Source organism: Rhamphochromis longiceps, linkage group LG17 (genome assembly GCF_057381845.1).
Source record: "Rhamphochromis longiceps isolate RC_006_pf linkage group LG17, R_longiceps_female_GT1.1, whole genome shotgun sequence".
NCBI classification, from domain to species: domain Eukaryota; kingdom Metazoa; phylum Chordata; class Actinopteri; order Cichliformes; family Cichlidae; genus Rhamphochromis; species Rhamphochromis longiceps.
In genome coordinates, this window is record NC_140573.1 from 39,751,264 (window position 1) to 39,823,352 (window position 72,089).

At 41.4% G+C, this 72,089-nt stretch overlaps 1 protein-coding gene across 2 annotated transcripts; it reads left to right on the top strand.

The window, feature by feature from the left end:
* Positions 1-8,489: 8,489 nt before the first annotated feature.
* On the top strand, positions 8,490-40,947 carry LOC146650201 (monocarboxylate transporter 2). Of its 2 annotated transcripts, XR_014908196.1 has the most exons (6): positions 8,490-8,644; positions 25,491-25,737; positions 33,769-33,912; positions 34,936-35,739; positions 36,120-38,941; positions 38,983-40,947. XR_014908196.1 is itself a non-coding variant. In XM_085386931.1 (5 exons), exons 2-5 carry the CDS (start codon positions 25,524-25,526, stop codon positions 36,398-36,400), a joined length of 1,443 nt encoding a protein of 480 aa, XP_085243057.1. In that variant the 5' UTR covers positions 8,490-8,644; positions 25,491-25,523; the 3' UTR covers positions 36,401-40,947. The 2 variants fall into 2 exon arrangements, 1 of the variants encoding a protein (XP_085243057.1); XM_085386931.1 differs by having other exon boundaries at positions 36,120-40,947.
* Positions 40,948-72,089: the final 31,142 nt, after the last annotated feature.

Consider the following 72,089-nt stretch of genomic DNA (forward strand, 5'->3'; position numbering starts at 1 on the left):
TATGTCAATTCTCTTGGTAAGATTGTTGGTTTAAAATGGAGCACTGTAACAAAAAATAATTTCCCCCAGGGATCAATAAAGTATTCTGATTCTGATTCTGATTATCGTGGTAGTGCTTCTTTGGACATATCTGGTTGTTTGTCATGTTGGCCTTGTTTCACTTTGACATCAATTTATGCTCCTCTATTTGTAAAAATGTTGTTAAAAATAAATACATTTTATCTCAGGTTGTTCTTCTGTTTGCTTGGGACTTGTGGCCGATGGATGCCTTTAATGATGTTTCTTGGTCACCTCTAGAGGGGGCATAACACAAACAACTGTAAGATTTGTCAGTGGAGTCAGTCAAGAATCACATATTTTCTTGGCCTTGATTATTCTTCCTTTGGCTGAGATTTCTGAGGTTTAGTTATGATATAGATTTTGCTGTGTGAGCAATGACAGAAACCTACTTTTTCTTTAAACTTACACTACATAAAAGTCTGTGGGATGGCTGTCTGATGTATACATTACCTGACTTTACAGGGTTTGAGACAGAAAATATGGGATGAGCTTGTAAAATGTGCAAGAGAAGCATTAATGAATTAAAAATGCTCTCAAACCATTTGTGTGTTCCTTAGTTAACTTACAAAATGGTAAAACTCTGCCTATATTAGCTGTTAAACCAGTTTAAATTTACACATAGTAAATTTAAACAAGTACAGCGGTCCCTCGTTTATCGCGAGAGTTACGTTCTAAAAATAACCCGCGATAGGTGAAATATACGAAGTAGCCAGCTTTATTTTTTAGAGTTATTATAGATGTTTTAAGGCTGTAAAACCTCTCACTACACATTTTATACAATTTTCTCAGACAGGCATGAACATTTTCACACTTTTCTCTCTTGTTTAAACTCTCAAAGTTCAAACCTTCGCAGAAAAATAAGTCCAGTATTATAGAATGAAACCAAAGATCAAACCCTGTTTTAGGTCCAGAACATGGGAATAGAGCAGCTGCCAGAGAATTCAACATTAGTTAATCAATGGTACGAAAGTAGAGGAAGCTGAGTAAAGTTTGACTTATCTGACTGTTTTGTTTCGCTTAATGCACCTTATAATCCCGAAAAGTAACTTCTGGACATGCTAAAGGAAGGTAGAAGTCCAACTTTTTGTGCGATGGTTATCATCTTCCTCTGCCTTTTGGGAGCTACCGCAGGCGCCTTTGACGGTGCAAAATGTTTCGTCGACATTGTTGTGTTTGTTGGGGAGAAAACTGACAAACATACAGTGCAGCACTTCAGAGTCACACTGCTAGCGATCAAAGAGTTATGTACATTTGACAAGCTGAACGCATTCTGTACTGGACAGAAGACATGGCAGTAGACTGATTGACTATGGTTGTCAGTTTTGGCCGGCGGTCATAGGTTCTGTCCAATAATATGACGCGAGACTGGAGTAAAAGACATCCATGGTTTGGCACTTTATTAAAGAAGGAGCATGATAACAGCACAAACACTAACCACAACTAAACAAAATGGCTTCCTTTTATACTCTACCTTTTCCAGGTGAGCATCCGGAATAGCCCAAGTATGGGGGTTAACTAATCAAAATGAACACATAACCCTCCACACAAACAAACATACAATAACATTAAAGCACATCACAAACATATACATATTTCCAACACATACTATAAACAAACCAATAACATAAGCTTCACCCATTTCTATCTAAATTAAAACCCTCTTTATCCATACTCCCTAACCTGGCACACTGGTCTGCCCCAAGAGCTCTTAAACAGGTGATTGAGCCGCTTTCACTCTTTTGCTCCACATCCTGCAAGAAGCAACTAGGACAGGTGAGTACCTTTACAAGTTCTCATTTCGCATATATTTAGGTTATTGATAAATGATTAACTGCAAGCAGCTCTAACTTTGGCTCTTCTCCGACACAGGTAGGATGGCCAGTCCCACTGTCTCTTTTCTGTTACAAGCTGTCAATTTAATCGTATGTCAAATAACCTAATAAAAGACTCCATAAGAACTAATGTGTTTTCTTTATTACCCCATTTTAAATTCCCAATCCAACAATTTATTATTAACAATACCAACCAGGTAATGGAACCCCTGGTCTCCATTACAATGGTCTACAGCCAATCAGGACTCAGAAAACAATGCGCTGTTAAAAAAAACAAAAAACAAGCAAAGTTGCACAAAAAAATCCACGAAACAGCGAGGCCGCGAAAGGTGAACCGTGTTATAGCGAAGGACCGCTGTAGGTGTTTAAGAAAACTGCATGTAATCTTCTGCAAAATCCACAGTCACACATTGAGGCATCTAGAGGTCTGTACACGTGACAGAGAAAACAATGATTTTGATATAGCTCGCAGCTTTTGCCAAACATGAAAGACTTTTGAAAATAAGCATTTTGATAGTTTTCAAAGCGCTCAAGAAGCAAAACTGGTAAAAACCACTGTTAGATCATTCAAAGCTTCCCCCTCTGAAGCCTCTGAAATATTTAGCTCAAAATGGACACACAAAGTGTTTTGTGAGGTTTTGGATAAGGCCAGAATGGTGCAGCACTGGGGACAGTTTATTTGCTTTTCATAAAGTCAGAATCAAATCTAAAGTCTCCACTGGTTCAACGTTGTATTTGAAACCACCATAATTGAAGTTTATGTTACTTTAAATAAGGGTCCATGATTAGTGTTTTCATGTCGTCTGGTGATCTCTGGTAAGAAAACAGACTGCAGGGCCCAGAGCTAAAGTTGTTGTGTAATCCCTGGAGAGCTGAGTAATGAGCATGGACTTCAGTCAGCCTTTAGTTCTGTTGCTCCTGAAACACTGACTGCAACAATAGCCTGTATATCACAAATGGATGCACGTTTTAGATGTTAACTAAAATGAAGTTGTGTAGTTTAAAAGTTTAAAATATTTAATTGCTATACTTACCGTAGCTATATCACAAATTGAATTTCTTCAACAGGTTTAGCCTTGTGCTGCCTCCTCCACCACCACACACCCTACACTATCCTCACTGGTCTCTCTAATCCCCAGTCACAGACGGCTGGCTACCACAGTCTGAAATAGGATAAGATGCTGGTATTATAGAAAACACGCTGTCTAGTTCCTATACCAAACATGCTGACACCATCTGAGTTTAAGAAACTATCAATCAGTTACTCTCACATTGTATGTGATCAAAGTGCTGGAGAGACTCCAGGTGAAAACATCTCCTGAACCCTTCTCATTTTTTTATACAGAGCAAATCGGTGAATGAATGAAGCAGCCATCCTGCAGAGAGCTTATGCTTATTTATTTTAGGTAGTAACAGCTGCACGATCCAGGTCACCTTCTTTGAGTTCTTAAGTGTATTTTACTAGGTGGGACCACATCCTCGTTTTAAAGTTGACAGTATTTGTAGTAGCTAATGGCTGATGGCATGAGTATGAATTGCAGTTGCGGTTTGAGGAAGGCCTCAGAGGGGAATGGTGATGGCTCCTGGCTAAACTATCTCCAATTAACACAAGAGAGAGAAGCAGCAGGAAACATCAGGAAACACATGGATGAACCATCTCATGGATCACTGACTACCAGACAGACAGACTGCACTGTGTGAGATTGGGCTGTTTGATTTGGTGATGCGCAGTTCAGGAGCTACACGGGGAACTGTGGTGTCTCCATTCCTGTTCACCTTGCACACCTCAGACTTTAAGACTCGTACCACTGACAGAAATGAGCAAGGCACTAGTGTGGTTGACGAGTTGACAATGACATTGTTTTTTTTTTTTTTATCTGTAACGTTATTAGCTCATCCAGCAGGCATGTCCATCTTTTAGATACAGTCTGTGGTTTAAAACTACAGAGAATGTGAAAAGCTAGATGAATTAATGACATAAACTGAAGTTATACACACGCCGTTTTTAATCGATCCTTTCCCCCCTTTTTGTTCCGATTTGATCTAAAATTGTGCTTTCGTTTGTTTTCACGTGTTTTTACACACTTATTACGAATTTTAATTTCATGCACAGAAAAATAAGATATTCATCCAACAATTAACTTGTGTAAGTTATAAATCAACAAATCCATTTTTGGATCACATATTTAAATGTGTTCATTCTATGTAAAATCCCATGTGGAAAAGGAACAACGGAGGTTTGTGTTTCATGTGTTTTATATCCTCTTGCATTTAAATGATCTGAGAACAAGTAGATGAATGGATGGATGAATAGATGGATGGATGGGTGAATTTAGTGTTAGAGGTAACGGGGCTCTTGATATATTTTCTGGAATGGATAACCCATCATTTGACCAAATGCACTGAATGATGCACTTGGCTCATTTTTAGGTATTCTCTCTCAGTGCCCCATCCAATGACCTCTGGCTGCTTATGGACTTTGAAAATATAATGAGCACCCTCTCGAGCAAACTAAATGCCAGGATCACCTGAGCTGCACTTTAGATTCATTTAATTTGCCGTGGAAAAAATGCACAAAGATGAATTAAAATGACCCCAAAATTGAAAGTAATAAATGTAATGAGAAAATGCCCAAAGAAAAGCAGAACAGAAAAATTCTGTTAAGTTCACAGAATAGAGCCATATCTGTACTTTGAACAAAACTAATTATGATGTGACTGGTTGCATAAAGGTAACATGTTGCTGTTTGGCAGGTTTGGTTTTTGATCATTTGATTATAGACAAAGGCATGAAATTGACAATGTCTCATTGCAGCTTGAAGAGACGACTGATGAAATCACTTGAGATAATCTCTCGAAACATTTAGAAGAAGAACATGCAAAACCTGCAAAAATTGAAAAAGGAATGTTTTTCATTATTCATTGCATCTTTAAAGTTTCATTGAGCCTTTGCTGTTAAATGTCATCTTTACACGTGCCAAGTCAGTGCTACCATATGTAGAAGCGTCACTGTGCTCCTTTCAGATTAATCCTGTGGATTGAGGTCAAATGACCCAGATCGGGTGTGTTTGATGTCGGCCGTTTTGTACACACAAGAACATTTTAGAGAAAGACTAAAACCCTCACATCACAGAAAAAACAAAGGTCCCTGTATGCAGTAAATCAACCCTCCACTAATTTCAAATTTCAACTTGAGTTATTTAGTCATGTCTTACGTTCTTCTTTTTAGAATAATGGAATTCCACAAAAAACTATATATTATTTGATATAAACTTTTACAGATTATTCATAAACTGACATTTTTGGATTCCTTCCTCAGATTTTGGGTATATTTTTGAGGCTTTTCATCAGTACCAACACTTCCACTCCCCTCAGTAGTGACAGATATCAGCTTCTTCAGACACTGCCATTTTTAATGCCCATTGACTCTGGAACTGTTTTTCTATTGTCTCTTCAATTTGATCCACTAGTGTTGCTGATTTCAAGACCTTTGGATGCACATTTTCTGCAGTGAGCATACTTTTGTAACGTTTTGGGATTTTGTAAGATTGTCTCTCTTACAGGCTGCACAGAAAAATGAAGGGAACACTAAAACAGCTTCTAGGAGCCTGGTGAAAGCAATGTTAAAGTTAAAAATTTTTACTGATACAGAGCAAAATGTTTTAACAAAAGTTCAAATCTGAAATCACAGACCAAGCCTGTTCAGTTGTGTTCATATATGCCTGACAGCCCCTGAGCATGTTTCTGATGAGACAGTGGACGGTGTCCTGGGGAATCTCCCAGAATATTTGGCAGGGTTGACACACTGAGGCCTTTCCCTTAGAGAGAGAGCAAAGAGTTCAGTCATTTGGGAGGGTTTTAGAGTAGAGCCGTTATTGGTCCACATTGAAAGGAGGAGCCATCTCAACTACCCCTGCGATCTGGCCCCCGGATAAGAGCAAGAAACTCCAGTCACACGAGGCCAGGCATTGCCCTTTGTCGGGAATCCAGGGCCCACTGCATCAGCATAAACTCTCGATGATGGATTCCATCCCAGCACCGTCGAGTACTTTACGGTGGCACTGACCTGTGAGCACTAAATGCCACCCTCATGGATTCTGTATCTGACAGTTTATTTGAATCAGGCACCTGAGTAGCCTGCTGGAGGCCATATTGTAGGTCTCTGGCAGTGCTCCCCCTGTTCCCCCCACAGTTATTACAGTTTGAAAATGTTAAGCTTTAGTTTAGCGTCTATTAGTTTGAGTCTTAGTTTTAGGCTTTAATGATTATTTTTGTATGCAGGGAATATATCAGAGGCAAAATAGTACAGGTATTACAATAAAAACACACAACCTTTTGAACGCAGTTGACTCAAAGTGTTGCAGACGTCCAAAGTCTCAATAAATATATATGTCAAAGCCTCATCAGGCAAGTTTTAATACATGTTTTATTTATGTATTTATTTATACCAAATTAATTAAATCATTTCAGTCCAAAATTCAAAATTTTATTTGTATTTTAGTTAACAATTTTAAAAAATATATATAATTTTAGTTTTTAGTTTAGTTGTAGTTAACTGTAATAACCTTGGCTCCTCCTCACACCAAAGAGCAGAGAATGGTCCTGCTGGTGGTGACAGTAGGACAATAATGGTACATCTGATCAAACATCTTCCAGTTTCAAACTACCTGCAGGAACACAGCATTTAAACACACATCTGTGATGTATTTTATTTGTCTGCTAATTTGAAATCCAAAGGTTTGTACATATGTTTAATTATCTGTGTGTGCACTGCACTGAGCAGAGGGTGAGGACTTGGCAGTGCCTGCAAGACTGTTGGGCACATGACTGCCACCTCCCTTATCACGGCCACCACAGACTGCTTTTCTTTACAATCCTTCAAAGGGCCAGAAACTTAGTCAGTTGACAGTTCTCAAAGAAGATCAGCCATAGAGTCAATTGGAATCTATTTGTTCTAGATGTTAGTAAAACTATACAAATCTAACAAATTAACTTTTCAATCATCACTATTTCTGAATACCAGTATGTGCATCATAGGTTAGTACTTACTGTGCTATATCATCATTTTCGAATGCTTGCTTACAGTCAGCTTAAGTTGTATCAGGTAACATCAGGTAGTTTTAAATGTTAAACCATACAGTGGTAAATGGTAAGATAATGAACTGTGCTCATTTGTGTCTTTTTTAAATGATCTGTTCCCAAACTTTCTGTCAGGTCCCTTTCATCACTGCAATTTTTAAAAAAGCCAACCAAACCTAAAAACCACTGTATGCTGTAACTTCTGTTATTGGCTCTACAGTTCACCTGTTGTCATTTTCATTTGCACCTTCATTCAAATGGACATGCATGAGCTTTCTTTTTTAAAATTTTATTTTTAGGATGTAGAGCTCTTCTCTTCCTCATTCCATGTCTCCTCCATCAAAGTGACCTTTAGACTGACACAATCTGTAAGTCTTAAGAAGTCAAAGTCCCAATTCCTAAAATGCGTCTGAAGGAAAGAGGGCGCACTGGTGTTATCCTTAGCAAAACTCTTTTCAGCACTACCAGTTATAAAAGAGGCGTGACTTGCAAATGTAAATGTATAAGTAATAATTATATAAAATGATTTAACATTTCTGTTACCGGTGGTAGAACAATCCAAATATCGATAGTAGCAATACTGATGGTGTTGGTGTTGAATTGATCCAAGCACGATAGGATCAATACTTTGTTTCTGTCCCACTGAATTGTGTTAAGTAAATTATTTTAGGGGGAATTAAAAAATATACCTCACGCATTCATTCTGAAAAATGCCGCCTGCATCTTTTTGTGATGTCATGTCTATTTTATTTGTAGCCTGTAGCAGTTTGAACAACAGAGGTTCACCCGAAGTGTTTTAGAGACATGTACATTTACATTCCAGAGCTTCAAAGAAACAAAACCCTGTTTTAGAATACATGAATAACTGGAAGGAGTGTTTTATTCTTTGTTGTGTTGTCTATTGTGGATTTAGTGGTCATTAAAATGTGTTCAGAAACTGATGACAACTCATGTAATAAGTCCTGCCACTCTGATCTCCCCAACACAAGCTGCTTATGATGGTTATCAGTATTGGTACTGGCAATACTTACTTCAGTACTTGGCATAGATCATGCCAATATTTGCAGTAACCCACAGCACTACTCTTATCCTTCTTTGTGTGTGTGTTTGTAATAAACACACAAAAATGTATAACATCCTCATTTTTTCCTTACATTACAAAGAGGAAATATAATTAAAGCTAAATTCATAACAATGCCAAGCTCATCTGACAGAGATTAAAGTGCAGCAGTAGACCAGACAGACATTTTCAGAAGCAATCCATATGAATTTAATATAATTAAATTATAACTAATTATTAATTATAATTAATTATTAAAATATTATATAACTATTAAATTATTATATTAAAGACATGTACTTTGTTTAAACGCTTAAAACGCCAGAATCTATTGTCTTTTTCTCCGCTGTGGTGTTTCCACGCCACTCCAAATCAGGGTCTAGGGATGGTGACAAAAAACAAAAAAGCTGGGCTGCTCGGATCACGATCTAAAACGGAGACGGGGCAGGCAGCGCCGCCCTCTGTGGTGCGCAACAGCTCAACGTCAGGCAGCGGCTCACTCAGGAAATTCAAATAGCGATCTGTCCACAACACAGCCGCACGCATCTTTATGCTCCAAGGTCATCGCAGCCGGCAGCCCGCGGAGGACACGCACGCACAGCCTCCTTCAGAAGGTAAAGTAACATCCAGTGGCCGGTTGTCATTGACTGCAGTGAAGGACGCGCCGACGTTGCCGGTGAGCCCGAGGATTAACCGAGCGATGCAGGGATGCGTGTGCGCTGCGGTGAATGAGCGCTGTAGCCTGTCAAGACAGCGGCTTGCGGCGCTGCAAGTGTCCCAGTCGGATGGGTGACCGCATTTTATGATGCGTTCAGGAGCCTTTGAAGAGAGGAGAGAAGGGAAACCCATCTGCCGCTTTGCTGTCAGTTGTCGCAGGTGGAAGAGCTGAGGTGCACAGTCCTAAAATATATTTGCACTGATTTTTGGGCTGTTTTGAAGCATCCGGTTTAGCAGGCCGTGAGCATTAAGACTGGCTTCATCCGGTCAATATCCGGTCTCAATCAGCAGCATCATATGATTAGGCTGCAGTGCTGAGGAATCACTCTCCGGTTCCTGCGCCTTTCCAGCTATAGGCATTTCTGATCGAGTCGAACTTTGAAAGAGAAAAAAGTATATTATTATCTTAGGATGTCACAAGTATTTATGTCCACGTCAGGTCTGGTTCACTCCTGCTCAGTTGGTGATCTGTATGAATAACTTCACATTCTGCATGTGATGAATACCCTATGTGTATTTAGCTTAAATGGCAAAAAGCTTACACGACCCCAGTTTTAGGTTTGAGTAGAAGTGAAAAAATGAAGTCTGTAGTTTGTAATCTATGATCCTGTCGTGCAAGTTGGCTGTGACAGAGCATCTTAGCAGGTTATCAAATATGTGGTTGTAACAGCGCCCTCCGTGGTGAGATGCTAAAATGCTAAAGCACAGGCAGAGTTGTAAACTGAAGATCATTAAGTTCTAGGTGGCTTACAGTAGCTAGTATAAACCGGATTTATCAAACCACTTGTGGCCATAGGAGCAGAACTGAAATGTTCTGAGTCGAGTTTCAGTGTGTTAAATGTCTCATGAGTACAACTTTTCAGTCACAATTTGTTATTAAAAAGTAACGTCATTTTAATGACATTTTGCTAGCAGATGAAAAGGTCTTTTGCATCCATTATTTATTTGCATTAGATTTACATGGGACTATGCATAAACTTTAAAAAAAAAAAAACTTTAAAAAGCTCACAATTTTTGGAAATACTGTTTTTAACTTTCTTGCTGAGAGTCTGATAATAATATTGTTACCCGCACCAAAAAAATGAAACTACCATCAGCAGCTAGTTAGCTTAGTATAGCATATAAACTGGTCAGCAGCTAGCTTGCTTTGTACCAAAGGAAAGAAAAATAAAACATGCTTCAGCTCCTCCAAAGCTCACCAGTTAACATGTCAAATCTGTACATCTGTGTTGTTTTATGAGGAGATGTGTGGGACAGTTTTTTGACCAGGTGCAAGCACGGCTAACCAGCGAAAACTTATAATTGCTATAAAGTAATACGTGTGATATTAGTCATCTGTGCTCCTTTAACTTACTTTACTGATATGTCCGGAAATTTCTTATGATTAGAATTTCCATTTTAGCTTTTTTTTAATATCCTAAGTTTGTCATATCATGCCCTTCCATCAGAAACGAAGTTAGCATTTTTCTCTATTTAGTCTCCGTCCTATTTTTGTTGCTTTTAATGTTGTCTTGTCTGTAGATTTAACCTAAACAGTCTGCAGTTTACAATGTCCACACTGTTTGTTTCTCCGAAAGCAGTGACCTTTCTGACCATGTGGGCAGAAATCTTAAAATGTGTGTTGTTGTTTGTTTTTAACTAAGTTACTCTTTGACTAGCATTTATGTCTTTGCCCGAGGAGATTGTTGTTGTAAATGTTATACTTACAGTTGTGGTCAGAAGTTTACATTCACTCTTCATGAGCATGAATGTCATGGTAATTTATTTGAACTTTTTTTCTGGGTGGAATGATTGTACAGCATATATCTTTAATGTTTTTTAAGAAAAACAAGAATCAGGTGAACAAATTTGAATTCATTTTATATTTGTCTCTAATGCACACAGGGCCAGTATTCATAAAGACTCAAATATATAGATTCATTTAAATCAATTAATAATTGAATTGGTTCTAGGGCTAGGTTTCAAAGGCTTATTCAGTTTATCTTTGCGAGCATAAAACGTATTTGTTTGACAGCATTCCAATACTCAAAACAATGGGGAAGTCCAGCTAACTCCACAATTTTCAAACTGACACAAATTAGGAAAGTCTCTTGAGGTTCATAAGTACAAGTTGTTTTTATGTGTCATCACTTTTCCAAAATCTGCATGAAGAGCTAAACCGTCAATCTAAGGTGAGAGGAAATTGGTTAGGAGAACCAGAAACAATCCAGGAATCACCACGGCTCCGGCTTGCCATGAATTGAAAAGTGCTGAAACCCCACCATAACTGTCCACGTAGAAGTGAGTTTTAGATGGACATGGGCCAAGGGTGCTAACCAGCAAAAGAAACCCTTGCTCCAAAATACACAACTTCAAGCTCAATTGAAATTTGCAGCTATACACATAAAAAACAAAATGCCTATATAGCTTTTTTTTTTTTTTGGTCACATTAACAAGAGGTACAGTATGTTTGAATGGTGTCACGGTCCTGGGTCTTATGACCCAGTGTTTTGAGTTTCAGTTCTTTTGATGTTCATAGTGTATGTTTAAGCTTATCAGGTTTCCTAAGTTTATTTGTTATCATGCCTAAGTGTTTCTAGTTCTTATTATTTCCCCCTCGTGTTCCAACTATGTTAAATCTCCCTTGCCCTTCGTGTGTTTCATGTCTGTTGTCTTATGTTGTTATGTCTGCCTCTCATGTTCCTGTTTCATTTTGGAGAGATCTCGTGTTTTTATATTATGGATTATGTTTTGAGTCCTTTGTGGTACTGTTTCGTGTTTCCCTAGATCTCAGTTATGGTTATCTTAGGTTTTGCTCTTTGGCTTCGTCATATGGCTTCCCTGTGTTCCATGTTATGTCCACTGTGATGGTTTTGTACCATATTTCAGGTTCCTATATTCTGTCTCCCCAGTTGCTGTTAAGTTTGCATGTTTAGAATTCAGTCAGTGTGTTTCCTGTTTTACTTTGAAGGTCCATGTCTCATGTGAGTGTTTCTAGTTTTGCTTCCCTTGCCTCGTCCTGCTTTATTACCCTCAGCTGTTCCTCCATGTGTTCCCACTTCCCCTAATCACCTCCTGTGTATTTAAGTCCTCTGTTTTCAGTGTGTGATTGTCAGGTCGTCTGTTGTCCACGCCATGTTTCCCATGCCATGCTTCCAAGTTTCTTGCCTAGGTTTTTCTTATTGCTTGTTTAGATTCCCCAGTTTAGGTTTGTGTTAATTTTGCTTCAGTTTGCCTTGCCCTTTGTTTGTACCTCTTCTACTAGCCTTATTAAACGGCTCGCCTTTTGTTAACATTTCAAGTTCTGTTCCCTGTTCCTTGGCGTCTGCGTTTTGGGTCCTTTTTCAATTCATACAGTCTGCCCTCGCCAGACTGTGACAAATGGAGTTAAGGTGAGGCTGTCAAACCTGAGAACACTGTTCCAACTGGGATGATCTGATATCCTCGTGTCGATGTTGTTCCCAAATCATCATAATAAATGTTGTTCCAGGTTCAACATTGCAAGTGACCAATCACATTGTTGTGACGTCCCCCTTTTGTGCCTTTGAAAAATACCGCCTTAAAAAAAATCTACTTCACTTGTGACAAGAGAAACCGCTTCTGTCCGCCGATCCAGGAACTTGAATTCTTTGCATTTCAGGATACTTTCCTTTAATAAACGGTAAGCATTATACATATTTGTGGCGTGGGTGTGGTCCTTGGCCAGCTGCAGAGGAGGGGTGACGCAGTGAGCTCCCGGGGCGGCGCAGGGGCGGGGTGAACAGGTGTGCTGGGATCTGACAGTGATTGTGTCTCTTTATATGTTGGCAGTGACAGACGGAGACGGAGGTGACAGCAGAGAAAGAGAGCGCGGGAGTATATGTGTCCACGTACAACCCCGAGTTTAATAAATAGTTCTGCATTGTCAAAGTCGCTCCGGCTGGTATTTCTTGGGTCCACCGTTACACTGGTGCCGAAACCCAGTCGTGATGTCCGGTCCCCTGCCGGCTCCCCCTGCTCCCCCGGCGGCGCCGCCGCCCGCCCCGCCGCCCGCCCAGCCGCTGCAGATCTTGGGCCAGATGATGGTGGACATGGCGGCGATGGCGGCTCGTCAGGCGGCCACGCAGGACCAACAGTTGGCGTTGCTTCGCCTGCAATCGGAGCAGCAGACCGCGGCTCTGGGGCAGCTGCTGGGGAATGCGGCCGCGCCGGCTCCCGCCCCTCCGCTGTCGGTGACGTTGCACCGGATGCGGGATGGGGAGGACCCGCTGGTTTTCATCGAGGCTTTCCAGGCCACGGCGGTGGCCTGTCGTTGGCCGGAGGAGGAGTGGGCCGCCCGGCTGCTGCCGCTTCTGTCGGGTGAGGCCCAGACGGCGGCGCTGAGCCTGCCCCCCGGCTCGCGGGGGGTGTTCGAGGACGTGTGCCGGGCGGTGCTGGATCGTTTGGGGCTCTCCCCAGAGGATTACCGCCGTCAGTTCCGGGCCAGCAGGATGTCGGGGGGGGAGCGGCCGTTTGCCTGGGCTCGGCAGCTGGAGGATGCGGCAGCAAGGTGGCTGCGACCGGGCCCCTCGGCTGGGGAGACGTGGATGCTGAACATGGTCGTCCTCGAGCAGTTCGTGGGAGGCCTGCCCGAGGCGACGGCTCGTTGGGTTCGCTGCCACCGCCCGGCGGATTTGACGGCGGCGGTGACGCTGGCAGAGGACCATCTGGCGGCCGACCCGGTACCGGGCCGTGAGGAGCCGCGGCGGGGCGCCCGTGTTCCGCCGCCCAGGCCACCGGCGGCGGCGTCGCAGAGGAGAGGCGGCGGCCCTGCGGGAACGGAGCAGGCAGCAGGGTGGAGCCCCAGGAACCCGTTCCGGCCGCTGCTTCCCGCCGGAACCCCGGCGGCCGCCGAGGTTGCCCCGGAGCCACGGGGAGCCGCACAGACGCCGGGGCCGGACTGTTGGAAGTGTGGGCGGCCGGGGCACCTGCGCCGAGACTGTCCGCTCATGGAGGTGGGGCAGGTGTTCCGCGTTGCCGGCGCTCCAGCGCCCGCCCCCGGTCCAGGAGTGACGTACCGCGTGCCGGTAAGGTGTCAAGGGGGTATTCGCCATGCTTTGGTGGACACGGGCTGCACGCAGACTCTGGTCCACCAAAGTTTGGTTCGCCCCGGGGCATTGTTGGAGGCTGACTGGGTGGAGGTTAAATGTGTGCACGGGGATATTCACAAGTACCCAGTAGTGTCACTGTTGCTGAAATTCAGGGGCAAAACGCATAGAGTGAAGGCGGCGGTTAGCCCGCGCCTGTCGCATCCCCTTATTTTGGGTACGAATTGGCCGGGGTTCCACAGCTTACTGGGGCAGTACGCGGGGATGCGATCGCGGTCTGTAAATTCGTGTGACGTTTGCGCGGCGCTCGGCGGTGACGCGGGGTCGACCGACGCTGACTCTGGGGGGGAGGAGGAGGCGGGGACTTCCACGGAAGCCCCGCCGCCTCCCGTTGTGTACCCCACGGAAGATTTTCCACTAGAGCAGTCTCGGGACGACACCCTACGCTCAGCCTATGACCAAGTGATGGATATTGATGGTCGCTCGGTGCGCCCCGACGCTGCGCGAACGTACCCTCATTTCCAATTGCGGAACGATCGGCTTTATAGAGTGAGCCGTGACACTCACACTAATGAAATCCGCACACAGTTATTGGTGCCGCAAAGCCGCCGGGAAATGATTTTCCAGGCGGCTCATTCGAACCCCATGGCAGGGCACTTGGGTGGCGAGAAAACTCTGGAGCGCATAATGGCCCGATTCTATTGGCCGGGCATTTGGGCCGACGTGCGCCGCTGGTGTGCGTCGTGCCCCGAATGCCAGCTGGTTAACCAGCCGGCCGTGCCAAAGGCGCCGTTGCGCCCATTACCGCTGATGGAGATCCCGTTTGAGCGTATTGGCATGGATCTCATCGGGCCATTGCACCGGAGTGCACGCGGCTATCGCTTTGTGCTGGTCCTGGTGGACTACGCAACGCGGTACCCGGAAGCAGTGCCGCTACGCACCATTTCAGCGAAGAGCGTGGCGCAGGCACTGTTTCAGGTCATCTCCCGAGTCGGTATTCCGAAAGAAATACTGACTGACCAGGGCACGTCGTTCATGTCGCGCACGTTGCGGGAACTGTACGAATTACTGGGTATTAAATCTATTCGGACCAGCGTCTACCACCCTCAGACTGATGGGTTGGTGGAGAGGCTGAATAAGACTTTAAAATCCATGATTCGTAAGTTCATTCGCGAGGATGAACGCAATTGGGATCGCTGGTTAGACCCTCTGTTGTTTGCAGTGCGGGAGGTGCCCCAGGCCTCCACGGGATTTTCTCCCTTCGAGCTGTTATACGGCAGGAAGCCGCGGGGGGTGCTCGACCTGATTAAGGAAAACTGGGAGGAAGGTCCGAGCCCTGCGAAAAGTGAAATTCAGTACGTGCTGGACCTGCGAGCAAAGCTGCACACACTGGGGAGGCTCTCACGGGAGAATTTGCTCCAGGCCCAGCAGCGGCAGCGACGCCTGTACGACAGAGGGGCTAGACTCAGGCAATTTTCACCGGGAGATAAGGTGCTTGTGTTACTTCCTTCTTCCAGCTCTAAATTGCTCGCCAAGTGGCAAGGACCCTTCGTGGTCACACAGCGAGTGGGGGACGTTGATTATGAAGTGGTACGGTCGGACAGGGGCGGGGCCACGCAGATTTACCACCTCAACCTCCTCAAAGCCTGGAGGGAGGCGGAGACCGCTTCTCTAGTGAGCTTGGTAAGAGGGAGAGATGAGTTGGGGCCGGAGGCGCCAAAGTCTAGCATCCCCGCCTCCCTCCATTGCAGTGACCATCTCACACAGGCCCAGAGGGCGGATGTTGCTGCATTGCAACAGCGCTTTGCCGACGTGTTCTCCCCCTTGCCCGGCCGTACTTCTCTCATAGAGCACCATTTTGAGACGCGGCCTGGCGTGACGGTGCGTACAGGCTGCCGGAACATAGAAGGCAAATTGTTTTCCGGGAATTGAAGGAAATGCTGAGGCTGGGAGTAATAGAAGAATCACACAGTGCTTGGTGTAGCCCCATCGTCCTTGTAGTAAAGAAGGATGGGTCTATACGGTTCTGTGTCGATTATCGCAGAGTGAATGAGGTGTCACGTTTTGATGCTTATCCCATGCCCCGGGTCGACGAGCTCCTGGACCGGTTGGGCACCGCTCGCTTTTTTACGACTCTGGATTTAACCAAGGGCTACTGGCAGATTCCCTTGTCTCCAGAGTCCCGGGAAAAGACGGCCTTCTCCACTCCGTATGGGTTGTACCAATTCGTGACGCTTCCGTTCGGCTTGTTCGGCGCCCCTGCCACTTTTCAGCGCCTCATGGACCGGGTGCTGCGGCCCCACGCTGCCTATGCTGCCGCCTACCTAGACGACGTCATCATTTACAGTGACACGTGGGCGGGGCATGTGCGGTGTGTGGCCGCGGTGCTGGAGTCCCTGAGGCAGGCGGGGCTCACGGCCAACCCGAAGAAGTGTGCGGTTGGACGGAGGGAGGTACAGTATTTGGGGTACCACTTGGGGAGCGGGCAGGTGCGACCTCAAGTGGAGAAGACGGCGGCGATTGCATCCTGCCCGCGTCCCAAGACGAAAAAAGAGGTGAGACGGTTTCTGGGGCTGGCCGGCTATTACCGGCGGTTCGTCCCAGGGTTCGCGGACCTGACCAGCCCCCTGACTGATCTCACCCGCAAGGGTGCCCCAGATCTGGTCCAGTGGACGGAGCGGTGCCAGGCGGCGTTTGTGCAGGTGAAACGGGCTCTCTGTGGAGAGCCGCTGCTGTTCACACCTAACTTCTCCCTCCCTTTTTGTCTGCAGACTGACGCCTCGAGCAGAGGGCTGGGGGCCGTTTTGTCCCAGCAGGTGGGGGGAGTTGACCGGCCGGTCGCTTACATCAGCCGGAAGCTCACGGACCGCGAGTCACGGTACAGCACCGTGGAGAAGGAGTGCCTGGCAATCCGGTGGGCGGTCGACTCCCTTCGCTACTACCTCCTGGGCCGCCCGTTCACCCTCTGCTCGGACCACGCCCCGCTGCAGTGGCTCCACCGCATGAAGGATGCCAACGCCCGGATCACTCTGTGGTATCTGGCCATGCAGCCCTTTAAGTTCAAGGTGATCCATAGGCCGGGCGCGCAGATGGTCGTGGCCGATTTCCTCTCTCGCTCGCGGGGGGGGGAGTAGGTTCGGCCGGATGGGCCCCGGCCTCAGTCGGGCGGTGGGGATGTGTGGCGTGGGTGTGGTCCTTGGCCAGCTGCAGAGGAGGGGTGACGCAGTGAGCTCCCGGGGCGGCGCAGGGGCGGGGTGAACAGGTGTGCTGGGATCTGACAGTGATTGTGTCTCTTTATATGTTGGCAGTGACAGACGGAGACGGAGGTGACAGCAGAGAAAGAGAGCGCGGGAGTATATGTGTCCACGTACAACCCCGAGTTTAATAAAAAGTTCTGCATTGTCAAAGTCGCTCCGGCTGGTATTTCTTGGGTCCACCGTTACAATATTGTCCTTACAGAGGCGGTTTCTCTTCCCGCAAGTGAAGTAGATTTTTTGAAGGCGTTTGTTTTTTTTCGAGGTCGCGGATGACGTCAGCAGAAGGTCACTTGCAATGTTGAACTTGGAACAACATTATTTATGATGACAAGGGAACAACACGAACACGAGGATATCAGATCGTCCGTACCAACTGTCAGGCACGGTGGTGGTATCATCATGCTCTGGGCCTGTTTTGCACAGTGGATGGAATAATGAAGAAGGACTACCTTCAAATTATTTAACTTCACTTCACATCAACAGCTGGATGATAGAAACTTGGACACAACTGGGTTTTCTAACAGGACAGGACTGTTTTGGAAACCTGCTAAACCTCTGGATTAGGTTTCATTAGTATGACCTCATGAACACTAAACATGGCGTATACTCCACACTGAGAAAATATGTTACTTACTTACTGTTAATCACTTAACATCCAGAATAGTCAAACTACAGCCAGGCCTTGGGTTTCAGCATTGTTATTTTGTCATGTAAAACCCATGTAAATGCACTCTGACAGCAGCTGCCTCCTCAACAGTGTACTGCAAATCACGAAAACACAACAGTTAAGAATAAGTAAGAGGGTCAAAGATTCCAAGTACGGAGCAAGCCTCCAGACTCCACAGATCAGCTCGATAAAACGTCCACAGGATGTCCCTAAACATGGCCTATCCAGAAGCTTAACCCACAAGACCCAAAGGATCTGGTACCACAGGTCACCCTCAGAAGTTCCATACCTTGATGGATCAGCAGTACAGTTGCAAGGGTTTGAAAAATAGTGATAGTTCACAAATGAAAAAAAGTTAGCTCCCTACATTAAAAAGAGAAAAGAAAGAGCAAAGAGCAGACTCAAACTGATTCTACCTGATTCTTATTTGAAAGATGGAAATCATGCCAGATGTGAACCCACCCATGACACACCATCACAGAACCACTCGGCACTGATCAAAAACTACAAAAACAGTTTCTTTGGACTCTTATGATGGCTAGTTAAGTTTTTTTTGGTACCCTATTCGTCAAGTAATAAGGTACAAAAAGTACAAATATTCTGAGCAACAGAATTAGTATCATTACATAACATTAGTATCCTTCCCCCCATACACATTTCTAGACATGACTAACGTTTGCTGTCTGACTACTAAATATAACATGATTACAGTTCTGTGACCTTCATGACATGGTCAGAGGTGTGTAGCGGAGAGGGAGCTCAGGATTGGATGTTTAATATGGGTGTTGGCAGCCCATATGGAAAAGTGAATAAGCCTCCCAGCATGCTCTTGTGTCCACACATGGAATTTATTTTCTAAATCAAGGCATCCCGGAGTTAGTAAAAGGCCAGAAGCTGAGGAGAAAGGGAACTACAGTGTTAGTGTACTTTATGGGGAGACCCTCTGCCTGATGGCCTTTTTAATCAGAAAGCAGATTTTAAAGGAATTATTTCTTTGTGAAAGAATATGGGCGAGTGTGTTTGCCTGACTGCTGAAGTGAGATTAGATTGTTGTTGTGATGATAAGAAGATGGCATGTGTGCTTTAGTCAACATTTAGAGAGGTGTTTATTGGGTTAATAATGAACTTCTATTTTAACAATGGGTGTACTGTTACTTGGAGGTTACCTTAGAGCTAATCTTCCATTGCCATAACTTCAAGTCCCAGCATGAGGCTTTGGCGGAGTCAGGAGGAGGCGGGGGGCATGCTGGCAAGCTGAGTGTAGAGGTCAAGTTTCCTTTTGTACTTACAGGATATGTTCACCTGAATAGCTTTTAAGTGAAGCTTTTGAGTATTTCTTCTGTTCAAGGTCTTCACAAATACAGACAAATCCTACGCTTTAATTTATCTCCTCCAGGTAAAACCGGTGTCCTCTTGCTCCGTAACTCTGATTTAGTTAACCTTCTGTTGTCCTTCATTACAATTCAAGTCTTACAAGGCTCCACAAAAGCCCATTAAAAAACATTAGTAATTGACCACTGCTCAACCTTCCACTATCAGTAAAAGTGGAAAAAGTACTTCAACATATAAGAATTCAAAGAAAACTTTTAATTAGATGTGAACATGAAAATGTGGAATTGTTGCTCTTCTGAAGGATGTCTTTGCTGTTCTTTTCATCCTCCTTTAATGGCCCCTGAAGGCTACCTTTAAAAGGTGTCTGCAATATCTCTCTCAGGAAACTATAATTAACCTCCATCTAAAAATAATAACTGGATGTTGAAGTTGTGTTGGCAGAGTTTGAGAATCATGATTCCCTTAAGGAGATATTAAAGTTTAAACCTGTGGTAATCAGTGTTTTTGTAATAACAATAAATCAAGTTCTCAATGTGTTTTGTACAAGGAGTTGTTGCACTTACTGTTTTAGAGTCTTTAAGCTTTTCTAATGTGATTTTTTATGGCCTCTAGCTTTACTGCAGAGCCGATATAGGATATTTAAGCCTGATACAGATATCAATATTAGGTAATCTGATATATGAGACAATATTATTTATTTTTGAGATACATCAAATAAACAGTTTTCACTTCAATTTGTTATGTTTAGTTATTTATTTACTCATTTTAGCTCTGCACCATTCTGCCCGGATCATCTGGTTGTTGTGTTTTTGGTGTGGATGACAAAGTTTTCAATGTCAACACACGTGACGTGGCTGGAGGATGTTTCTCTCGTCTCGTCTGCTTCTTCATCATTCAGTTATCGGGTGTTATAAATTCAGATACTAATAGATTGGCAGAATGCTAATGTCAGATTTGGATCTACACATGATCATATGTAGTCATTGATTTGCTGCTACTACCGTTAGCAGGAAATGCAGTAGGTCTGGTGTGCCAACTCAAAGAGGGCAAAGTTCATTTATTCCTCTTTACTGACATGAAATCCAACACTGAGTCTCAGCTTTGTCCTTGTTGTGAATGAAACCTGACATTCTTCTTCATGTCTTGGCTTCCTACCAAGGCACTAAGTGATGTCTTTCTAGGACACACACATACACATTCACACAAAAACACAAACACACAGATGTGAGCAGACCTGTTTGCACGGAGAACATTTCTTGTCATAATGCACAGTTACTGTAACCTTAACCTGTCACGACTAACCAAACTCTAACCTTACCCTACAAACAAAGACTTGTAGCTCAAACAGCACACACATTCTGTCCAGTATGTAACCCAGCTTTTGCCAGTTCTATGATTTGATTATAGAAACTCTATTTTGGTTTCTGCTCCCCTTGCCGTGTCCTTGCTGCCCCCTCCACTGAGCTCTGTTGTCCGGATAAGACTCATCAAGGTGAAGTCAGGTGGTCAATTCAAGTGCACTGAGATCACACAGGCCCAAAAAAACTCAGTCTGTTCAGCTTGAGCGACTCTGTGCATGGCTCCACACTTGTTGAGAAATGCGGTTTCACAATCGCTCTGTAGAACACTTTCTAACATGGTGACTTGTGATGGATTCTTTGGGGGATTTATTATGATGCTTGAAAAATGCGGTTAATCCAAATCAGTGCCAGTTGGCCAATCCTTCCTCTTGGGTCAGAGTGAGATATCTTTAAAAATACTTGGCAGATATTACTGGAAAATAATGAATTCAGCTCATTTTGACTTGTCTTCTATTGCCGTCTTCCAATCAAGATTTCTGTTTACGTTGGTTTCTGCCAAAACACAAAGTAAGCTTCATGTATCCTTTGTGTTATTATTAGATAGCTGTTTCATGTCACTGAGCTAATGCTAGGTAGATAACATAGCAGTCATATATATATATATAAAAAGCAAAAGAAGAAAAGTGCTAATATGTTTCCTAATCATGTTTCCTGAACTCAGTGGAAAACATTGCTAGGCCAAGGAAACATGCTAAAAAAACATATAATAAGAAGACATAAGAACTTCAGGAAAGATTGTGATTGAATCTTAATTCACTGACATTGGACCACTAAATAATATGACTGTGGATCTTTCTGACATGGTTCTGCTAGAAAATGGACAATGGGCTTTTCATAGGTTTGGGCTAAATGATCGATGACCCAGTGAATGTATACGCAGATGGAGGACAGAAGCTGCTCTGTGTCTAACATGCTGCTTTGGAAAGACTTCACAGCTACAGTCATATTTTATGACCACTGTAAACGAGCCCTTATTTATTATGTGAAACATACAAATACTCACCATGGCAATCAGCCCATCAGTGCTGGTACTTAGTCAAACTAGCATACTGGTCTGTAACTGCTGACCTCTGTGGAAGACAAATCTGAAAAAAATTCCAGACAGGAGTCAATAAAGTTTTATTAGCACCTTGACAATGAATTATGTTTGGTTGGTGAGTTGGAATGTTTTATTCTAAAAGTGGTCTTTCAAGTGGGTGTGGTTGTACAGTCCTGTTGTTGTCACCTGACTTGTTCCTTGGCACTGTTTTATAACCCACCAGCTTTGACCCAAGCAGCAGTCAGGGCTGTAGTAGCTGCTCTCATGATCACTGGTGTGAAGGGCACAGGGGAGACGGCACATGACACTGATCTGGAAGGAAGTAAGTGTTGACTTTGTAACGACCGAACAGTGACTTTACTTTGTTTGACTTCTTGTGTACTTATATGGTTGATCATAAACCAGATCCATCACGCTTGTGCGGACAATTCCCTTTTTTTACCTACTAGATCTTTTATGACCAATCTGTTTGGAGCTTCATATTAACAGCCATCAATTTATAAGCTGCTTATGGGTTCTGAGGATCCTTCGTGCACTGTTGTCACGTTCAATCAATCAAAACTAGTATTTCCACCAATTGCCGCTCTGGACAGTCTGTAATCTGATTAGCACGGATTAGACCTACTATATGAAACTCCGGGAAGAAAGACTAATCTTTAACTTTGATTAAAGGGGCAATACAAGATATATATATAGAGGACAGTTTTTAGCACAAGTGATGTTTTGCTTAAATCATTCACTTATTTAAAACACAGTTCCACAACTATTGAATTCCAAAATAAAAGCAAATTTAATCATTCCCCTTTGGCTTTTAATTATTATTATCTGAACTATACAGGATTTTTAAGACCAGTACCAATACGATATCAGTTTGGATATCCAATATATCTGCCAATATGGTAAAGGAAAAACAGACAAAAGGAAGGAAAAACACAATATTCCTTTTGCTTGCTAGCCAGGTAGAGTCATTCATCCATCAACACAGTGCCTGTTTTTTATCACTTGAACACAGTGATGCACATTGAAACTAGTCAGTGCCTGTGTGGCTCATTTAGTCACAAAAGTCCATACAACATTGTTAGTATAGTTTACTTGTTATATGAGTTGAAAATCTACTTGGAGGAACTGTTCTAGTTGGCTAAAAGCGAAATGCATCTACTACACAAAATCTCTACAGACTTGCTACAGCCGCACGTCTCAGGGCCCCTGAAGTTTCTTATTTACTGGTGCGTTCCAGTTGAAGTGGAAAGTTAGAAATCCATAGACATCCAAGTCGAAATTCCCAAATGAAACACCGCTCCGATTCAGATTTCTTTCTGTGAACTTTTTAAGCACAGAACAGCAGGTATTGTGCTGTCATGCTAATAATGCACGAATGGCTCTACATTGCTAAGAAACAGCACAAATCCTGTTTGAACTTGCTTTTCCAAATTTGCTACTGTAGTTCGTTCGTTTTAAAGCCTTAAAAGTGTTCATTGTGATGTCACTCTCTGGCCTCCTGCCAAGAAATAATCTTGTCTTTTATTTCCTGCTTCCTGACTTTCTTTAGCTTTTCAAAATTATTGACAGTAGCAAATGTACGAGTCTCCACAACAATGCAGTCTGCTCATACCTGAGCTGGAACAAGGAAGCAGAGTGACATCATTTATTTACACTGGTCTTTACGAGTCATTGATGCACTCGGACAGGAGAACCATATGTTTCCTGGTTAAATCCTTTGATGTTCTTAAATGAAACTTGCTCTGGTAAGATGTCGACTCAGGGCCGGTACGTTTGGATCAGCCAGCTGAATATTTTCATGTAAAAGTTAAAAACAATGATGTTGTATTTCACTTAAAGTTGTGGTTTGAATTTTCCAGTGGTTGCCTGTTGTGTTGTAGAGGAAACTGTCAGAGCTGATGGTCGAGTCGCTTGATCAGATACAAAGCTGGATAGTGAGGTTTCGTATGATGTTTATGTTTAGTCAATTTTCTGCTTGATCAGTCAACTGGCACGGGGAAGATGTTATCATTAAGCGCACAGACAGGTGAAACTTGATATGCACTGTGCCGGTCTGAGTTTTAATCGTGACCATTGTTTTTTTTCTAAATAAATAATAAAACACTGACAATTATTTAGATGTCTGAGAAATAGCGGGTGACGGCTACCCCAGCAGCAATCTCTTCCCCTAAACAATGAATCAAATGCAGAATGCAAAAAACTGCAGTTCCTTTAATGGCCACTGGAGTCTGACTCCAAAAAGAACTCCATCCCCATAAATGCCCAACTTCAGCCACAGTCTACAACAAGAAACATTTTAGCCCTCGGTCAGAGAGGCCTAGAAACTGTCGCTAGGTAAAAATGTGGATTTCTTGGTGTGCAGCTGCTGGAGGTTGCTGGCAGATACCTGTACTGAATGGAAACTCTCTGCCTTATGCAGCATGCTTCAAAACTTGTAAACCTTACCTTGAAGCATGCTGTCCATTTTTGGTTTTGCAGCTTCACTACCACTGGACTGTAGATGGCCATGGGTGCCAAAATGAATTAGCTAAATACATAATTAAATAATGGATTAAATTACAAATAAAAGTAGAAAATAATTAATAAAATATTAATTAATTTAATTTAAAACATTTAATAATTATGTATTTATTTTAATTGTAATTCATTATTGACACATTTAATTAATTAATTCCTTCCAGTTTGAAAGAATTATAGACACGTTTTATGGTCTATTCATGACAAGTAGCTGGTAAGTATTAGCAGTACGCAACCAAAGTGCAGCACCACATAGCTCTTTGCAACCAGTTACACCTGCCAGCAACTTCCAGCAACCGCTCACCACATGTAGGAATGCAGCTTCCTCCCTAGAGACTGGTGGTTGCCAAAGGGACGCCGACCGTACTCTCGGCTTGTATGACTGAGACCTGAGGTCTTTATAGCTAATTTCCCCCTTACTAACAACTTCATGGTGGATTTAAACGCTTGGATTGTCTTTAAGCTTACAATGACTGTTCTGACTGGCAGGTATTCTAGCAACCAGCTATTGCTGATACCTGTCTGCTAGGAACAGGTCATCATTAAGCGATCAACAGGGAACCAGTTTGACTTTTAAACCTTAAAATGGGTCTCGCTCTCTAATGAAAACATAATAACACAAAGCTGAAGTGAAATCAGCGGTGCCAATTATTTCAGACTCGTACCCGGTAATCCGAGTCTGGCTGTGTTAATCTCAATAATTACTCACTTGTGATTCTGCACCGCTGACATGAGCAAACATGTTGACTCTTCGACAGGTTGCTCATTTCTGTGGCGCCACACTAGCTGCCATCATCTCAGTGGGTGCCTCAAATTAATTATACAGCTGTAAATTATACAGCCTCACCTCTGACTGATGACAGAGGTGAGGCTAATGAGCTTACACAGAGCTAAAAACATAGCAGCTGGCCTTTTTGGTTTATCACGTGTCCGTGAATATAAGTGCATCTTTCTTTACTTGACTTGTAGCATCAGTACAGCGATGTGTGGCAGTAGATAGTTTCCATACTTGTTTTTTTTTTTTCCCTTACGTATAATTAGGTCAGGTTTACTCTGTATACACACCACGTGATTTTAAACTGCCACCACACTTCTGTAAGTCAAGCTCTACCCTTGTTTCATTAATGCCTGTGGGAAGGAGGTGTGCTCACGGTGAGCAGTGGGCGGGGGAGATCTGGCCTCTCAGGTATAATGAGTGCATGCCCTCTGGAATCTCGTGATCCTGTGTTTGCCCACACCCTATAAAGGATAAGGGCCTCTGGCATGTCCTCCTTGCTCTTGTGTCACATTACTGTTTGCAGCTGCGCATCTGAAAAACAGAGAGAACAAACATTTGAACCTCCTTTGTCATCCCACAGGTGTCTGTATACTGTCAATATGAGCTACAGCTTGTGATTTATCTACAGGATATACTACCCCTAATGATCGATGACATTTTCCTAGAAACAGAACTTCTCGGGTCATTTTTTCCGTAACCTTAAAGTTCTCTGTGAGTTTTGATATCCTCCTTTCTTTCTTTTTCCAGCGTTCAGCAAATCTGCATTGAGTTGGGCCAGTGATGCCAACCCCAGCCACAAGTCCTGCTGTGCCCCCACCAGATGGTGGGTGGGGGTGGGCTGTGGTACTTGGATCTTTCATCTCCATAGGATTCTCATACGCTTTCCCGAAAGCCATCACAGTCTTCTTCAAAGAAATCCAGAACATTTTCGGCGCCTCCTACAGTCAGATCGCATGGATCTCCTCCATCATGCTCGCCGTCATGTATGCTGCAGGTAAATAACTGGTTAAAACAAAGGAAAAGCTAAATGAAATTTTTCTAACATAGTTAAACCTGTTCATGTTTCGAAAGCCTCTAATAATAATTTGGTATTCTAGAGTGGGGTTGTCATGGGTTGTTGCTACAGCAACTACACGACGTAAAACATAGATCATTTAATTATTGCATAAAAGTATTATGGAAAAGTTACAAATGAATTTTGTATAAGGCGTCATATTAGTTATGCTAAAGAAGACATAAAAACAGACCTCCCACTATGAAACTGATTGAACCGGTCTCTGTCTGCATTTTCAAAATTTAACCCAGAGAACGTTTAATTAAATCATTGTTAAAGTAGAAAAGAACAGGCTTGTTCTCCATATGTCCATAATCTGCTTTATCGTGGCTGCCTGCAATAACTATTTCTCTTGGATCTAACTAAAGTCCACTTGCTGCTCCGTTAACAATAACTGATGGCTAACACAGCTATGGGTTAATTGCTAATTGTTAAACAGCGAACGTCAACATGTCTGCCAGCCAGATTAAAATTTATGATAACTGTTTAATACTTTACTGCTGTTGAAACGAGAGCTTTACTGACTTCTGAAGTTCTTTCTAAAGTGTTGTTCAGTGTAAACTAGCAGCTGTTAGCTAGCAGCCTTGCTTTGGGTTGTTGTGTGTGAGCTGACGGAGGCAAAGATGCTATTGTTGGTATTGATACAGTTGCAAATTAGTATTTTTATTCAGTAATAATTTGTTATTAATTAATATCTGAGTACTTGTGTTTTTGTCAATGCTACAACCTAATAATGCTAAATAACTTGAATCTAGATAGTTGGAGTTAGCAGATGCACCATCTGAAATCTGAAAAGCACGATATGAGGAAAGGCACATAGGATGGGACATGGTTTATTCAATAGTTTCTCTCATCATTGTCACACTGTTTCTACCTGTAAACACAATATGCAGTGACAGAATTGAAATGGAACTAGTTTGTGTCATTGGATCATGACCTGGATTTGAATCCACATGAGATGCTAGCAAAGCATCACATGCACAGCCTGCAGATAACCAGAGAAATTGAAGCCGAACAACAGCAACAACAACAAATTGTAATTCCTTGTGAGTCAGAATCACTTACAGCCTGGAAATTGGGAAAAAATAATCTATTGGTTGTTGATTGGATTTTGAAATAAATTGATCTGTCTTCTGACATGGAAAGAGGCGAATTTTCATTTCACTGAGGCAGAATTTTTATTTCCGCGTACTAGAATTTCTAATAGTTTTCAGCCTCTAATCAAATTCAGAGCACGATTCAGACAAATCCTTTATCTTCTCAAAATGCTGCCACATTGCTGCAGCTGGCCCCTCATTTTGTTTTGAAAAAAGGAACCTTTGAAGGGTTGGAATTTGTTTTCAGCAGGTCGCCCTCTCCACCATATTGCTCTGATCACCTGCTGTATTTCCCCACTTTGGCTTCAAGCCTGCAGTTTCCCGGCTCGGTAGTGCCATCTGTCCACGCTGTAATCCTCCTGTCACTCTGTCGTGTGCTGTTATCATCGTCAGACCCGCAAAGCTCATTTCCTATGTTGTGTTCAATTGAAAACAAATTTTCATTCAGTAACTATAAGGTAAAGTCTTCTGCTCAAAATTAAGTATTGTGGTCTCATAAAGTAATTTGGGATTGTGAGTAATTCTGATTATGAGTAAACACCTTATGGACAGGTGGCGTTCATCAGGCTGAAACAAGCTAATGGTTGCTGTTCTGGTAATGACACAACCTCTCTAATGTTCCTAGCGAAACATATTTATCAAACAGTAAAAAACTTGAGTGGTTATTGCTGATTGTCTTGGCTTTTTAACCGATCGCTAACTGCTGCTTTAGCTTAGCAGTGTCTATATGCCGCTATCACGTGGTTACGGCATCAATACATGCGCTTACTGAGCGAGCCGCTCTTGTTTCTCATTCGTTCACATTGATCGCAGCCATTCAGCTATTCATTAAACACCTGCTCTCTTGTTCTGACTCTCACGCTGATGATTCAATCAGAGTTTAACACCTTTCTAATTCCCCACTGCTGCTTTCGTGTGTGTATTGGTGTTTGCATGGCCCTGTCATTACTGTGGAGCTGCCTGGTAATGAGCCGACAGCCCCAGACACCCACAAGTAATAATCTAATTGATCCAAATGACTGAAATGACCTTTTACTTATTACCTCTACCCTGAGCTACCCTGTGTCTCTTCAACCTGCTAAGCTTTTTGATGAACAAAATACTGAAAATGATGGTTTTGGCTCAGTGGATTATAGTTTATAAGCCAGTTAGGTCACATTTGTAAAGTCCCACACGACATGAGATGTGTGTGGAAGGTTGCTGGTTTGATCCCTGGCTCCTCCAGTCAAGGGCGAGATACTAACCCCAAGTTGTTCTGCGATGCATCAATCGGCCTATGAATGCTGGTGAATGATACATAGAAAGCAGTTATAGACAATGAGGCAAGTTGGGCTATTATTACATTCACAGAGAGTTGGGGAATGGCTGCAATCACAGAGATATAGGATGGTGACAGATGGACCCTTAGGCCATCTGTCACCTCGATTCAGAGATGGTCTTTCCCTTTAAACGTAAATGGCCTCCTTGACTCCGCCCTCAAACCAGCGTTCCTCCCTGTCCAGGATGTGTCCACTGGCCTGTAGGTGTAAATAGACTGTTTAGTCCTTAGCTCTTCTGTGTTGTGCCATCTGCTTGTTTGGTTTCCTCGATGTGTAAGACCTGCTGGCACTTAACATTGTACACTACATTACTCTGTTTGTGCCACATAAGGGATCACTACAGGTTTTCACTTAGGCAGGAATTATCTTTCTTCTCTCCTGGATCAGCTGGAGCTTTCTTTAGGCGCCTTCCCAGCTTTGACAAATGTCCAGCTGAGATAATCACATTTACTCAGGGACTTCTTGATGTGATGTTCTTCTGCTTCCCTGGCCGCTGTGTCTGTGGGGATGGTGTTCGCTCTGTGTTGTAGCGTCCTGATGGCACCCAGTTTATCATCCACATCATGTCAACCTTAGCATGCTAAGCTATCCTTCTGTCAGAGGAGGTTAGCATTAGGCTTATACTTCAGTTTCACAGAACCCCGCTCCATATCGCCACTTTGGCTACTTTTTGATATTTGTATTGATCTCTTTTGTTGTTATTTTATAGGAAAAATCAAAAACAATAACTAAAATAATAAATAATAAGCTAATCTTTCGCTGCGGGTCTATAGCCCTGAGCATTCAGTTATGGAACCAGACATTTTGAGTGGCAGTACAACTGTGTAGCTACATTTCAGTTTCAGTTTTTGCATGACAGAGCTTCCTCTACAGAAGCTCTACAGATATTGCTACTAAAAATTTGCGTAGTCATTTGCTTGCCCTGATGTGCATATCACCTGGCTGACAACATGTTTTCCAGAACAAAAGAACTATCGATGCTATTCTTTTGTTTCTCTGTAAGAGAAGGTGTGGTTAAAAGCTGTAAACCCAACATGGGAAATCTTTTGTGACGGCCTTTGGCATACTTCAGCCCTAGAGTGCAATCCTGCCTCGTATTACATCAGGCAGCAGTGAAGCAACCGCCAATGATCCACTCAGCACAGCGAGTGTCGCACTGTGATGATGTGTTTAATCTGCATGCTGTGTGTTTATGTTGGATTAGTGTCGCTAATCCACAGTGAGAGAGAGAGAGCGCTGACCTTGGCTGTGGAAACGCTGCACACTGTATCACTCTCACGGTTAGTCTTAAAGACAGGATACAAAGGTTGGTTTCTCATAAGGAATACAGCCAAATATTTTGTTTTTAATGTTTTACCTGGTCATTTTAGAAAAATATTAACAATAATATTGCTTATGATGATGAGTAAATATACTTTTATACATTCATTTACTCTTATTTCTCAGTGGAAAAAGTCAATGGGAACCTTGTTTCTTGAACTTGAGATGTCATTTCCACCTCATTAATACCTTAAGGTTGCTGTATTTGCTGCATGTCAAAGTGATTGAGCAGTCCTTTTTACCACACTGCACAGTAGCTGAAAAGAGAACTGTTGCCAGTGACGTGCATGAATTATCATTAGAAATGTGGATATTGTGAGGAAACATGTAAGTGTTGTCGTCTCTTTAAAAATGAGAACTTATGTAACTTATTCAGAAGCACCTCTGTGGTGAAAACTTTACCCGCCCTGACTGATCATGCCAGTGAATTTCAAGTACCTTTAAAAATCTGCATTTATTTTTTTTCCGGCTTAAAGCCACCGTGTTAGCATCATCCAGGATGTTGCTGCTTACTGCTCTACAAGTGTAAACTTTACATCAAAGCCTCTTGTGAGCCCGAAAATTTGGATAAACTTTTATCACATAAATAAACTGGGTTTCGGGCTGGTTCACTCTCCGTTATTTCCCTTAAAACATCCGTGTAATGGGTCGGCGGTGAGTCACTTCAAAAAACCACAGAACAGCTTTTAAAAGTTGTTTGCCTCCATTTCTGTCAACTCTTTATCCTGTTTGAAGTGTGATGGATAGCCGGCATCTATCGTGAGCTGAACCAGCCTCTTCGCTTGCAGCTCACATTAAAGTCTCGTGGAAAAAAAAAAAAAAAACCTGTTAGACGCGTCTCTATATGTGTCATTCCCTTTTGGGATCTAGGTGCTTATATTTAGTTTGGGTCTTTGTCCACTGTGTAATGAAGTCCACGCTGTGTCTGGCCAGGAGATGATAAGCCCTTTTGCAAGAGAGGTAATGTGCAGGCTCAGGGGCTTCCTCATCTTGGCCGATTCGGGTCCCGCCAAGCCCCCGAGAATACCGATCACTGCTGCGGATGCAAATGAGGGGAACTTTCCTCAAGGTCGAAAAAAGATTCATGCAGAGCAAATTAAGTGAGATGACTCCTCGCCCAGTGTGGCTTTTTAAATTGCATTGGGCCTGGCAGAAATATGATACACCTTCTGCCTGGTAATGAGAGCATTATTCAAAAAAAGAAGAAGAAGAAGAAAAAACATCTTTCATTACTTTTCTCTTTCTGTTCGATTTACAACTCCTGCACTTAAAATTCAGCAAAAAGGTTAGGAGACGGGGTGAGTTAAAAGATGCTTAGATTTCTCAAACAATTCTTATTGCTGCCTCATTATAAGCAGGGTGCTTTGTACAGAGAAAGCAATCAAATGTTCTCACACATCTCAAGTGGAACAAAATGTAAACAATAGAACATAAAGTGCCACAGCAGCAATATAATCTGAGTTGTTGAGTCAACCATTTTTAGCTAAAATCAGTGAAACGAGCAGCAAAGCAGAAAAATGTGAATGAAAATTCATTCCAGGCCCAACAGAGAATAACAAACAGTAAGTCATTAAGTTAGAGGAGATTTTCCCATCACTGTTATTAGAACGGAAATGGACTTTCTCTGCGTTTTTTTTTTTTTTTTTTTTTTTAATGCAGGAAGAACTAGATTTTAATGACAGCAAGAAGCACTGCAATAGCTTTGAAGTGCACTTAAAGCAAGTGCAAGATGCAGGCTTTTGTTATATGAATCCCATTTCAACATTCTTGACATCATTTTGTATATAATTGTTATTTGTTTATGTGGATGTAGTACATTTGTAGCATTCATTTCATTGTTTAGTAAAATTATTAGTAATGTTGTTACATATTGTTGGTTACAAGCTGTTACTGTAAAGTACATAACACCTAACCCCAACCAATCACAGCAGATGGCCCCGCCCCTCCCTGAGCCTGGTTCTGCTGGAGGTTTCTTCCTGTTAAAAGGGAGTTTCTCGATCCCACTGTCGCCAAAGTGTTCGCTCATAGGGGGTCATGTGATTGTTGGGTTTTTCTCTGTATGTATTACCTTACAATATAAAGCGCCTTGAGGCGACTGTTGTTGTGATTTGGCGCTATATAAATTGAACTGAGTTGAATTAGATAATAATCATAAACAGTGTCATTTCCTATATGTTGCTAATACGAACAAAAAGGCAGAATTTATTTTAAGCATAGTTTTTAAGATAAAAGATATAAACGTTTGACCTTATTTGACCTTGACCTTGAAATGTCATATGATTTTAAATCATATTTCGGTACTTTTTACATGTTGACAATACACACCACCTGCACCAATCATAGTTTATAAGTTACAAGGCTTTTTGTAAATTTTCCACCAATAAATCATTGAGTTTATTTTGAAAACCTTGGTGGATGCAAGCCAAATTTGGATGGATTGTGACCCCACTCTACTCCCCTTCAAAGTTTTATCTGAATTCATTCAAAGATTTTCAAGCTATTGTGTTTAGAGACAGAGTGACATGCACACCAAAAACACAACCTCCTTGGCGGAGATAATACAGTAAATACCTGTGGTTATCATCCTTACTAATATTTTAAAATATTTTCATTTTAACCCTGAATAATTTGATGATTTTTTTGTGTTGTTGACCCAACTCCAGTTTCTATTAGCTTAATAGAGCGATAGCTTCAATTTCCATCTTTCAACTTGTCTTACTTTCTGACTCTATACACTACAGCTATAGCTTCATGTTTAACTCTTATGAGTTTTGCTTCCATTAGCACCAGGCATCTATTTCCATTATGGTAACTAGTAGCATACAGTGAAAACTTTGTACTAACAGTTAGGACCCCGATTAAGCTGGCAAAGCGGTGAGATAGCAGTTAGCAGCTAGAGAGCCAGATATTTTCCTTCATGAGTTGCTGAACCAAGGCTGAGGGTTAATATTGGATTCAAATTTACTAGTCTACTAGTCTTATTAGATCATTATATGTCAGTAATGTGATTACATGGTGTCCTGTTGACCACAATTGTCCAAATATACTACAGCTTTAAAAATTAAAGCCTGACTGATGTGGAATTTTTGAGACTAATGACGATAATGGTGATAAAAAGAAAAAAATGATTCTTGTTCTTTCTGACACATGAAATGTAATTCGATTTCCCTAACATTTGTTATGTGTAGTTAAGCATTTGCTTGTTTACACTCTTCCCAACTCTGCTGGGATCAACTGCTTGCTACATTTGTAGCAATCTAAACAGTGCTTGAATGCTTGAAGGGTGTTTCTCCAGTCTCGACTTTTCAAAATTTCTTTGCCCACAATTTTGTTCTACATGTACAACAACAACAAAAAAAAACCTATTCTATTCAATTCTCTTCCATTATAACGTTGGCTGATAATATCGATGTGTGAATAAATCAGGCAGGCTCCACTGAAAGTCTTGCTCAGTGCTGGATTTCACATTGGAAGTGCATCCTGGCTGATGAATTCAGTGCTGAGATTCATGGATTTCATAATGAAGGTGCATTCGGAGATTTATTACAAGTCATACATACCTACAGCTCATAGCATAGTAAAACTATGGAAGTGCCTTTGTGAGATCTAATCAGTCTTTTCCTATTAACATTTGTTTAATAATATTCACACAGACCTCTGTTTTTTCTTTTCATTAAGTCATTTAGATAACATGGTTACATTAGGGATTTCTTATAACCTAATTAACCTAATTTAAGACTTTGGCTGTGAGCTTTCAGTGTCATTACATGCTGAAGTTGCATAATTAGTGACCTCACATGCTCGCAGTAGGCGACTCTTTTGTATCCCTTACAAATCTGGATTCAGTGAGTAAACTGAATGTTTTCTTAAGGCTGTTTGTTTGCACAGCCTCTAAATGTGCAGCCGGGAGAATAAAACATTAGTTAATGTATTTCGACACAATGCATTTTTTTACATAACTTAAACTTGTCAAATGGAATTTAAAAAGTAATTTTACATGCAAGTCTATTCTGTTTAATCACACTGTCACTTTACTTAAATTAATTTGACACACGATGGTGGGAGTGCCTCGTTTAAAAATTGAAACAACCTAGTTTCTGCTATTAATAGCTGCTGGGTTCTGGGTGGTGTTCGGCGCTAACAAGATTAAGTCATTATGCGCTCACTTTCAGTGATCCTGACAGCTGTAAACATGCAAACATGTGGTTTGATTTTCTGTCTTCTATATTTTGCAGGTCCCATCAGCAGCATACTGGTGAACACATATGGCTGCAGGCCCATCGTCATGATGGGGGGCTGCCTCTGTGCCCTGGGCATGATCTCAGCTTCCTTCTGCACTAACGTGTTGCAGCTTTACATCTGTATGGGAGTTGTTACTGGTAAGTCCATCTGAATCCGTTTAAATCCATTTTGGGTTAATTTGATTATTCATTGGAATCTGGTTAGAAAAGAAAATAGTTTGCTGTATATATTTAAGTCATTTTCTTTTATTTAAAATTTTGTAAGATTAATCATTTCCATATTTGGACGTGGCACTTGTTTCATGTTTTCCAGAAATCAGCTACAGTACAGTACAACAGTATCAATACAGAGCATTAAAATGTCACAAATTTACCATCTAATGATCAATATTCACATGTGGGGAACAAACCATTTAGTGTCCTGTTGTACTGTTAAACTATTTAATAGCTTTTTAAATCATTCGCTTGCAGTGCATTGCATTAGGAAGGGTTTTTTTCTTACCTCTTTATGAATAAAACTCAAGTGCAACTGAAGAAAACACCATCAAATAGAAAACTGTTGCAAAAGCATGAAAAAAACATACAAAAACAACAGAAATACTAAAAACAGCAACAACAAAAAAAACCAGCTGCAATTTCCTTATGTTTTGTGATTTGTTTTTGTTTTTTACTTCCACTGTGTTTTATTCATTTTCCATTCTGTTTTTTTTTTTTAAATATATCCAGTGTTTTATTCAAATTTTTGTGCTATTGCAGCATTTTTCTATTTGCTGGTATTTTCTCTGTGCAGGCAGTGTGCACACTGCTAATGCTGTTCCACAGCAGGGATAATGATGACCTTTTTCATTTCGTGCATTAGCCTGCTAATATCAAGCCTCCTAATAAGCACAAATTATAGTTGTGGCTGACAGGAATGTCCTTAGTTTTATAGATTCAAGCCAAACTGCTGCTGTAGCATAGCTATAAGCACCAAAGCAACATCAACAAAAATCCTTTTTTGCTTAAAGCTATTCTTATAAGTCTTTTTTTTTTTTTTCAAACTTTATTTTTAGTTCTTATTTAGGTAAACAAAAAAATAAAAGTAGTATTCTGTAGTATTGATTATTGTAACTGCAGTTAAAGCACAGTTGTTTCAAGTTCAATGCCTTTCTTTCAATATAGGACTGGGGCTGGCCTTCAACCTGCAGCCAGCGTTGACTATGATAGGGAAATACTTCTTTAAGAAGCGTCCGATTGCTAATGGGCTGGCAATGGCAGGCAGTCCAGTCTTCCTCAGCACCCTGGCTCCTCTCAACCAGTATCTCTACAATCAGTTTGGCTGGAGAGGAAGCTTCCTCATCTTGGGTGGCCTGCTGCTGAATTGCTGTGTGGCAGGTTCGCTCATGAGGCCTTTAGGACCTCCACCTGGCAAGGTCAAGAAGGATGAAGAGTTGGCCGCCATTGCTACCACGAGCAAGGAGAAGCGCAGTTTTTTGCAAATAGTTAACAAGTATCTGGACTTATCTCTGTTCAAGCATCGTGGCTTTCTCATTTACCTGTCGGGCAATGTCATCATGTTCGTAGGCTTCTTCGCACCTATTGTTTTCCTTGCTGCCTATGCAAAGGACATGGGTGTAGATGAGTACTCTGCTGCCTTCCTGCTCTCAATCCTGGCTTTTGTGGACATGGGTGCCAGGCCTTCCATGGGGCTACTGGCCAACTCACGCTGGGTCAGACCCAAGATCCAGTACTTCTTCAGCTTTGCTGTACTGTACAATGGAGTATGCCATATCCTCTGTCCACTGGTTGAAAGTTACACTGGTTTGGTGGTGTATGCAATATTCTTTGGCTTTGCCTTTGGAATGGTCAGCTCAGTGCTGTTTGAGACCTTGATGGACCTGGTTGGAGCTCAGAGGTTCTCCAGTGCTGTGGGACTGACCACCATTGTGGAGTGCTGCCCAGTTCTCATTGGGCCACCATTAGCAGGTACAGTCTTTCTGTTTTTGAGCATATTTCATTCATTTACCTGTTTCCATTCAATTTAATGCTGTCAAGAACAACGAATGATAGCATCTATTTGCAGTCAATAGATCCTGGACTACTGCAGCTAGTTGAAAATGATACCAGTCCTGAAAAACACTTTAGTATTTTGCCCTCCACAAGTTAACCAGCTGATTGGTGGAATCCCAGAAATGGAAAATAAATGATTTGGCAACACAACTTTAAGGAAAACACTGACCGAACCCACAATTCAAAATTAAGTGACATTAGCTGAAACATGTTTTCGGTATAGTGTACCTCAGTTTTACATGTGATACTCTAAAATATATATTATTTATATCTTAATATTTTCTGTTGTCTTGCAGGGAAACTGGTCGATGTCACAAAAAATTACAAGTATATGTATTTTTGCTGTGGAGCTATTGTGATTCTGGCCAGTATTTGGCTCTTCATCGGAAACTTCATTAACTACAGACTCTTAGATCGTGAGCGCAGGCGTGCAGAGATGTACAAACGGACTGAGACAGAAGATCCGGACCAAACTCTGGATCAAAAGGAGGCTGATGGCGAAGCCCAGGCCACTGAAGAACTGGTCGACGAAAGTCAGAAAGACGAGCAACCTATGCAGCGGGAAACCAACATCTAGATTGTACTACTCTGCAAACACCTCACTGTCACCACTGCTGCAATCTTGCCACACCCTCCACTATGATCAGACTGAGCTCCGAGCTAAGAGGTGCCTCCCGGTGTTCCGCCAGGCTCTATCTGGGGTCCTCTACTTCTCTAAAGCCAAAGCAACAGCAGTGTTGTAGGAGAGGCTGTGAGGGATAAATTCTCTTTGACAAAAAGTAAAGTGTAACATACTGTTTGCATGTGAAGAGGCTAAAAGTCAAAATGTTTGTGGTAGTACTAACTGTATTTTCTTTTTTCCAACATTGAGCTTGTATCGGAAATACTATAAACTGTGGCGTGTGGAGAAACACTCACATGACACAGTGGCTGTTTGAGTCAGTACAAGGGAATATTGTTTCTGTCCTATAAAACTAGGACAAGTGGGAGCAATTGTAGCAGCAAATTAAAAAAAAATTGGCAGATAATTTTGAAACCTTCATCAAAGATTTATCTGCTGCCGTTTATTAAAATAATAATAGTACTGACTCTGTTTTAAATAGATTTTCTGTGTGACCCAACAGAAAATATCTTTCCATTCTTCCTGCTGCGTCTTCTGACCTGAATGCATCATAATTCCAACAGCACCAGCAACCACATGTTTAAAATAAATAAGCCTCCTTAACAACATAACTGGTAAATAAGATAGGGGTTTTTTGGCATTCAAAGACATTTCCGTCACTTAAACCAGTCTCCGTTACTTGTGATGTCTTGACCACAGACTGCTGATAAAAGATGGACATAACTTCTGATTCATAAACGCAAAGCCAGTATGGAAGTGCCTTAAATATGCATTTTTTTTAATGGCCACTGGGGGGTGCAAACAGTAGTCCAGTTTAATGAAGGTCAATACAGATCACTAGATCTTATTAAAATGACATAAATTTTCATTAATTATTGTGCATATAAAACTTAAGAGTATCCTTTTGGGCATGCTTTGTGATTGACACATTGTTACATTGCAGGACTTCCTTTTTGTGGGAACCAATCCTTTCAAAGCTCAAAGGTAGCGATGGAAAAAATGCTTAGCTCAAGGCTTCGCATTGGGACTTCTTTAACTGATGCTTAATGACATGGTGGTTAAATCCATCTTTTATATACAGTCTGTTCTTGAAGTTGAACTAATTTCAACCTCTGGCTTCAGCCAACAAGCAATTTCATTGCATTTTTTTTCAGCATCTGGGTTGTTTGAGGTTCTACACCCATATTGGACAAGCTAAATGGAGGGTGCTAAATTGCTAGTGCAAATAGCTTACCAGAAAAGGCAGATGAAGGAATCACCTTTGGCCATAGTAATGAACACACCCATTCTACAAGTATCAACATTTAAATGCAAAGTTGTGAAGAATGGGACTGTACCTAATTGCACTGTGCTTTATATGGCAACTGGGTGCCCTAAAATTCCAACTTCCATAAATAAGGTACAGATGTGTTCACAGCTGGCGCCTGTGTATTATGCTGTCCATCTGAGAACTCTAACTTTATGCAGTAAAACCTGCCAAAAAGTCCAAGCTCTGATCGGGTCATAAAATGCTACGTTAAATGTCTTGGGTCCCATATTCTTATACTCACATATACCGTGTGCCGCACTAAAAGTGAAATGGCCACACTTCATTCCAGACTTCATTATGAAATTGCTGCAATTCAGTGAATTTAATTATGGTTGAATGTAATTTCCTCTGTGGGCCTTAAGAAGGTATTAATGACCAAAAACCATCGATTACGAGTGGTTTTCTACATATGAAGCCCATAAGCAATATGCTCACATTGTAACACAGCTATACAGGGAAACATATTTATAGTGACCATTGCCTCTCCATACTGTGATACATTGCCTTAAATCTAGTGCAATCAGTGCAGGGGAGACAGTGAAAACTTGATGAATCTTGATAAATCTTTGTGTTAAACGTGGTCCACCTCTTTGGTTTGATTAACTTCCCAACTCATGAGAAATCAATGTAACGTGTGTATACTACGTGATAAAGCTTTAAGTAATTGTATTCTATATGCTGTAGTCATTAACAAACTAATTCACTAACAACCCGCGCACCAGTATGTTAACAAAATGAAGGAACACGTCACTAATTAAGAAAAGCTAATTGTGTCCAAGTGTGTCGTGTTCACTCAGATATTTTGGTTGTTATAAATGTCAGTGTTGTTCAGTATGATATCCATTACATGTGTATTTTTGTAAACGTCACCCTGCTGTGCTGCTGATCAGTTTTTGTCTGAAAACCTGGAGCTAAAAATGACCAAATGATATCCTGCCACAGATAAGAAAGCCAAACACATTTGCAAGTAATCATGAACATACACACTGGTCCCTTTATAAATGGTGGGATGTGTATTCAGAACTCTGAAATCCTGATATCAAGCTGTGTATCAGTGGTTCAACCATATCTTGTCTTTATCTAAGACTCATGATAATAGTGCTGTGATATCCTCTGTAGGTGGGTTTGAATCGGCTGCTGTTTTGCTTGTCTGTGTGAACTCTGGTATGAGTATTGACCACTGCTGTGTTCTTTGTTTGTTTTGTTTCTTGCAAGTAAGATTGTTCAGTTTCTTTGAGCTCTTTTTTGTCCTGGACTTAGTCTCACATATATTTTCCTTTAAGAATCACTTAATCTGAATCTCCTGTTATGGCCGCTTGTCTCCAGAAATGCACTTTAGTTCATCAGCATTTCATTCCCGTATCACACAGTATTTTTATATACTGTCATGTCTGTACCCTCCTACATTTAAAGTCTGTGAATGTTACTTTATTCAGCCTGCACTTAATTAGTGGAAAGAGGTTCACTATGAATGCTGCAAAATCACTTCTATCAAATAGCACTGCCCCCTGCTGGTTTCAAGCCACATGAAAGGTCAAGAAAGCCAGGTTGTTGTTTGTTACATTTACCTATTTATAATATCAAAAACAATTAATTTTTCATGGGATAAATGCATGAGCATTTTTCTTTTCTAAACTATATTTTCTTGATATTTATAGGTTGAATTATACACAAATAACAAAGCAAAATCTTGTCATGTGAAAATAAGGGGAATATAAATTAATTTCAGTTTCAGTTTCATTCCTATTTTTTCCAATGCCCAATTTTCCCGGTAATTAAAATGATGCAGTATGGATAATGTTATTTATGCAAAAAAAAAAAAAAAAATCATATACCATTAAATTTAATGTGTGATAAGGTAAATAACATGCTTGGAATGTTCTTATATTTACATATTGACATCCAAAACAAGCATTTTGTGTATTTTTTTAAATTACGTTTATTATCAATTATAAGGTGTAGCATCTCAAAGATTGTGTTTATTTTCTTTTTATGTGTGTATATTTAGAAAGAAGACATTTATTTTGAAGTTTGCTTAAAACCAATTTTAGCAGAGCGATGACATTTAAGCGAATAATAATGACTCCTCCCCCTGTGGCATTATTTTTTTAAACACAGTTAACTATTAAGCAGCTTAATTTATTATCCTGGTGTGTGGAGGAGGTGTCACTTCGCTGTAAGATATATGCAGATGCTAACGTTGTTGGACACTGGACAGCACTTTGCAGCTAACACCCTTAGCTTGTTGAAATGACAGCAGATTGGAGCTTTTCATTCATATACTAAATAATATAAAACAAATCGTGAACTGTTAACTATAATGATCTGTTTTTCTTTGAATAATGTGTATTACATTTCAATAAAATTATTTTCTTTTTGTATGAGAATTTGGGGAATTAGAGGTTTATTCTCAGTTAAATTTGTCTTTTTGTGCATTTCAAATTACCTTTAAAAAACACAAGCAAACAAAATTCCAGCTTGCAGGTGGAATCTTCCCACACGTGTATCACACTGCTTTATGTTGATGTGGATATCAGTATGTGTTGCTGCTGATTGTATAGAAGGTCATTTGCTTCTGGGAGGAGGAGGAAATGTAAGCTAACTGTGCCTTATTGTTTTAAACTGACAGATATAAACATGGACAATAGTGCAACTTCTCCCCTTGCTTATGTTGTGTGTATGTTTACACATCACTGCAGTCCTTCTTTTTACTCTAAACGATCAACTTGTGTAAAGGAAAGGAAAAAGAAATTCACTCCATATTTAAACCACATATGAACAAATACGCTGATGATGTGAGAATGTGTATGCACTGAATCTGGAAAAGTATTTTTTGTCATTTGTCTGACAGAACTCACTATGTATTGTGTTTATGGAGCTTTGTACACATAGTCACACATCCAGATATTTCTGTGTATGTACACATGTACGTTTTTTTGTGCGTGTGGTGTGTTTGGACCTTCATACTGTAGTTTGTCTCAGCAGTAATCTCAGTGTCTTTCATCCTTCGAGTACCAGATGTAATATGCGCTTTCAATCAGGGCAACTATCCTGTACAACATGATCCTTTTTCAGATTGCGTCACTTATTTCCACTACCTCTGCAACTGTCATGTCAGAGTGGGGAACAGAACCACACGGGTATAGAAAATTAAATTATGTTTTTGTAACTAATATAAAGATATCACAAATCACATTAGCTAAATAAACTATGTATGTATTCAAATGAACGATTGTCCCTGACTTTGTTTATGATTTTACGTTTTGACTGATAGCTAATGAAAGTTAAACCAAGCCACAGACTGGATATAAAGATGGACATAATGTAGCCTCCACCTGTGAGGTTTTTAGCAGTATTTTACCTGCACTCTCTCTAATGGCCAACAGGAGGCGACTCCTCTATTGTCAGAAAGAAGGCTAGTTGATCTAGAACATAGTTACCTTTCCACGTGACTTAAATTAGCTCTTCTGTAAGCAAATGCAAAGACATCATTTTATCACAAAGCTATAGATCTGTAGATATATGAAGTCTGGCAAGTGCCGAGTGATGTTAAAGGGAGTGAATGCTGACGCCAGCCGAGCAGCTGAATTCAACAGGTGACAAAAGCAGGAATGAGCAGTCATGTAGCTATAATGCTACATGTAGCATTATAGACTCCATTTCTGTCTGATTCTGTTGATACAAGAGTTGCTTTTCCTCCTTCTTTGGAATGTTTTTCACCAACTTTTATGTTTACTTTGTTACACTTAAGGATTGTGTGTGGCCTGATTAGGGTAGGAATTATCAGTGATTGGGACTGTAACTATATTATACTGTTAATTTTTGAATTATGCGATTTTGTATCTCAGGTCATTTTGCAGGGTGACATAAAAGTAATGTAATGAGTAGTTTAATGAATTAGGCTACGTCCACACGTACACGGGTATTTTTGAAAACGGAGATTTTCCGTTTTCGTTTTAAAAAATAATCCCATCCGCACGTAAACGCAGAAATGAAGGAAAATGCTGCTAGGAACATGCCAAAGCAACAGGTGGCGATATATTCCTAACCGTGTAGAAATGTTGGCCAATCAGAAGTCTAGAAGCCTCGGTGGGAAATAGTAAACAAAGATGGGGCATAGAAGCAGAACCGAGTCGTATGTGTGGAGGGACAGTAACTGTGTGTGTATATGTGAGCATTTAAACACTGCAGAGAGTACAAGTAACAGTATTGTAGAAATTAATTTCACCGAAACAATAACGTGGCGCACAGTGTGACGTCAAAAAAGGCGCACACCTTTGACGCTGCGTTTTCTCCGTTTTTCTCGTCCACACGTAAATGCAAAAACTGAGTTTAAGAAAATCTCCACCCTGGCAGGTGTTTTTAGAAATCTCCGTTTTCAGTGACCGAAAACGCCGTTTACGTGTGGACGAAAGGTGCAAACGCATAGAAAAATCTGCGTTTGCAAAAATACCCGGGTACGTGTGGATGTAGCCTTAGTGTCTATAGCAGGGCCGATATCCTGAAACTTTTCCACGTGTCCGTGCTGCAACACACCTGAATAAGATTTGTAGGTGATTAGCAAGACTTGACTGCATGCTGAGGTGGCAACACCTAACCTTACTTACACTTTTATTTAAATGTACTTAAGTTTTTTTTTGTTTGTTTTTTAAAAAGCACTTCTAAAACTAGTTTTATTGAACCATATTCATTCATGAGCTGCTGTAACATGAATCAAATGGCTGAATTGCCACCTGCAGTCAAGTTCTATAGAGTCTTGCTAATCACCTACTAATTTTATTCAGGTGTGCTGCAGCAGAGACACATGGAAAAGTTTAAGGATACCGGCCCTGCTATAGACACTAATTCATTAAACTACTCGTTACATTACTTTTATGTTACCCCGCAAAATGACCTGAGATACAAAATCACATAATTCAAAAATTAACAGTATAATATAGTTACAGTCCCAATCATTAATAATTCCTACCCTAATCAGGCCACACACAATCCTTAAGTGTAACAAAGTAAACATAAAAGTTGGTGAAAAACATTCCAAAGAAGGAGGAAAAGCCACCTGTGGTCTGTAGGAAGCAAATAAGTAACATAACCCAGAACTTTTTAAATCAGCATGTCAGTGACATAGTAGTACATCTGCCTCATGATCCAAACCAGTTTCACCCAAACTGTAAAGACCAAATGTGGTCTTTACAGTTTGGGTGAAGACATATTAGGCAATCATTCATTATATGCACATTTAATTAAGTTCCTTCCAATACTGCAGGAGGACTAATGATTCTCGTGACTTGTGGAAGGATGTAATTCATTACTTTCTGTTAAATAAAACTTTAAACACTGTCCAGCACGTACAGAACATGGCATGAATATCCGTTGCAGCTGGTGGTTGCAAAAATAATAAACTGGAAAATGTTAAAAAGCTCAGAGCTTAACAGAGTGACTCTGGACACATGAACATACTGATAATTATATCAAAATATCAATTAGTGCATCTTTAATTTATTAAGTGTTACTTATATGTTTATGATAATGTTGGCTGTGGTTTTCTTTGACAATAACACAGATGTGCACTACCAGTCAAAGGTTTGGACACACTTTCTCAGGTATTGTTTTTTCTTTATTTTTACTACTTTCTATATTGTAGATACAAACTGGAGACATCAAATATATCATGCAAGATATATGGAATTATGTAGCAAAGAATAAATTCATAAATAACTCTACATATGTCTTATATTTTAGATTTGCACAAAGTGCCACCCTTTGTTGACAGCGCTGCAAACCCTTGGCCTTCTCTCAATGAGCTTCATGATGTTATCACTTGAAATGGTTTCACTTGACAGGAGCACCTTGTCAGGGGTCAATTGTGAAATTTCTTGCCTTCTTAATGGGGTTGGGACCATCAGTTGTGTTGTGCAGAAGTCAGGTTGTTTCACAGCTGACAGCCCTGTTTGACAACTGTTAGAATTCATATTATGGCAAGAACCAAATTCCATTATTACTTTAAAAGCTGAAGGTCAGTCAGTCTGGAAAATTGCTAAAACTTTGAATGTGTCTCCAAGTGCAGTCGCAAAAACCATCAAATGCTACGAGGAAACTGGCACACATGAGGACGCCCCAGGAAAGGAAGACCAAGAGTCACCTCTGCTGCTGAGGATACATCTGAGTCACCAGCCTCAGAAATCCCAAGTTAAAGGCACCTCAGATTAGAGCCCAGATAAATGTCACAGAGTTCCAGTAGCATACACATTTCTACATCAGCTGTTCAGAGGAGACTGTGTCAGACCTGAATCAGACCTTTATGGTCAAATAGCTGCTAAGAAACCACGACTAAGGAAAAGCAAGAAGCAAAAGAGATTTGTTTGGACCAAGAAACACAAGGAATGCACATTAGACCAGTGGATATCTGTGCTTTGGTCTGATGACTCCAAATTTGCTTCCATCTGCTGTGTCTTTGTGCGACGCCGAAAAAGTGAACGAATGGTCCCTACATGCATGGTTCCCACCGTGAAGCATGGAGGAGGAGGAGTGATGGTGTGGAGGTGCTTTGCTGGTGACACTGTTGGGAATTTATTCAAAATTGAAGGCCCACTGAACCAGCATGGCTACCACAGCATCCTGCATTTAGTTGGACCATCATTTCTTTTCCAACAGGACAATGAACCCAAACACACTCCAGGCTGTGTAAGGGCTATGTGACCAAGGAGAGTGATGCGTCAGATGGCCTGGCTTGCAGTCACCTAACCTATGACAATGAACCGTAGACTAACGGCAAAGGTGCCAACAAGTGTTCAGCATCTCTCCTTCAAGACTTTTGGAAAACCATTTCAGGTGATGACCTCGTGAAGCTCATTGAGAGAACGCCGAAAATGAGATGAACAGAATCAACTTTTGGGGATTTACTTACCTGGATGACTGAACATGCATCAAGACATTAATATTCCTAATTTTAATTACAAGTATAATTATATATTGATTCTAAGTTATAATCCACCAGACTCTCTTTGCTATATTAGTTTGATCCCATCAAAAAAATGATCAGTGGTCTCATTAGTCTGATGCCCAGCTTATAAATTGTAAAAGTTTTTCAAATATCAAATTTCCTGCTGACACAGAGGCACAAAAACAAACCGCCAAATGAAAACAGAACCTCCAAGGTGGAGGCAATAATGCTTCAGCAAGTCAGCAGAATGAATAATATCTCAGTGTGTCTTTCCATTAACAGTCAGCACACAAAATCACCTGGATGGGACCAACAACTCTCACTGCACTCACAGTGCAGCTCCTCCTGCATCAAACTCAATAATTAACTCACTAATAATCACGCATCATTCTCATATTAATTCTGGTTAATGGTGACCAATGAAAACTCACACTTCAAAGATGCCCCCACCCCATCCTGTCGCCCACTCCACATGGCCCGCTCCCCGCTGTCTCATTAGTATGCAATGCATCAGCGAGGCTATGCGTGCCGATGATGGCTGAAGACCCTCAGGCAGAGTTTCAGGCTAGATTTTAATGGGGCGGTGAGGGTCACCAAGCAAAGAGAGAACAATACGCCTCTCCAGTTTCCTGTGATCGCCTTTTCAGCAGGATGGGGCACCCCAGGGGGAAGGACCTGTTGGGGTTTGAATGCAGAAGAAGCTGACCTTCAAAACAGTGTCAAACCATATTCCCTGTAAAGCTGCAGAGTTTCAGGTCAGCCTCCTTTGAGTGCTGCCGGTTGGCAATTAGCTGTCATACTAGTGCTCAGGCTAAGCGCACTTCACTAACAATGTTGTGATATTAGGTTAAACACTGAAGGGACACGGGCGGCCCAGCGGATATGTAGCCATTCTTTGATGTTGCATTGAGGCTGTAACCGCAGCACATCCAGCTGCTTCCAATCCTTTTTTTATTCCTACGCTTCTCTTGTCTCTCGCCTTTTAACAGGACTCTATAAACACACTCCAACCACTTTTTTTATAACCTTATGAAAGGTAGATTTTATGCAGCAAATGTAAAATATGCCTCGAATGCGAGCAGCAGCCAAATATTTATGGAAAAATGGGGAAAAGTTAAAGATGTATAAAGCATTCACTGGTTTTATATATTATTCATGACTCTGAATGTTTTTCATGCTTTATGCATGAAAACACCTATTTAAATGCTCATCAGGAACTGTATGCTTGGTACTGTATAAAAATGTGCTCTATAACCGTATTTTTAAGTATCTTTTTACGCTAAAGACATTTTAGCGAAGTAAAATAGTGGAACAGTGCTTGAAGCAGAGTGCAAACGTTGTGCTTTTATTAGCTGATTGGCATCAGCTGTTCCATTCATGCGTTGCAATCACTGGCTCGTTCACAGCTGTGTGGCTACCGGCTTAACTCTGACATCCAGTCGTACTTGCATATTCAAGTGTGGACTGCTGCAGTGGGAATTTACTCTCAGACAGCCCTAATTTGATACACCGAACTGATCTGACACATTTGTCGATCAAGGAATTGTTTGTTTAAAAAAGGTGCACTAAAAACAAACGCAACTGTAAAGTATGCGACACACACAGCGATTGTGCTCACGAGCAATGTTCCCTCTAATTTTTCATGTGTCTGAGCGAACACACAAACTCCCTGAGCGGACACATGGACCACAGTGAGCAACATCAGACGTCTGCACTGTGGTGACACCAGCATCGAATCCATCCAAATTACATGGTTTATTATTTACATTTATGTTAGGCTACTTTTAATTAACTGCTTTAGCCCACTTACAATGAAAAAAAAAAAATTGACCTGTGTAGTGAGTCTGTGGTCTGGGAGAGAGTCTGTAACTCTCTGTCTGCAAAATACAGTAAATAATGACCAATGTTGGACAATTAATTATATAGTTACTTCTTCAAAAAAGTAACTGAGTTATGCAAACAACAAAGTTTTTTGCAGCTGTTTACCTACAAATGCAGCCAAGGCGTTTTTAAATAAACATTTCAAACTATTTACAGAACAATCAGCTGTTCTGCATCAAATCTGATGCCACACAAATTATTTGTGGCACTCCAAAAAATAATTTCTGTCCACTATGAGATAAAGGAGAACAACAGCCTGATACCTGCAGGCCTGACAGCAGGAGACATATCACTCCTGTAACACCTGTAACATTCAGCAGTGGCCTCATTGTTCTGACACACACAACAAAACTATTGACTACACTACACACAGGTGGGCAGGTGCTTCTCCAACAGCATCACCATCAACACAGGAGCACCTCAGGGATGTGTCCTCTCGCCACTGCTCTACTCCCTCTACACTTCAGACTGTGTGGCCACCCACGGCTCCAACACAATTGTGAAGTTTGCTGACGACACAGTGGTGTTGGGTGCCATCTCCAACAACGATGAGGCGGCCTACATGGATGAAGTGAAGAATCTGGCATCGTGGTGCCAGGACAACCACCTCCAGCTGAACGTCAGCAAGACCAAGGAGCTGGTGGTGGACTTCAGAAGGGGTCAGCACAGAGACTACAAGCCCATCATCATCAATGGAGCTCCAGTGGAGAGGGTGCAGTCCTTCAAGTATCTTGGTGTCCACATCTCCTCAGACCTGACATGGGCTGCCCACATTCAGGTCCAGACCAAAAAGGCTAGGCAGCGCCTGTATCACCTACGACAACTGAGGAAGTTCAGGGTCTCTCCAAAGATCCTCAGGATTTTCTATACAGGCGCTGTGGAGAGCATCCTCACACAGAACATGACATCGTGGTTTGGGAACAGCTGTGTGAAGGACCAAAAAGCTCTCCAGAGAGTGATCCGTACAGCAGAACGCTGCTGCAGGATTGCTCTCCCCCCGCTTCAGGACACCTACACCAGGAGATGCCGGACTAGAGCAGCGCAGATACTGAAGGACCCGTCCCGTCCAGGCAACAAACTGTTCCAACTTCTGCAATCTGGTAGAAGGTTCCGCATCTTCCAGGCAAGGACAGAGAGACTCAAGAGGAGCTTCTATCCCCAAGCCATCCGTGCCCTAAACACACACACCCGCCCTCTCACATCATCTATAATTGACTGAGACAGGACTCTTCCAGACACTCTAAACCAAGGCACAATGTACATTTCAAATTCCTTTAATTTTAAATATGTTTATATTGTCTATCCTGTAAAATAGTCAGATATCTATTCATATTAATGTACAGAATTCACCTGCTTGCTGCTACTACTGCACATTCACCCAGTGTATATACTATATGTATATATATAATGTTCTTCCTCTACACCCCCCCCCCCCAATTTTTGCACATGTCGAGGAGCGTGTCAGGCTACATTTCACTGTGTGTTATACTTGTATAACTATGCATGTGACAAATAAAGAACCTTGAACCTTGAACACTAACTACACAAGATCTGTGCTAAACGTCGCAAATCTCTCACGTCAAAACATGGTGTCACTCCTAAAACTTCCCCCTCCCTAAACATCTAAATGCCATGTTGCCATATCATTTTTTTGATTGGTTGACATGGTACATTTTTCGACCAATAGGAAAGGGTGGGGTTTTTTTGGTGTTGTTTTTGCTCACAGCGGAGCTTTGGAGCGTTTTCCTTATAAAACACAGTTTTTAGTTTCTTCCCACAGTAAATATAAACAACGATAGTATTCAGGAAGAAAAACAAACATTGCATATAATTTTATCATAACCGATCAACACAATTTAAAAACTGGTATAAAATCCACACTGTGGTGGGGGCCGGTTTGCAGCATAATTTGCATAGTACAGTTTTCTGGTCCGTGTCATACTTTTCATAACCAAACCATGTCCATGCTGCAGAGGTAGCCCCACGTTTAGGAATAAGGTCCTCAATGTATTTGGACTGGTCCTTCTGTTTGGACCTAACTGGTTCTGCCTCATCTTTACTGGCCATGCTGGTATTCTCTGTGCCTGCATCCACGTGGTGACCATCCAAACGATGAAAAAATATTTCCGTAAACAGTGTATTTTGTGACAAACGATAGCCTATAATATGAAACAATAGATCTTTTAATTTTGTCATCGAATATATTTCGTCATATCGAACAGCCCGACCGAAATCTCAAAACTTTGTGATAAACTGATAAAGTCACACAAAAAAAGATTAGTTCACATTACTGCTGCTAAAGGCTACAAGCTACTGAACGATAGTGTACTTGGTTTTTTACAGCGCTGTAGTTCTTAGTAAGACAAAAGCATCCAACTGTGTTCATTCCTGCTCCCTCCTCTCGTCTTTACTCGCCTCATTCAAATGTTTGTTTAGGTTGTAGGAAAACATATTCATTGTTAAAGATGAGGTAGCCTTCTGTCCATGAAACAGAGAATCCAACAGCACTGAACAACTAGCACGGTGTGCAGATGTGAGAGGGACTGTTTAGAAAAGATATGAACAGTTTATCCTTCATAACTACTAGAACAACAAGTCCTTGTTTAATCAAAAATATCAGTATTTCACAAAGTCCACTGGATCATGCACACACTGAAATACCACATAAAATTTAGTATAAAATGAACCTTGATACCATTCACATGCACATCCATTAAATGTAAGGCTTTAACCAGATGCTGTTAGCTTAGCATAATGGAAGCTAGCTGTTTGCCCAGAAGCAGTGGCGTACTCTATTCAGAAATGGGAAACACATTTCCTGATTTGTCATACTTAAACCTACATACCACCAAATAAATCCTTACTTATCATGTAAAGCAGAACTAGAAACCCCTCTTTTAAAAACAGAAGCTTTACTGCAGCGTTTCCAATCAGTTTCTTTGTGTCAGCGATCCCTGAGGGACTCACATTGTATTAGATGTGGTTGATAGCAGCTGCCTGATATCTAATGCATATAAAGCCAATATTGTCTGCCCCTCATATCACAGTCTATGCATTGATGCTATATCAGAGGAAAATGTCTCTCAAAGCATCAGCTACGGAGCGAACCAAACCAATAAAAAGATGGCCCGGAGGCGTTCTGACCCAAACTGGACCTCAAACTGATATGGCCAAAAGCTACAAGCTGCTCTGGTGTCTCAACAAGACACACATTAACCTTTCCTCCGTTATTTTTCTGTGGAGATCTCCCACTTTGAAGTGCTTCCATTTAACCTTCATTTAACTTTTGTGTCATGCGCTCCCAGGCGCCCCATTTTGACAGCAGAAGCCTTTAGAAGTCAGAAAAGGCCTGCGGCTATAGATGGCATATCAGCACATCTGTCTGCTGCAGTGCCAGGTTGGGGAGTGAGGAACTGGCTGTTCGTTCTTCCACAAGTGGTCTGTCATTTTCTGGCTAGATCCCTCTTTAGCTCATTGTCAGAAAGACACTTTAAAAAGGCATAATCCTGATCTTACACTACCAAGGAGTCAGAATTTTCTAGGGCTTATTCAGACAGCATGAAGCCAGGCGAATATGAACTAAAGCTGGCATTTCTTCCAGTGGTCTATTTTAGTTTGAAACATATTTTTAAAAAGAAAACCTTTTCTGACTTGTCTGCTTGGGGGACACGACTCTAGAGTCGCCCACAGAAGGAGCAACATTAGCACATTTGACACTGTGTTTTTAATCAAGGTCAAAAGTCACTCTCATTTTAACTCTGTTTTGGTCTCCACCGATTTCCAAGGGTAAAATATTTAACTGTTGCTCACTGAGTGTTGAACAGTTAGTCAGTGACTTTTGGGGTTAGTACAAATTGTTGTATTTAGCAACTTTATCTAAAAAGAAAGACTAAAAGGCTACAAACAACGAAAGACAATCAAATGCTTTTTTAAAACTGCAGAGTGCGATTGTAATTTTCTGAAGGCTTATTGCAATCCGGTTGTTCAGTCTGACGTCACTAGCCGTGTCTGGGTCTAAACTCCGCTGCAGGTCCATATATCAAACGATCACTATGGCATTACTGAGAGTTGAAAAACTGTCTAAAGTCTTTCATCTTTAATAAAATGATCAGCGTTCTGCTCTACCAGGTGTAACAATTGAGTTTAACACCCAGGCATCCATGAAAACGGAATTTATGACATTTAACGGAGTTAGAAGTTAGCAGGGAGTTAGCTCGCTAGCTTCTATCTAAATACAATATAGCATGTCCTGACTGCGGGGTTTTGGAAACAAATTAAAACGTACAGCTCTGCTATCACTTCCAGCATAAATGAAGACAGAAAACTAAACAGCAGTGACGTTTGTAGGGTTACTGAAGTTGGGCTAGCTGGTATATAATGATGTGCTACGTGACCGCTAGCGACACAGCTATGTTAGCATAATATAAACAAGCTAACTGTTTTTCCACTCGATAAAAGTTACCGTGAGTGTTCTCGGTGGTCAGGAACAAATGTAATCGCATGGCAGGATGCTGTAAAAGGACCAAACTTCAGCCAGGAGAACAACTGAGATAATCCATCCACAATACGAGGTTAGTCATTCATATACTGCTGCATGGGCTGGGTTGTAGTTACATCCTAAGGTTTTAAAAACTGAGCTTAAATGAATGATTAGCAGTAATAAAAGCCGAGGGAGGTCAACAGGGATCACTGACTGTTTTAGGAGCTTTTTGAGATCAAATAGAAGAAAATACATAACATTAAACATGTTAACAACACAAAAGCCATATTAAACGGCTTTTAATATGGCTGGGTCTTATGACCCAGTGTTTTGAGTTTTAGTTCATTTTGATGTTTTAGTTTATGTAAGCCCTTCAGGTTCCTAAGTTCATTTGTTATCATGCTTAAGTGTTTCTAGTTCTTATTATTTCCCCCTCGTGTTTCCAACTATGGTAAATCTCCCCTGCTTTTCATGTGTTTCATGTCTGTGTCTTACATTGTGAAGTTTGGGTTGTCATGTCTACGTCTCATTATGTTTCTTGTTTTATTGTGAAGAGGTCTGGTGTTTCTGTGTTCATCGTGTTCAGTTTTACTCTTCCCCTGTGGCGTTGTTATGTTCATGTTGATCTACTGTGCCTTTCTGTTCCATGTTTCAGATCCCTATGTTCTGTCTCCCCCAGTCTGTTAAGTCCACGTCTTGAGTTCCGTCAGTGTGTTTCCTGTTTTACTTTCACAGTCTGTTCTATGTTAATGTTTCTAGTTTTGCTTCCCTTGCCTCGTCCTGCTTAATTACTCTCAGCTGTGCTCTCCTCCTGTGGCTCATTCCCCCTCGTTATCCCTCAGTGTATTTAAGCCCCATGTTTCTCTTTGTCAGTGTTGCGTCCTCCATCATAGCTGTGTGATTTTTCCCTGTGGCTCCGTGTGCTTTAGTTTTTCCCAGTTTAGTTTATTTTGTATTGTTTTTCGTGTCCCACTCCACGCCAGCAATAAAGCTGTGTTTTTTGAGTTTAACTTTTGACTCTGTGAGTTTGCGTTTGGGTCCTACTCTTGCCTGCACACAGCCGTACTGTGACAGGCATCACTGAACAACCGGATAAAGAGCTGTTTTCCGTTACACACAGTCATTAGATAACATAATTACTGACAGGTGGAGCTTTAAAAGAAGAAGAAGAAAATTCACTTCCCCCATTTTCATATATTTTGGGAAACTGGCACAAGTTTTAGAGCACGAAGGTACTATTAATCCTTTAGCTTGACAATATCAGTAACCACTTTATTAGGTACACTTATCAAATCAGCTCTAATTCAGCAATTTTCCAGTATGTATTTTTATTTTGGGTTAACAAACCTGCGGTCCATGCATAGATGGCACAGTGGTGAAGTGTTTAGCACTGTCATCTCACAGGAGAAAGGTTCCTGGTTTGAACTCCAACTCTTGAGTCTGCATGCTCTGTGCCTTTGCAGGTTTATTCAGTTTTCCAGCTTCCTCCTGCAGTCCAAAGGCATGCCTGTGAGGTTAACTGGTGATTCAAAATTGTCCAGCACTGAAAGGTAAATAAAGTGCTTCAAGTGTAAAGAATGAAGCATTTTACAAAGTATGAGAACAAGACACTTTTAGCCAAAGCACTTTGTGTGGTCAGTAATACTAGACAAACATTATATATGTATTTACTTATGTCTGTGTTGTTTTCTGCATGAGGACACTTGTACTGTGCCAGTATCTGTCAGTTTGACAAAGGTCATTTGCCTGAACTGAATTTGGTAAAAGAGCTTTTGTCCATTTAGCACCGTCGGCTTGGAACAAACTGCAGAACAAAAATGACTGAATTCATTTCATGAAGTGCTTTTAAATCTAAACTACGAATCCTTGAGGCCAAGTCCATAACATGCAACTGTTTCAATTCGATTGATTTTAACTGATTTTTTATTTGAATTTTATTGAATTTTATTTTTTATTTTTTCGCATGTGTGTTGTTGCTGCCTGTGCTTAATTGAGTAATTTCTGTAACTGTGAGACACTTGCTGCCTATCTTGGCCAGGTTTTTAATCTCAATGGGATCTTCCTGGTTAAATAAAGGTTAACAAGTAAATAAATAATAAAATGAAACATTTAACTCCAAATACTTTGATAATTTATAGTAATAATAATAATTTTAATAAAATGGTTTCTTTGCATTTCTTTGTTCATTTTGAAGGCATTTAAAATTTCACACATTTTTTTTATTACCTCACAAATGTCTGTTTTTTCTTGTGATTGTCTCATTAGCATGGGGCTAGTAGCCCATACAACCATGCACTCACATAAAATACATTATGTAGGCATTTATATAGTATTTGTATAGAGTATGATCCAGTCGTGGGGGACGAAGGGAGAGGAACACTATTTCTACAAAAATGGCAATAATATAATTGCCTGTAGCGCCAGTCTTTAACTTGGCTTTAGTACAGCCAATAAATGACTGCATGTTCAGACCATTTGATTTTATTCAGCCAGCACACAGCTGTGTGACTTGGTCTGTGGCTGGTTGTACAATTCCAAAGGACACATAGTATGGTCCAACCACATCTTTAAAGACAAACAGATAATCACAAATAATATTTGATTTTTATATTCAGGAACTGAGCAGAACACACAGGTACAGGTGCATTGTTCAAAAAGTGGATTTTATTTGAAGAATACCAAACAACTGCAGGTAAAATAACCAGAACGCTGCTTTAAACAGACCGTGAACTTAAACTGACCAAACCAAAGCAAGAACTCAGCCTATGTAGCAGAGCAAACCACTGTAAACACAAAGTGATTACACCACAGCGCGAATAAGTAAACCAGGCACAAAGAACCCTCCTTCCCTCTGTCATGTCAGCTCCACCCTCACGTCCTCTTTTGTTCAGCCAGGACAGACCGGAGCACCAGATACATAATAGCACATAGAGATAAGAGTAATGGTGACAAACCAATATAAATTTAGCACCATCACTGTGCATCCACTCGCTTCTGCCTGGACCTATCCCAGCTGTCTTAGGGCGAGAGGCAGGGTACACCGTGGACAGGTCACCAGTCTGTCGCAGGGCTGACACATGGACAGAGACAACCATCGCACTCACAGTCATCTCCACTTTCACACCAGTGGGCAATTAAGTGTTTCCAATTAACCTGTCCCCACTAACTGCATGTCTTTGGAGGAAAAATATTTTTTATTTACAAATATTAATGTTGTTATCAAAATGATAGATATCACTTATTTACTAACAAGCAAACAAACAAGATTTCTATTGATTTATTCAGTACATGTGAGGTTTTTGTTTTTGTCATTTTACATTTTCCTGTTTTTCTATACCTGGTTCATTTATTTATTTATTTATTTATTTATTTATTTATTTATTTATTTTCCCATTTGATTCACCTTTTATTGTTTATTTTATTTTCACTTACTGAACATGGGACAGACTTGACTGGGGGAAAGAGGGGGAGAAAGAAAGAGGGAAAGAGAAACAGCAGAGAAGAGGGACGGGGGAGAAGGGCAAAAACCAAAAACCAACAGAATGAGCAGAAAAAGAAAAAAAAGAAGAAAAAAAGAAAAAAAATGCATATATCAATCACCTGGGTCACCTGCTGAGAAAGAAAAAAGAAAACAAGCAGAAGAGAACAAGAGTAATAGAATAAACAACATCACAATGATATATGGGAATATGACAGTAAATACTAAATGTTAAACATTATTGTGCAGCACATAAGATCAACAGAACACAGTGTGCTTTGAGGTAGGAGCCAAAAAGGGTGTAGTTTGTGGGTGTGAGCACCCGTGTGTACACCTGTGAGCATGGACGCGCTTGTTTTTTGTTTTTTAAAAGGTTCCTTCATGTAACGATCTGCTAGAGGGTGTGGGGGGGCCACAGCCCCGTCCTCCAGGGCATGAAGCAGGTATGGAGGAGATCAAAACTCCAGACATCCAGAGGCCCCCAGAACACAAGAGACCAAGGAAGACCAACAGAGGGGCAGCCGCGCCACTGTCCCAGTAAGAGCTGAGGAGAGTCCCAGATTAATGTTGTTATCAAAATGATAGATATCACTTATTTACTAACAAGCAAACAAACAAGATTTCTATTGATTTATTCAGTACATGTGAGGTTTTTTGTTTTTGTCATTTTACATTTTCCTGTTTTTCTATACCTGGTTCATTTATTTTTAATTAATCAACTTATTTGTTTGTAACCAGGTTAAGACTGTCATTTATTAAAATGTGTTGAAATATTAAAACTGTTGAAATCCATGTTAAAATGTAAACTAATAATGGTTAAAGTATTTAGTAAACCTTTAAGAGGACTACAACATAGTTTAAAAGAACATTTACATTAAATATGGCTCGTTTTTATTTTAGTGAGGTTTGTATCCTGTTTTATTGTGAAGAGGAAGTCAATGTGGTTGTGATCGGTAGTTGTGCGTATGCATGAACTGGACTATCTGCTCGACAGTCTTTATCGATGCACACATTTTGCAGACTGCCTATGAGAAGCTGGAGACGTCCACCGTGCATCTGCTCACTTGGAGATGTCCGCTGATCAGTCTGCATTCCTTCACACATAACTGTTTCTACAGAGCATATACATGTAGAAGCATTTTAAAAATGAGTCTGAGTTTGACAATGAAAAGATATTCACAGCAACCACATCTGGACAATAAATAGCCCGCCCACTGAGCTCCTACTTACGTCAACACTAGAAGTTCAATAGACGTCAAAATCCGGTCTTCAAGTCTCACATCATTATCCATTTCCATGTCCAAACTCTGTTTCAGGTCCCAAAGTCAAACAAACGCTGCAGCTTCACTGAGAGTTAAACACTGTTATGTGAAAATGTGGTTTAAACAGCAACTTAGTCACAAATACAGCAGAACAAGATGAAGCAGAAGACTTACTACCCGCTCTTTGAGTCTGATGTCATTAGCTGTTTCTAGGTAAAAACCTTAACCTTAAACATCCACAGCAATAATATTGATCCACATAAAACTGACAGGGAAGATTTTTTTTCTGCAGAACAAATAGTTTTATTTTTGATACTTTGATAGAGTTGTGATTTATATAATTAGCCAATAATGCAATTAATTTACGGTTAGTTTAATTGCTACTATTGCTAAAGCCACCACTTGTTATTGTCAGATTTAGTACTAGATAAGCAGTAGTGCAGGACTTTCTGGATCAGGAGCATATCGTGACACTTCCCTGCCCAACTGCACTCATCTAGTAATGGAGAGCCATTCCTGAACAAGAGATCTGGATACATGTGCAGAAGACATCGTACCTCATAATAAAGAAGTTGTACATACATATATTATACTGCCAAATACACTAATTATTACTATGTAACTCCAACAAATGCAGCAAAATTAAAGTTAAATGTGGTATAAATGTGTGATAGTGTGACATATCAGCCTTTACATATGATTGAAACGTTGAGTGTGAAATGAATGAATATAATAATTATCATGACTGTGAATAGAGAAACGTATCCATGTAAAACAAAGGTAAAGAAAATTTTAATCTCTGTTCATATTTGATTCATTTCAGTGTTGAAATGAAGTAAACAGGATGCTTACTGACTGTGAAATCCTTTAGCCTCCTTCTGTTATCAATCATTACTTTTTGGTGCATTTCATTCACATTTTTGTGGTTAGAGCGCTTTCTCACAGTCTTTTTTTACATTTTTATATCAACACAATTAATTTATCTAGTGAAGCTACAGCTATGCTATAACCACTCTATACCCTTCTTAATTGAATCTACACTTAAACAGACAGCTTACTCTCTTAAATTTGCTCTTGAAAAGGCACATCTTGTGATTTTTTTTGGTAGTGCACCTGTTTCCTTGATATTTATAGCTTCTTTTCATGCGGCTCTTAATTGAAACGGTTTGTCTGCGGTTGACAAACCCTGTCTTCATCTGGCTGGAAGGAATCAGCTGGGATTTTGACACGAGTCCAGATTTTCTGTCTAATTGCAGTTTTTCTGGCCTTGTAATTGACTTATTAAGCGTTCTTCAAACGGAGCACTGATTTGAGTTACACAAGCGTGACTAGTGTGTGTACCATCATCTGGTGCTGGAGGGAATAATTAGTCCGGAAGGAAAATCGTTTTTTGAGCATCTGAGGTTGTGACAGGGTTTCTTGGGCTTTAGCAGAGATAAACTCAGACAGTGAAGATCTGCCTCGCCTCTTTGATCTGGCCTGCCTTCCACTTAACTTGTGATGACACTGCACTTAGAGAGGGCACAGTGAATGTGAAGATTTCCCTCTGACTTTTACCTCAGGTGCGCTTAATATTGAGCCCACATGGAAAAAAAGGTGCAGTGTCTCAGCTGCTTAAGAGTCCGGTAGAAAGGAAAGCATTAATATACATCAATATTTGAGCCAAGTCATTGTGCAGCAAATAAAGCTCAATATCTGGGAGACGAGCCTTATTCCTTATAGTCACTGTATATTTTGCAGCAGCTCTGCATGACTGTATGACACATTTGTAGTCATAAAGCTTCAGCCTGCACATAGAGGGCACTCTTAGCTCGGTTTTCTCTGCAGCCCCTCTATGCAATACCACTGGGAAGTTATTTATAGAGGCTGGCTTCAAAGGAAGAGAGAGCAAGTTTTTATTGAGGTGATTTTGCTTTTGTGTTAGGGAGAAAGGACGGCTTGATGTCTTTTGTCTTCAACTTTACAGACTGCCACCACATTTCCTAATCTGTGTAATTTAGCAAATTGAAATCATGCATTGCTAATTTTTGATGGCTCCATAAGTTGTGAAATGTGTCCCATTGCAGCGAAAGCCCAGGCAGTGGAAGTCCAAGCTGATTTGCTGTTGGACAGTTCAGTTAAGATGAAGAGACTCCAAAATGTGCTGTCATCACGCACATGCTTTCTTTGGCTTTATTGACAGTGAGTGGGAGACCAAAATTGTGGACTCTTGTCAGCGCTGAGGATGAATTTTCTGGTTTATGGGCAGATTCTGTGCTGCAGGACTGACAGCCTGACTATGAATTCAGATGGGGGCGTAGAGGCTCTCAAAAAAGCAAAAAGTAAATGAACTGTCATGAATCTACCACAGTTGGGCTTTATGAGCAGTATTTTTCAGTCACTAATTACAGTATGATCTTTATCAAATCAACTAATGTTCCTATTTTCGGCACCACCACAGAATCACAAACCAGCACAAGGTCTGGCAGCTTCTCCCTGAATATCGCCAAAATTTCTCTCTCAGAAATGTGCCTTCCCTTGGCAGCAAGTCCTTGTTTCGTCCTCGGTGTGCGCCGTCTCTCAGCTTCACAAGGAGATTTTGAACTTTAATAACGAACAAGCAGAGCATACAACAAAGTATGACACATTTGTTATAAAGTTATTAGTGCCGTGGGCTGGGAGAAAGAAAGATTATGCTGGAGTTTGTTGTTTATATAGAAACAAACTTTTCTTTTTTCCCAGATAAAGGTTTTTTTTCAGTGCATAATATACGTATATATTCCAGTACAAAGTTTTATCTTTGTGTTTATCTTGTGCCATAGAACAAGATGCACTCCCCCAATATTATACGTTTGTACAATTTTTAACTAACTGTCCCTTCTTTATTTAAACTGTTTTTGTTTCCATTTTAGAGACACACATTGTCTTGAACACAGACAGTCCTTTCCACCCAAGCTGAATGGAAGTGCAGACAAAACCCAAACAACAACAATATGTAGTTATGAAACTTAAAGAAGTCCAGTTGAGTTCTTTCCAGGCTTCCTGGCCAAATAGCAATAGAAATGTCTTTATTTAACTTAAAAGGAAGACAAGACATTATTCATTCACTGGGGTGAAGGGAGCTGTTAAGGCCACGGTCTGGAGATAGGTCCACTATAAGAGAGGAGAGCGGAGTTAATAATGCTGAACTAGACAACTTTTCACCTGGGCTAAAAGTGCGAGGCTCTACATTTCGAATTAGCTCTATAAACCAGGAAACTCTGTGAAACGACGTCACTTCCTTGTTACCCAGAACCAGAAGCCCGAAGGCATCAGCTGTCAGTTTGACACGAACATATTCTTTTCTTTCTTTTTATACAGTTATTACTTGCTAGAAGGCATCCAAAGCTGAAGAACCTAACACTAGTTTTGTCACGGTGGTTAGAGAGTAGACTCAAAAATAATGACAGTGCATTTATTTACAGTGCAGCAAGGTGACAACAGTTCAAATGTGCGACAGTGGAGATAGTGCGTCCCTCCTTCCGTGTGTGCCCGTCTCTCCTCCAGGTGCTTCCCTTGTGTCCGTGAATCCTCCGTCAATCCCTGGGTGAACACCAACACACGACAGCAGAATGAGTATGACGATCGGACAGCACTACAATAACATTTAGCGACTCAACGACACTACCAGGCTTAGTGCAATACTCCAGCGCTGTCTGTCGCTCAACCACACCATTAAGTAGTCCTGCTGAAGATGGAAGTTGATTGGCAGCAGCTGGTGGCTTGACTGTAGGTGTGGCAGGTCCGGGCGACAGCACCTCCGGGTTGAAGGTAGCCCGTTGCTAGGCTACCCCCCAACACATCACAGCGGAGCCGGAGGGGAAGACAGAGCGACAGGAGAGACACATACACACGCACACAGAAATACACATACACACACCGGCAGGTCGACCGGTCAGGGCACCGTCAGATCCTGACAAGTTTGCTATACATTGGTGGCTCACTGATCCTGCCATCTACATCCAGATAACAAGGAAATGATGTATTTCACAGACCCTAATGATTGGCAGAGCTAACATTGCTAAGTTAGCTAACTTACTAACTGAGAAGATAAACAGAAACTTTGGCATATTAACAAAATATTTTGATATATATATATAACTTGAAATTTCAAGTTATGGATGCAGATTTTTTCTTTTTTTATGACAGAAACATAGGTGACTCCTGCGTGGAAGTAGGTGGCTGGTTTGTTGGGTTAAAGGCAGGTATGTGCTTGGAATGGAGTTGCTAGGACCAGGAGGAGAGAAGCATTAGAACACATGTGCAAGAAGATTGCAGGAGAAACATTGGAGAGCTCATTTACTATTCTGATAGAGCTGAGTGTCTGGTGAAGACTCAGGGGCCCATGCAGGTCCTTAAATACAGCTGATGAGTTCTGATGAGTCCTGATGGGAAACGGGTCAGAGCGGCTGTGGAGCAGGAATCCACACTCTGCCGCAGAGAGTGGAGGAAAACCAGTCCAACCACACCTGGTCTGTGGGTGCAAAAACATTTCCAGACCTTTCAGCCACCATCTTAGTGACTTTCATGGAGGTTATAGGCCTGGTGCTAGCTCCGAGTCATATCACATAAAATGAGTCCATGTTAAACGTTTTGGCCATTTTAAGTCTCATACAGAAGCAATATCTCCAGTGTTAAATTAACACCAGAGAGTGTCTATATGGGTCCACTCCTCTGAGTGTTAACCTCCTAAGATCTGAACTCTTCCACAGCAGCATTTTAAATTTCTCGTTGATATTTGCGCTGATTGGGACCTGATGAATGTACAAACAAAGAATCACAAGATTTTTTTTTTTTTTTTTTTACCCGATTCTTGTTTCTAAGAGAAATGAGAGCCACATATGATGATATTCGTTTTAAATTTTCATAAAACAGAGGCAGTATGTCCTCATAAGTGGATATCAGGCCCTTGTAGAGCAAAATTTAGTATATTGGTCTAAATAACCCAAAATGTGATGTTCACATACGTGGACGGCAGGTCCTAGGAGGTTAAATATAACACTTTTGAGTGTTAAATGAACACTTTTGACAGTGTTATATTTTTAAAAGTAAAAAGTAACCCAACACTGGAACATTTCTAGCATTTTGAGTTATTTTCCAGTGTTAGAAAATCAGCACTGCTCAGTGTTAGTCATTGTTAATCTTCAAAACTGACTAGATTACGTTTAAAAATATAACACTGTCAAAAGTGTTCATTTAACACTCAACAGTGTTGTATTTAACACTCAGAGGCGTGGACCCATATAGACACTCTCTAGTGTTAATTTAACACTGGAGATTTTGCTGTGTATTATTTTTAATCCGAGGAATCTGAAGATTATTCTTTGCTGAGACTTAGCTTGTTGGCTAATAACTAGTGACATGTTGTTAGCAATGAGCATATGGATTCACAGCCAGATTCACCCTTCTCTTGTCACAGCCAGTATCAAAGCATCAAGATGATCATCTCAAGGCTTCCTAACACTTCACAAATCAATGGGTGACATCATGGTAGCTACATCTATCTTTTATACTGTCTACAGAGCTAATAGCTCCTTTACCACCTAAGACTTTACATGCAATATATTTGAACAGCTTCCTCTTCAATACCTCTTGAATGTGATGGGGGTGAAAAAATCTCTCCGCATCTGAATCCGAGTAACTCAGAATTGTGTAATAAAATAAATATGTAACCATATTACATTTTTTCTGTTCTTGTAGTGAGTGACTGGTGGACAGAACAGGGAGTCTTGGCTGGATTACCTGGATGTTCACTGGCTGCACTGGAAGCCACAAAAAGAAAAACGTAAGGAAAGAAAATCAAAACGATTCAAATCAAAACTTAGAAACAGAAATGATCTGAAAACTGGAACAAAATCAGGAAGACAGCCCAGCAACACTTGCTGACAGTATAATAAAATTAATGTTAATATTGAAAGAGATGGTAAAGTAGGACACGCAGAAGCTGGCGGGACACACACCAGGAAGTGTAGCGAGCAAACAGCATAACAAATAAGACCAGAAACAACAAGGACACCATGAGCACCCGATTAAGCATAAACTATCTGCTGACGCTGAAGCGACGGGGGAAACAGAACAATCTCGACAGGTTTTGGCAGCGGAAATTCTTTTTTTTTTTCAAATGCACTGACTCTGCAGCTCACAAGACTTCTTCAAAACTCCATCAAACCTCTTTTTAGCGCCGTAACAATCAATCACAGGTGTTGGAGCAAACGGGGGTTGATAGTTTTGTTTTCAGTATTTTACCACCTGATCCACGGACCTCAGAGGCTGACCGGTGGATTTTAAAAAAAATAATATATCATTTTATTTTAGACTATAGTGATAAAGACACACAGCTGGGGATAAATCACAGTGGAGACAGTGACTGTGTTTTTTGGAAAAAAAAACAAAAACGTCCTGACACACATAGAAGGAAGAAGGAGGCGTAAATAAGAAAAAAAAAAAAGTCAACAAACAGAAACAATAGATGACATAGACTTTTGTCTTCGCTTCACGCTGGGATATCATTAATCACATCCTTCAGCTCAGCTGTGCTGAGATTATTTGCCAGAGTTGGGCAGAAGTAGGCCACCAGTTTCTGTATTTAATTACAATCAAACTGCTGATGTTCAAAATATTATACTGTAAGTCGCAGCAGTTTCTCTGATGCCTGATTCTAACTTTAATTCATTTCTCAACGTGACCTTGAAAAGACACCCTGACCTAACAAAACCTTAACTCCAATTATTGTTCTTCGCAATGCTAGCAGAACATCTCGATCTTAATTGGGAGCCTCTGTACAAACACTGAAGAACATGAAGCTCTGAGCTGCCTGTCATATAATTAGAGCGGTGTGCTCTGAGGGGACGTCACGACGGGATATTTGAAACTACGGGAAGAGTTCACTTCAGGCTCAGGTGCCAGCACGTCTCCTGCCCTTTCCCCATCGCTCCTCTGCACCTCTCAGCTTGCTAAAACCCATCCGGCTTCACTTAACGTCACTTCGCATCATCGTGGGGTTTCCTGACCGGACGCTTTTTGCATGAATTCAAAATGTTCTTTTATACTGATGGTATGCAAACAGAGGTTTGAGCAGGAGATGATGATACACTTTAATCACAGAGTTGTGATTTTCTTTCTGAGGAGCAGGCCTCGTTCTGACCTATAGCTCTGTGGGCTGCTATACTTGGGCATATCCTGTCTACGGGGGCAAGGTTACCCAGAATTCATGCAGCAGCAGGGTGTATCTTTCATGTGAGGTAAAAAGGTCACCTGTCTGGGCACCTGGTCAGACTGCGGATGAACACACACGCACACACACAGGCTCTTTCTAGTTTCATGAAGTGAAGCAGCACTGGATGCTTGTGATTTATCACACGCCTGTTTTATTTTCATTCCTGAGTAAAGCAGCTGTAGTTGTTTATTTTAAAAAATCCTTTTGACTTCAATCAGTTGCAGTAAGTATTTAATAAAAGGCCAGAAATCTTTTTATTCTTGTCTTCAACTTTCATCAACTAGTAATAGGTTGATTTCAAATTTCACCCTTTTGCAGATTCAACAACCAATTTAGTATTTCACACCTGCTGGAGCGTAAAGATGCTACGAGGGTGAAGTAAGCAGATTTAACTGGCAAAGAGGAAGAAACTCTAAAGGCAAAACTTTCAGAAAGATGAGAGAAGCTTATCAGACTGTATCTGAAGATTATTAACAAACACAAAAAGATGACACTGACAACACACAGTTCCATGTGCAAATTTTCTTTAGTTGAAAAGATTTTGTGATATTATAAAACGATTGCTTTGTAACTTAAATCACAGACTCAGAGATGCATGATGGATGCATGAGATGGAAAAAGTTGCAGCTCTTCAATTGGCCATCACTGGTAGTGAGCTGTTGTTATGGTCCATGCTGGCTGGTTGGTCGGTTGGTTTGAGTTTGGGTTCCCGCTTTACCGTTCAGATCAGCTGTTTCCCATCAGAGTCAACAGTCTCCTGTTTCTGACTCCCCCTATTTTCGGTGTCTTCCTCTTGAATTACTCAAATTTACCTCCTTCTATGACTCTGATTCCTCTCTTCTGGTAAACCTACCCACCAGCCTGCCTGCCCTCCTGGAATCCATCTAGTCCAAAAACGAGTGGACCAGCCACTCTCCTCCACTAAGGACCACTCTCCGAGGAAGTCTCTCAGTCAGCTCATATTCTAACTGCGGACACAATTTGACCAGCTTAGTTTCACTAAACCCACTCTCGTCTCTCCTAGTGGATCCGTCTCCCGGCCATAACCAAGACAACTCTCTTCACTCAAGTGAAGAAGTTCAGCCCTGCTTTCCCTTTGAGCTACATGGAGAACTCAAAACTGCTATTGCTGTTCAGATTTTGTCTGTACTTGAGTCTTGATGTCCAATAAAGACCACGTGGTTTTTATTGTACATCAAGACTGGAAGGAGGACCAATAAACACCTTGATCCATGGTCCCCCCACCACGCAGGCTAGCATTCAAATGTGGTCACTTCTTGCTAAAATATATTTTCAATGTACAAAGTGACTCTGAAGCAGTGAGTAAGTGTGACTAATGTGCTTCAGTACATTTGTGCTTTAAGATATGATTACAAAAGGAAACCAGCCAATCACAGAACATTTCCAATTTTCAAGTTGATCTTGCATTTTTTGACAAAAATTAAACATTTTTGTCAAAAAATGCAAGATCATTGAAACTACATGATAAATGTGTAAAGGTACAGAAAAAGCTTTGTTAGTTCATTGACCAAACTGTCCCGTAATTACAAAATATAAAGGTGTTGTTAATTCAAAGAAATTGTCCTTTTCTTCTCTAAACTCACTGTTCAATTATTTATTAGAAAAACAGGAACTTTCTGTCATTTAATTGTTTACCTACAACTTAATTAATTTTGTGCAGTATGAATGAAGGCTTCTTTTTCAATAAGAAGAGCTGCTAAACTTAAGAAAATACAGCTAAAAGTTCAAAATCAGAGTGGAGTCTTTGCCAGAGAGATTCTGTGATTGTTAATTTAAACACACCTCGTCTTTTTTCATCTTATAAAAATGCTCTTTCTTGTCTCTTTGCATAGAGTGAGCATTACTTCTTGCAGCAGCACTGAAAGTAGTTACTGCATCTAAATCACGAGCATAATTACTGGGCTGGTGTCCAGCAAGTAGTCCTGAGAGGAGGAATAACATCAAAGCTAAAGCTTAAGGTAAGCTCAGTCTGTGGGGAAAAAAACGACTTCAAGGACAAATGTTGGCACGGGACTCGTACTCGCGAGGAGCACCATCAATACACTTCCCGTCTCAACAAGAATTGAATTTGCAGTTTAAGTGCATCTCTTTGCTAATCATATAGCCCTAATTGGCAAAAGTAGAAGCCATTTCTCTGTAATGAACACCTCTCTGCTCGTTATATAGAGAACAATAGTGTGTAAAAATAAATCACTTTCACTGTGCTCTCCAAATTACCTCGCAGCACTTTCCATCTTCCACAGCCTACAGCAGGTTCTAATGGCAGAGTCGCCGCGGTGCTGCTTCACGAGGTCAGATGGCATCAATGACTTTCTTCTCTCAAGTTTACACTCTGAGAGGAGCACCAATCTTTGCTTGAACCTTTCTGCCTTTCATGGATCTGACATGGCCTCCCTACAGACTGGTTCACACTCTACTTGGCTCAGAGAGGCCAGCTGTGGAGCGTTTGGTGCTGGTGGGAAAACTTCACCCACAGTCTGTTAAACGTGAAGGCAGTGTAAGAGCTCATTCAAAGGGTAAAATACTGACAAATACATCACACAATCCACCATTATTTGGATTCTGAATACCATAAAGTGTTTAATAAAGACCACCTGTCATAAAAACAAGACAGCTCTAATATTTTAGAACAGGGGTCTCCAATCCCAGTCCACGAGGGCCGGTGTCCCTGCAGGTTTTAGATCTCACCCTGGGTCAACACACCTGAATCACACGATTAGTTCATTACCAGGCCTCTGGAGAACTTCAAGACATGTTGAGGAGCTATTTTTTCCATTTAAATCAGCTGTGATGGATCAAGGACACATCTAAAACCTGCAGGGACACCGGCCCTCGTCGACTGGGATTGGGGACCCCTGTTTTAGAAAGTTGATCTGGCACAATCTTGGCAATATGCTCTCTTAAAAAATGAATAGAGGATCAATTTCAACCACTAAAACACTTTTTAGGAATCCAAGTAAATTATTTTTCATTTGGCACCTTAATCAAAAAAATTAGAATTTTTGACATTGCATTGCATTAAAGAAACAATTACATAACAGAAACAAAAACAATTATAATGGTAATTACTATATATATTTATATATATCCTAGCATTACAAAAATAGCTACTACTGACATGTACTAATTATACTAACTTACTTTCCATTTATCCAGGCTTGGGACCATCAGCAGGAGTACACAAGCTTGTGACCACCTGAGGTTGGGTTTGTGCCTTTCGTGTGTTCAACTTCAAGGAATTTTATTGTGAAAGGAAGGAACAGGAAGAAGCCCTTTTTCACAAACAAATAGATTTTCTGGTAAAAATCTCCAGCAGAGCCACAGACTATTATAGATGGATTATAGACATCTGGAGTGCAACCTATGTGAATGTGTTGGACACAGTAGCTAACACCCAGTTAGCATATGTATATGATTACACCAGACTCACGCAAATTATTTTCATTATTTGCTTTTTTTTTTTCTTTCTCATCCATTTATGTCTTTAAGCTGCACTGTTAGACACATGTGCTGCACCATACACTGGAAACAAGTAAAAAAGTGTGATTCAACAGATTCAAGCTCAGGTAAGGACGCTGCTGCTGTTGGTTCCAGTCTAACCGTGTCTGCCGTCTATCGTGATGGGAAATGTGCGATCGTTGGCAAGTAAAATCGACGAGCTCTCAGCACTGGTACGGAGTCAGAGGGAATACCGAGAGTGTAGCCTGATGTGTTTCACCGAATCATGGCTGCACCAGGTCATTCCCGATGAGAATGCTTCCGTGGAAGGCTTCCACACTGTTCGGGCGGACAGGGACAGCATCGCTAGCGGTAAGCGTAAAGGAGGTGGGCTTGCTGTTTTAGTTAACAACCGGTGGTGTAACCCTGCCAACATAACAATCAAAGAAAGGATTTGTTGCCCGGACACTGAACTGTGTGCTGTTGGACTCAGGCCGTATTATTTACCCAGGGAATTCTCTCACGTCATCTTGGTGGCTGTTTATGTTCCCCCCTCTGCTAACCCCACAGCTGCATGTGACACTATCCACTCTGCCATAGCTCGGCTACAGACTCAGCACCCGAGTGCCTTTATTGTGATCTCGGGTGACTTCAACCATGTATCACTGGACAATACACTACCAACATTCAAACAATATGTGGACTGTCCCACCAGGGGAGAGAAAACTTTAGACTTACTGTATGCTAACGTCAAGGATGCATACAGCTCCTCCTCCCTCCCCCCACTTGGTAGGTCAGATCATAACCTGATTCACCTCACCCCCCGCTATGTGCCAATTGTGAGGAGGGAACCTGTGACCACCAGGACTGTTAGGAGGTGGTCAGAGGAGGCAATAGCGGAACTACAGGGCTGTTTCGAGGTGACCGACTGGGAAACACTCTGTGAGCCTCACGCCGAGGACATCAATGGGCTTACTGAGTGTATCACAGACTACATAACTTTCTGCACCGACTCCATTGTTCCAGCTCAGACTGTTCATTGTTACCCAAATAACAAGCCGTGGGTGACTAAGGACATCAAAGCCCTCCTCAACAACAAGAAGAGGGCTTTCAGAGGGGGCAACAAAGAGGAGGTGAGGAAGGTCCAGGTGTTACTAAAGGACAAGATCAGAGAGGCTAAGGACAATTACAGGAGGAAGCTGGAGTGGAAACTCCAGCAGAACAGCATGAGAGAGGTGTGGAGGGGCATGAAGACCATCACTGGATTCAGGCCAACCAACAGCAGGGGAGCTGAGGGAGGTGAGAATAGAGCCGACGAGTTGAATCTGTTTTTCAATAGATTCGACACCACAGTGTCTGCTCCCACCCCCACAACCTCACCTGCAGTCAGCCTGGAATCCAGAGCCACACCACTGTGCCAGCCTCTCTCTTCACATGTTGCCTCCTGTGAGATTCCTGACACCCCTCCCCCACCCATCACCTTCACTCAATACCAGGTTGAGATGCAAATGAGGAGACTTCACTCAGGCAAGTCTGCTGGACCAGACGGAGTGAGTCCCCTTGTCCTCAAGGCCTGTGCCCCCCAGCTGTGTGGAGTCTTTCATAAACTGTTTATGCTGAGTCTGAGTCTGCAGAGGGTCCCGGTGATGTGGAAGACATCATGCCTCGTCCCTGTACCAAAGACGCCTCGTCCCAGTGGCCCCCAGGATTACAGGCCCGTGGCACTGACCTCCCACATCATGAAGACCCTGGAAAGGCTCATCCTGGACCAGCTGCGACCCATAGTAAGACCACATCTGGATCCCCTTCAGTTCGCTTATCAGCCTCGTCTCGGAACAGAGGACGCCATCATCTACCTGCTCAATCGTGTCTACACCCATCTGGACCAGCCGGCGAGCACTGTGAGGGTCATGTTTTTTGACTTTTCCAGTGCTTTCAACACCATCAGGCCGACCCTCCTGGGTGATAAGTTAGCAGCGATGCAGGTGGATGCTTCTCTGGTGTCCTGGATTGTTGATTACCTGACAGGAAGACCACAATATGTACGTCTCCCACAGTGTGTGTCTGACAAGGTGATCAGCAACACAGGGGCACCACAGGGGACTGTCCTCTCCCCCTTCCTCTTCACCCTCTACACCACAGACTTCAGCCACTGCACAGAGACCTGCCATCTTCAGAAGTTTTCTGATGACTCTGCGGTGGTTGGATGCATCAGCAGGGATGATGAGACAGAGTACCGGGCTGTGGTCGACTCCTTTGTCACGTGGTGTGAGCAGAATCATCTGCAGCTCAACGTGGCAAAGACCAAGGAACTGATCGTGGACTTCAGGAAGACCAGGAAACACTTGACCCCTGTTTCAATCCAGGGGGTCAGTGTTGACATTGTGGAGGACTATAAATACCTTGGAGTACACATTGACAATAAACTGGACTGGGCTAAAAACACCACAGCACTTTACAGGAAGGGCCAGAGTCGTCTCTATTTTTTGAGGCGACTGAGGTCCTTCAACATCTGCCAGAAAATGCTGAGGATTTTCTATGAGTCTGTGGTGGCCAGTGCGATCCTCTATGCTGTTGCATGCTGGGGGAGCAGGCTGAGGGTCGCAGATGCCAACAGACTTAATAAACTGATCCGTAAGGCCAGCAATGTTGTGGGGATGGAGCTGGACTCCCTCAAGGTGGTGTCGGAGAGGCGGATGCTGTCCAAGATAAAGACAATGTTGGATAACACCTCCCACCCACTCCATGACATGTTGGTCAGTCACAGGAGCTCGTTCAGTGAGAGACTGAGATTACTGAAAAGCACCACTGAACGACACAGGAAATCATTCCTGCCTGTGGCCATCTCCCTGTACAACGCATCCACTTAACACACTGTTTGCTGCTACAACTACACATGTTTCTTTTCCAAATATTTATTTATAAGTGACTTATGTATGTATGTATGTATATATTGTACTATTCTTAGTTAGCGTATTGTCTGTCTTGTCTTAATGTTGGTTTAAAATGGAGCACTGTAACAAAAAATAATTTCCCCCAGGGATCAATAAAGTATTCTGATTCTGATTCTGATTCTGATTTGCAATATGTGACAGTGAAGTAAATACAGTGTGACCAAAGACCACAGCGGTGAGCCTTGTTAGTGCCGTAGCCTGGGGATGTGAACAAAACTCAAAGGACAGCAAACACAGGAGGTGAAAGCAGCAAAAGAAGACATTTAATATATGCTGTTTGAAAGCCGCCTCTCTCCTCCTCTCACACAAGTCTTCTTTTGTTGTGGCAGAACTCGACGTGTCCGCAGGCCCGAATAACATTACACTACAAACTGTTTCCTCAAAGCGAGCCAAAGCTGAGGTCTCACTCTTCCTCCGAAAATGTTTCTCCACTCTGAAAGGCTTTACCTCTGTGACAGCATGGATACATACTTTCCTTACTCTTTAGCTGCCAATTTCCATCTTACTAAAAGATGCTCACTTTGTAATAGAGTTCCATCTCCTCATCTCCCTTTTCACTAAGTCCCGTGCTCATCGACAAACTCTCTGTCCTCTTATTATATCTCATGAATAATTTAAGGGCAACTGTGCTTTGTTTCCAACACACGACTGTAGCTGTGCATCTGGGCAATAAATCATCTTCAGGAGTTGATTCATGCTAATATTATGCTGGTGTTGTTTGAGCGAGATTTGTGTTAACACGCGTCCGCACTTCTTAAAGTCTGATGCATGGGTTACTTTAATCCACAAACCAGTCGGTTTTAATGTCTCTTTGTCGTGCTTTTCATAAAAGCTTTTCACCAAGAACTCTTTTAATACATCAACTAGTGATGTCTTGTGCACATATGTAAATAAATATTAATAAATGCTTTAATTAAACTTTCAGAACCGTTATATTATTCTCATGTGTTTTTGTTCTGATCTCAAAAAATTCCAATTAAATATGCCGATAGTCCCGGTCCTGCACATTGCTGCATACTTCTTTAGGAATCATCAAAATATTCACTATTAAATGACAATAACTGCTGATGGAAGAATCATTCAGACGTTTTTCTGTTTTCCGATACCCAACATCCACAATGACGGCGAAATACCAAGGGCTCAGAGAAGAGCTCGAGAGGATGTGGAGGGTGAAGGTAATGGTAATCGGAGCACTAGGTGCGGTGACTCCCAAGCTAGGCGAGTGGCTCCAGCAGATCCCGGGAATAACATCGGAGATCTCTGTCCAGAAGAGCGCAGTCCTGGGAACAGCTAAGATACTGCGCAGGACCCTCAAGCTCCCAGGCCTCTGGTAGAGGACCCGAGCTTGAAGGATAAACCGCCCGCAGGGGCGTGCTGGGTGTTTTTTTTTTTTTTAATATATATATATATATATATAACTTGTCTGTGAAGCCTTTTCTTACTTCTGTACTTTCTTCACCTTCTGCTCTAACAATTAGCAAGAGAAAACCTACCTGTTGAAAAATATGCTAATGATAAATATCACAATTAAATGATGAATATCATTTATTCTGAGTCTGACAGTGTAAAAGATGGATGCAGTCATGGTAACATCATCCACCGGTTTTTCAAGTCGTGTTTTGAATTCTCAAAATTAGTGTTTTTGCTGTTGTCATCTGTTTAAAAACCAAAAAAAGTGCGATGCGGACTGTGAATCCACACACTGACTAATAACTCGGTCTGGCCATCAGTTCTGTTGGTTATGATAAAACCGTATTCAGGAAGGATATTCTTTATATATTTGAAGATCTGAAGCTTGAATGAATATCCTGGTTCAAAGCCAGATTAGCTACTACATTATTAAAACATAGAACAGAGAGATTGAGGGCACACCTAATGTTGCTTGTCATTTATCACTAGAAACTCTTGCTCACAAGGCTGAAGCCGGTTATAATAATACGGCTTGAAAATATATGATACACGAACAACTTCCAGAAAAAATGACAGCATCCTAATATATTAAGCTCTTCACATAGATATTTCCATTCTTGAACTCTTCTATAGTATCTTTACATAATAATGTTAACAATAATACCACCCTTCATCCACATTCTGAAACAAAAATTCTTCTTTAGGAAAGTAAATGTAAAGTCTTATACAACCAAAACAAAGCTTTTTTCCCCTGTTTTTGAGAAACATCCTTATTACTGTAGAAAAACAGCTTGGTGGGGGCTGCTGTGCTGACAGCTAGAGCTGTGGTGTGTCTGAGATGTGATTCACAGCTCAAAAATAGTCCTTATACACTCTGTGGACAAAAGTACTGGGCCACCTTCAGCAGCTGCTCGGCCATGGAAACCAAAGCCATGAAGTTCCCAGTGCACAGTTTTGGTGCTGATGTTGATGCCAGAGGAGGTTTAGACGTCTGCAGTTATTGAGTTGGCACAGCGGTTGTGACTTTTACCCATGATGTGCCACAGCTCAGCACTTTGCGCTAAAATACAGTGAGAACAATCAATTCTTGCACAAATAAGACTGCATGGAGATTCAGAGGTGTGACTGAGTGCTGTTGTCCATGTACTGTACAGTATGTTCCACAAGTATGACTGTAGCCCTTGAGTTCATACACTTAGCTCCCTCTGCCTTTCATTTAAGCCAACTTTACCCTTAT

Bases quoted from the DNA above. Each gene is read 5' to 3' on its own strand.
- LOC146650201 (XM_085386931.1), top strand. From the start codon at position 25,524: ATGCCAACCCCAGCCACAAGTCCTGCTGTGCCCCCACCAGATGGTGGG. The intron at 25,738-33,768 runs GTAAATAACTGG...TATATTTTGCAG, and splicing joins CGCCGTCATGTATGCTGCAG to GTCCCATCAGCAGCATACTG. The intron at 33,913-34,935 runs GTAAGTCCATCT...CTTTCAATATAG, and splicing joins CTGTATGGGAGTTGTTACTG to GACTGGGGCTGGCCTTCAAC.